At 46.8% G+C, this 70,435-nt stretch overlaps 3 protein-coding genes and 3 non-coding genes across 6 annotated transcripts; 3 read left to right on the top strand and 3 right to left on the bottom strand.

Moving 5' to 3' along the window:
- The first annotated feature begins 11,933 nt into the window (after positions 1-11,933).
- LOC133064099 (U6 spliceosomal RNA) lies at positions 11,934-12,040 on the top strand. The gene has a single exon (XR_009694573.1). It is a non-coding gene; the product is annotated as a U6 spliceosomal RNA (small nuclear RNA).
- A 14,068-nt stretch (positions 12,041-26,108) lies between these two features.
- On the bottom strand, positions 26,109-26,181 carry TRNAR-UCG (transfer RNA arginine (anticodon UCG)). Its single transcript has one exon. It is a non-coding gene; the product is annotated as a tRNA-Arg (tRNA).
- Positions 26,182-30,022: 3,841 nt separating this feature from the next.
- On the bottom strand, positions 30,023-30,095 carry TRNAR-UCG (transfer RNA arginine (anticodon UCG)). The gene has a single exon. It is a non-coding gene; the product is annotated as a tRNA-Arg (tRNA).
- Positions 30,096-32,300: 2,205 nt separating this feature from the next.
- On the top strand, positions 32,301-34,567 carry SEPHS2 (selenophosphate synthetase 2). The gene has a single exon (XM_061153217.1). It carries the CDS (start codon positions 32,497-32,499, stop codon positions 33,850-33,852), a length of 1,356 nt encoding a protein of 451 aa, XP_061009200.1. The 5' UTR covers positions 32,301-32,496; the 3' UTR covers positions 33,853-34,567.
- Positions 34,568-44,734: 10,167 nt separating this feature from the next.
- DCTPP1 (dCTP pyrophosphatase 1) lies at positions 44,735-48,136 on the top strand. Its single transcript, XM_061153216.1, has 3 exons — positions 44,735-44,914; positions 45,596-45,706; positions 47,644-48,136. Exons 1-3 carry the CDS (start codon positions 44,817-44,819, stop codon positions 47,888-47,890), a joined length of 456 nt encoding a protein of 151 aa, XP_061009199.1. The 5' UTR covers positions 44,735-44,816; the 3' UTR covers positions 47,891-48,136.
- Positions 48,137-51,537: 3,401 nt separating this feature from the next.
- Positions 51,538-68,402, bottom strand: ZNF48 (zinc finger protein 48). Its single transcript, XM_061152347.1, has 6 exons — positions 68,271-68,402; positions 67,976-68,102; positions 64,889-66,688; positions 59,599-59,786; positions 59,095-59,244; positions 51,538-52,602 (listed from the first exon to the last, which is right to left on the bottom strand). The coding sequence occupies exons 2-6, from the start codon at positions 68,085-68,087 to the stop codon at positions 51,799-51,801; spliced, it is 3,054 nt and encodes a 1,017-aa protein (XP_061008330.1). The 5' UTR covers positions 68,088-68,102; positions 68,271-68,402; the 3' UTR covers positions 51,538-51,798.
- Between the last annotated feature and the right edge of the window lie 2,033 nt (positions 68,403-70,435).

Genomic DNA, 70,435 nt, shown 5'->3' with positions numbered 1-70,435 from the left:
AGAGAAAAATGGATGAAACTCACATAGTGTTGGTCATTCTTGCACCTCCTTCTAAGGAAGTAGCTTCAGCAGCCGGTTTCCATGTTATGTCATCTTGGCTGCATCACATGAACAGTGTGAAACAGATCCTGTTGGCATGGTGATGGCGGATGGGACCTGAGGTCAAGTCCAGGGCAAAGACGGCCCTGGATAGACTGGACTCAACAGATGCAGCTCTCTCCAGGATGGCATGGTTGTTCCACTTAAGAATTGTCCCATATAGGACCATGGAAATGAGCTCAAACTTATCACCTCACAGAGGAGTGACTAGTGAGATCTCAGATTGGGAAGTTCCGGGTTACACAAAATCCATGAAACTAAGACTGAACCAGTGGCTTGGATGCCTCAAGCCTCTGTGCCCTCTCTAGGGTAAAATGATTTTCATTCTTATTTTTCTGTAGGTTCGTCTGAAAATGATGAGAGAATTTTCTCTTGCTCCACCCAAGAAAGCAAACAGGACTTTGTATCATGTTTTTTTTTTTTTTTTTTGGCCACACCTTGCAGCTTGTGGGATCTTCCCCAACCAGGGATCAAACACATACCCTTGCACTGGAAGTGTGGAGTCTTAACCACTAAACTAGCAGGGAATTCCCTATATTATGTTCTTTTGTACCTTCATCATTGATCATTCCATGGTTCAAGTCATCATTATTTTGTGCATAGAATTTTTTTTTGCATCAGATTATTCTATATTTTTGGGTAAGTGTATCAGTACAAATAATACTGTAATCCCCCCGATGTCCTGTCTTCAAAGCAATAATTATAATTGTTTGAAGGTAATGATGCTTTTATATTTTAGTATGTATAAATATCACAATATATATTTTGTGATATTTATGATTTCTAATTGACATAAAATAATTACCAACTGTATAAAATGTTCTGTATTTTGCTTTGTTAACTCAGTGTCTGTGAGCCCAATCAAAGTAGATATGAATGCATGTATGTGTGCTAAGTCACTTCAGCCGTATCCAACTCTTTGTGACCCTATGGACTGTAGCTTGCCAGACTCATCTATCTATGGGATTCTCGAGGCAAGAATACTGGAGTGGGTTGCTATGGCCCTCCTCCAGGAGATCTTCCCAACCCAGGGATCGAACCCACATCTCATGTCTCCTGCATTAGCAGGCAGGTTCTTTACCACTAGCATCACCTGGAAAGCCCAGATATGTATAGCTCTGGTCTATTCATTTTGACAGCTATATAATATTCCATTATTTGGATATGCTCACATATAGTCTTCCTTTTCTTTCTTTTTTTAAATTCTTTTTCTGATATATATTGAGTTGTAATGCTTCAATAAAAATTCTGGTATATGTCTTTTTGTATATTCTTTATAAATTTCCTTATGATATATCCATAAGAATTAAAGTCACAAGGCATATACATCTTCAAAAACAATACATAATAATACGTAATAATAAATTGTCTTTCAGAGGAGTTACGGCAATTCTACCAATTCTCTTTTTCTTTACTTGTCAATATCTCACCTTTTTTTTTTTCTTGATGTTCCTGTCAACTGAAAAAAAAAAGAAAAGTGAAAATCTCTCAGTCATGTCAGATTCTTTGCAACCCTGTATAGTCCATGGAATTCTCCAGGCCAGAATACTGGAGTAGGTAGCCTTTCCTTTCTCCAGGGGATCTTTCCAACCCAGGGATCGAACCCAGGTCTCCTGCACTGTAGGCAGGTTCTTTACCAGCTGAGCCACAAGGGAAGCCCACCCCTCTACCCTGCAAAAAGAAATGCACACCATAAAAGCATCAAATTTCAGTTTTATCTGAGACCTTATTGAGAATTATACCCAGGAACTGGCCTCTCAGATAGCTCTGAGGAATTGCTCTCAAGTGGGATGTGAGGAGCCAGGATATATATGTCTTTGGGGCTGGGAAGTACATGTCATCAAGCATGCCTCTTGGTATATGTGTGCTCAGTCGCTCAGCTTTGTCCAACTCTTTGCCACCCCATGGACTGTAGCCTACCAGGCTTCTCTGTCCATGGAACCTTCCAGGCAAGAATACTGGAGTGGGTTGCCATTTCCTACTCTAAGGGATCTTCCAGATCCAGGGATTGAACTCCAGTTTCTTAGTCTCCTGCATTGGCAGGTGGATTCTTTACCACTAGCACCACCTGGGAAGCCCATGCATCTTGGTAAAAGGTTACTAATCTAATCACAAAGTCAGAGATCTTAAATTAATGATTTTACTACTTTTCTACGTATGAGAAGATGCAAGCATCTGGGGTCACTGACACTCTTCCTTAGACACGCATCTTAATTATCTACATCCCAAACACAGAAAGCTCCACCTGTTTTTCTTCTGAAATTCCCTGGACTGTCAGTGGGCAACTGCTGTGGTTTGCAACTTAATCCTGTAGAACAGGAATGGTGGACAACATTGTTTCCATTGTAATGTCCAGGTGTTTTTAAAGTATTTATTTATTCAAAAAGAAAGGCAAAATGGTCATCTGAGAAGACCTTTCAAATAGCTGAGAAAAGAAGAGAAGTGAAAGGCAAAGAAGAAAAGGAAAAATATACCCATTTGAATGCAGAGTTCCAAAGAATAGCAAGGAGAGATAAGAAAGCTTTCCTCAGTGATCAATACAAAGAAATAGAGGAAAACAGTACAATGGGAAAAACTAGAGATCTCTTCAAGAAAATTAGAGCTACAAAGGGAACATTTCATGCAAAGATTGGCACATCAAAGGACGGAAATGGTATGGAACTAACAGAAGCAGAAGATATTAAGAAGAGGTGGCAAGAATACACAGAACTATACAAAAAAGATCTTCATGACCCAGATAACCACGGTGGTGTGATCACTCACCTAGAGCCAGACATCCTGAAATGCAAAGTCAAGTGGGCCTTAGGAAGCATCACTACGAACAAACCTAGTGGAGGTGATGAAATTCTAGTTGAGCTATTTCAAATCCTAAAGGATGATGCTGTGAAAGTGCTGCACTCAATATGCCAGCAAATTTGGAAAACTCAGCAGTGGCCACAGGACTGGAAAAGGTCAGTTTTCATTCCAATCCCAAAGAAAGGCAATGCCAAAGAATGCTCAAACTACCGCACAAATGCACTCATCTCACATAAGAGCATGGAGAAGGCAATGGCACCCCACTCCAGTACTCTTGCCTGGAAGATCCCATGGACGGAGGAGCCTGGTGGGCTGCAGTTCATGGGGTCGCTACAAGTCGGACACGACTGAGCGTCTTCACTTTCACTTTTCACTTTCATGCATTGGAGAAGGAAATGGCAACCCACTCCAGAGTTCTTGCCTGGAGACTCCCAGGGACGGGGGAGCCTGATGGGCTTCCGTCTCTGGGGTCGCACAGAGTCGGACACGACTGAAGTGACTTAGCAGCAGCAGCAGCAGCAGCACACGCTAGCAAAGTAACGCTCAAAATTCTCCAAGCCAGCCTTCAACAGTATGTGAACCGTGAACTGCCAGGTGTTCAGGCTGGATTTAGAAAAGGCAGAGGAACCAGAGAGCAAATTGCCAACATCCAATGGATCAAAAAAGCAAGAGAATTCCAGAAAAACATCTACTTCTGCTTTATTGACTATGCCAAAGCCTTTAACCGTGTGAGTCAGAACAAACTGTGGAAAATTCTTAAAGAGATGGGAATAGCAGACCACCTGACCTGCCTCCTGAGAAATCTGTATGCCCGTCAGGAAGCAACAGTTAGAACCAGATATTGGAGCAACAGACTGGTTCCAAATTGGGAAAGGAATACATCAAGGCTGTATATTGTCATCCTGCTTATTTAACTTATATGCAGAGTACATCATGAGAAATGTTGGTCTGAATAAAGCACAAGCTGGAATCAAGATTGCCAGGAGAAATATCAATAACCTCAATAATACGCAGATGACACCACCCTTATGGCAGAAAGCAAAGAACTAAAGAGCCTCTTGATGAAAGTGAAAGAGAGTGAAAAAGCTGGCTTAAAACTCAGCATTCAAAAAATGAAGGTCATGGCATCTGGTCCCATCACTTCATGGCAAATAGATGGGGAAACAATAGAAACAGTGACAGACTTTATTTTCTGGGGCTCCAAAATCACTTGTGGATGGTGACTGCAGCCATGAAATTAAAAGGTGCTTGCTCCTTGGAAGAAAAGCTATGACCAACCTAGACAACATATTAAAAAGCAGAGATATTACTTTGCCAACAAAGGTCCATCTAGTCAAAGCTATGGTTTTTCCAGTAGTCATGTATAGACGTGAGAGTTGGACTGTAAAGAAAGCTGCTCGCCGAAGAATTGATGCTTTTGAACTGTGGTGTGTGGAGAAGACTCTTGAGAATCCCTTGGACTGCAAGGAGATCCAACCAGTCCATCCTAAAGGAAATCAGTCCTGAATGTTCATTGGAAGGACTGAGTTTGAAGCTGGAACTCCAATACTTTGGCCACCTGATGCGAAAAACTGACTCTTTGGAAAAGATCCTGATGCTTGCAAAGATTGAAGGCAGGAGGAAAAGGGGATGACAGAGGATGAGATGGTTGGAAGGCATCACTGATTCAACGGACATGAGTTTGAGCAAGCTCCAGGAGTTGGTGATAGACAGGGAGGCCTGGCATGCTGCAGTCCATGGGGTCACAAAGAGTCGGACACAACTGAGTGACTGACTGAACTGATAATTCAGAAACAGCCAGAAGGAAAAGTTGGACAGGGCAGGGTGTGAGGAAAGAGCTTCCTTGTCCTCTCCAGGCATCACCCTCTCCCAGCACCTCCACTTGTTCACCAACGCAGAAGCTCCTTGTACCTAGATTTTGTGGCAGTCCCCTAACAATTGGTCCTGCTTCCAACCTTGCCTCTGCTATAGCCAGAAGGGTCCTTTGAAAATATGTCGACTTCCCTGGTGGTCCAGTGGTTAAGACTCCAGGCTTCCACTGCAGGGGACACGGGTTTGATCCCTGGTTGAGGAACTGGGTTCCCACGTGGCACATGACTCAGCCAAAAATAAAGAAAGAAAAATAAAAGATCATGTCACTCTCTTGCTCAAAACCCTCCAACATCTTCTCATTTCACTCAAAATACCAGCCAAAGTTCTCACCATTGCCCATGCAGCTTTAATCCATCAGACATCTCATCATCTGTTTGAGCTTACCCTCCTCATGTTCACTCATTTTCAGCCTCTCTGCTCTCCTGGCTCCTTGATCACCCTTCGCCTCCAGACACTTGTTCTCTTGCAGGCTCCTTCCCTCATCTCCTTGAGGTTCTTGTTCCTTAGCACTAACAAACTACTTCTACGACCTAGTTTCCTTAGTCATCCAGTTGATTGTACATCTTCCCTGTGCTGTTCTGTGCTTAGTCGCTCAGTCATGTCCAACTCTTTGCAACCCTATGGGCTGTAGCCTACCAGCCTCCTCTGTCCTTGGGGGATTCTCCAGGCAATAGCGAAGTGCATCGCCATGCCCTCCTCCAAGATATCTTCTAGACCCAGAGATCGAACCCTCATGTCTTCTGCATTGGGAGGCGGGTTTTTTACCACTAGTGCCACCTGGGAACCCCTCACTGCTGTGTGCCCAGTACCTAAAACAGTACTTGGAGCAGAGTGAATAAATATTGAATCAGTAAGTATTTACTGAATGAATGAATGCTTGGGGCTACCCTTTTCTCTAAGGATAGTTAAGAGGCTTTTGCTTTCCAGGATCTAGGCTCTTAAGAAGCAAAAATCTGTATCATCCTAAAGGAAGATGTTGAAGGAGTTTAAAGAAAAAAGGCTGAGTTCCTAGAACCAGGAATTTACTTAATGGCTGTATAATACGAAACAATACACTGGTGGCAGGTAAGCAATCCATTGGCTTCTGCCAGAATGTGAACTGGGGAACAGAGAGAGGATTGGCCAGTTATGAGTGAGGAGAGGGCAGTGCAAACATGCAGAGAAATATGTGTCATGAGAGATAGAAATATGAGCTCCATGAGCCAGGCACAGCAATAATGTGGAAGGTGGCGTCCACTCCTAATGGCCTCTCGTGTCTCAGTCCACTTGGACTCTCACACTGAGCCTTTTCTTTCCTATGACTCATTTTTTTTAAAGCTTATTTATTTATTTGTCTATTCTGAGTCTTAGTTGCAGCATGCAGGATCTAATAATGGTTCCCTGACCAGGGATCGAACCCAGGCCCCTTGCATCGGGAGAACAGACTGTTACCCACTGGACCAGAAGAGAAGTCCCTTTCCTATGACTCTTGAAGGAATAAAATATTGACTAAGCAAGGTTGTGGCAGGAGGGATACTCCAGTGTGCAGGGACCAGTGGGTCTCTGGTTGATGTAGCTGGCAACAGGAAAGGGCTGAGGCCTCCCTGCCACACCCACCATCCACCAGGCCTAACTGCCTCTAAACCCAGGGCAAATCAGGGCAGAGTTCCCTTTTTAGATTCACACAGCAGATCTGCTGGTGTAAATGCCACTGGCTGCCATCAACTGCTATTTCCCAGCCGTGGGCTCCCCACCCACTACTTCCTCCTGGGTGTCTTGACACAAGCTGCTTTGGTCAGAATGGTTCTGACACAAATATCTGGGTCACCACAAGGTTCCTTTCTCTTCTTCCCAGCTGCCAGAAGGTTAGAAGGTGGAACTCCTCAGAGAAGGAGACAGAGCCTCAGGAGAGAGGAGTTTACTAAGTCCATCACCCTCTTCCAAGGCCCTTATGATGTCACGGCTAAATGGACCATGCATTCTAAAGTTCTAGAAACTCAACCTGGGTTTTCTGTCTACCTGGAGGGAGGGGCTGAGTGAAACATACCACAGGTAGGGATCCCCTAAAGATGGCACCCCTTGGGCATTCACCTGCAATCCATGGACCCCCATGGTCCCTGGGTAACCTCACTTCAATGGCTCCATTCCCAATCTCTAGATGTAGTGTTGATTTTTTTGGGGGGGGGATTGATTTTTGTGGCCAAAAACACACATAGTTCAGGGCCTGTGATCTGGGACTCAATTGGGGGCCTTACTGTCTTGCCATGTTGTGCCAATCAATCTCTTTACCTCTCTGGGCCTTGGTTCCTTCTTCTGAATGTAGCTCAGAGGACAGCACTCAACCTCTGTTGTTGGGGTCCAGCCCTAGCAGGATACAGGGGAACCCTCAGGATGAACAGCGTTGGCGAGTGAGAGAGAGAGAGAGAGAGAGAGAGAGAGAGACCAGACCGGGATGTGCAGAAGGGTCTGGCAGTTGCTTTATTTTTCACCATAGTCTTTATACCCTAAGTTGGAACATTTCTAAGGGGCAGATAAGCATACAGACTTAGTTTAACATTATATCAGCTTGTCCTTCATGAAACCAGGTGTTTTCTGTATATTTTTTGTTTATGAGAGTCTTTTCCCATAGATTTTTTGTACATTATCTTCTGGCCTTGAGCTTAGCAGAAAACAGAAAAGTGGCAGTTCTCATGATACAGCAGGTTGCAACATAATAGAAATACAATCCTGTTAACATAAAAGTCAGTCTTTGCAGAAATTCTCAGCTAAATTTATCTAAAAAGTTTAGCACACAAAGACTCTGCAGCTCCGGTGAGGCAGCCCCTGTTTAGCACTCCTGGTTAAAATTATCAATTATCTTATTGTTTTTATACTAGGGCTAAACTCTTATTTTTCTAGATCTCCAACTATATTAACAATAGTTTTCACTGCACAACCTCAGCACATTAACATCAATCAAATGTTGATCCAATAACCACCTATAAAACAACATTTTTTGTGTTCTCTAATAGGGCTTCCTCACCCCCCAAAGGGCTCTGTGCCTATTAGGGCCTTTTTTATGGTTAATCTCTATGTATAATATCTTTTGGCTTTCAGGCCTGTTGACAATTTATGGCTTTCACCTGGTGTAACTTTAAGCAACTTCAGTAGCCGACCCTGTCTTTTTTGTGGTTAACCTATTTTCTTTCTATTAGGTGTCATCTCTGTGGGAACTAGATAGGATTACATTATTATGGAACAGAAATGCAAAGGATTGCAAAAACAGCAGGTATAGGACAAAACAGGCTCTTAGTCTAAAAGTTAACTACCTGTAAGAAGTCACCAGCTAATCTCTTGCAATGGGAGCACACATTTATCAAACAAGCCAGAATGTCAGCAAAACGGTTTGAATTGAAGCATTTTTTTTCATCCCTGGCCCCTTCATTGGGTACCAGCATCTAGGAGATTTATTAATTAGGGTTTTAAGTTGGACTTTATTCAATGAAGGAGGAGCAGGAGAGCTCTGGGCAGGCAACACAAGAATCTGCAGCAGGGCAAACAAGAACAACAGCAGAAAAGGGGGGAGGATACAGGGTGGGGTAGAGGGCGGGGCCAACCTGGAGGGTCCCTTGTATCCTGAACGGCCTTGTGTGTCAGGTATTTTCTTCATGACCTTGTCACGGGTGGGATCTCCCACAACAGCGCCCAGCACTCTGTGAGTTCAAATAGGATCTTATTCCTCTTTATCCTCCCATGCTGTTGCTTTCTGACCCCTACCTGCTAGTACTAGGCCTCCAGCTTCCTGCCAGTCTTCTGTGCTATTTCAGAAGGCCTCACGTACCAGGCCCTGGTGTGTGAGCTGCTCCAGGTTTCCTACCTTGGCTTCTAGAGCCCAGACCTGAGGCAATTAGCCCCAAGTCCTTCAAATGCCAAAGTTGTCTCCAGGGGGGTGATAGAATCGGGAGAAAATCTCTCTCTACTCGGAGTTTACATCATGGTAGAAGTGTCCCCAGGCTCCACTGCTTGGGCTCCAGTGCGTTCAGCTGGTGAAGCAGTTCTTTGAGGTTTTACTTAGTCTCCTTTCTCAACTTCTCTTGTTCTTGGACCCTAAGTTCTGCTCAGGGGGCTGAGCCAGATATATATATATACTTAGATAGTGTATCTATCTGTTTCCCACTGTGTATAGGAAAGATCTCAACTCCCCTCTGGCAACTTCATTCCTGGGTCAAGTTCATGAGTCTCCCTCACCTTCAGGAAACCTCTCTACTCTCTCTTGAAAAGGTTTTCTGTAGGGTTACCTCGAAAGTTCTCTGGGCATTCCCAGTCATTCTTGAACTTCCAAAGTGGCCACAACCCAAGTCTGGCCTGAGTCATGTATACTGAGGATATCAGTAACATCACCCTGTTTGATTTGTTACAGCAAAGAAAGTGACTCCCTACCTCCATGGGAAAAAAGAAAACATTTCCCATCTTCTGATTAGAAGGCTTGAGTCCACCTAGAAAACAGGTCAGGAAAAATTCCCTGGTGGTTCAGTGGTTACGACTCTGTGCTTTCACTGCTGTGGATCAGGGTTCGATCCCTGGTCAGGGAACTACGGTCCCACAAGCCATGCTGTATTGTCAGAAAGAAAGAAAGGAGGGAGGGAGGGAAGAAAGGAAGGAAGAGAAAGCAGGTCAAACAGAAAAACAGAATCTGGAAGACTGGTTATTGTACAAGTGTTTGCACCATATGAAGTGTTTGAGGGGATATCTAAGTGATCAGGGAGGCCTCCTGTCAGGTCTCATCACCTATCCGACTGTCCTCACCCTCTCTGCCACCCCTCCTCCAGATGAATATTCCCGAAACTCCTTCAGGAACTATGGATAACTCCCTTCAAAGCCTTGGTTGACTCCCTACGAAAGAAAGTTTTGACCAAATCGCACATTGTGGCAGGTACTAGGAGCCCATTTGAACCGGCTAAAATTAAAAGAATAAATCTGTTTAAAGGATATCACAGAGCCCTCAGGGGGACCTCAAAACAACTTAGTCTTCCAGGTGGCTAGAGCACGCACCCCATCTCCCCCCATCCTTCGCTTCCTCTCTGCAGACCACCTTTCTCTACCTCTTCAACAAAGCTCAAAAATGGTTGCCCTTTATTATTTTTTAAATATTTATTTATTTGGCTGACCCAGTCCTAGTTGTGGCATGCAGGATCTTTAGTTGTGGCATGCAAAATTTTAGTTGCAGCTTGTGGGATATAGTTACATGACCAGGAATTGAACCCAGGCCCCCTGCCTTGGGAGCGCAGAGTCTTAGCCACTGGACCACCAGGGAAGTCCTAAGTTTGCCCATAATTGACAACCTCATCCCAAATGAAAAAACCATGGGGCCCAAAATCTCTAAATGTCCACACTCTAAAAAGGGAGAAGCTGACTGGGCCAGCTACAGTGCCAACGCCTATTCTACAGTAATCAGCTGAGGCCAAGGGAACAGGGTCACATTCAAAATATAAACCAGCCTATAAACCTGCATCTGGCCATCTCATCCTCAATCCCTGGGAGGGGCAGTGGTAATCAAATAGAAGTTGTGAGGCCAGGGCAAGGCAGAAATGCCAAAAGTTCTTTGTTATTTGGGGTAAATTTCAATCTTATGACATAACTTGGCTGAAACTTCTTTAGCTTCATGTCCTACTCTTTCTTCCTCAGTCCTCATCGGCCCATCCCTTTTGCCTGAAATGTGCATTCCCCATCACCATGTGTCAGAATCTTCCCAAGGTGATTTCGAAGGCTTCATGCCAGCTTCACCATGAGGAAATGGCAACCCACTCCAGTCTCGGGCCTGGAAAATCCCATGGACGGAGGAGCCTGTAAGCTACAGTCCATGGGGTTGCAAAGAGTCAGACACGACTGAATGACTTCACTTTCACTTCTACTAGAAGTGTAATAAGAAAACTGATTTGAAAGAACTCCTGAATTACTTAATCCAAGCTTCCCTCACTTCACATAAATCTGCCATATTTTAATTTCCACCAAATCTTCAGCCAGGGGCCTACTCATATACCTCCAGAGATGGGACACACATGACTTCTCAAGGAGATTCACTGTGTCTCCAGCACTGCTGCCTTTAGGAAAATGCTTTCTTGTATTACATGCCAATGTGCCTTCCTGTGACTTCTATTCTTTAAACTTTTTTTTTTTTTTTTTGCTGCATGGCATGTGGGATCTCCATTTCCCAACCAGGGACTGAACCTGTGCCCCATGCATTGGAATTGCAGTGTCCCAGCCAATGGAATGTCAGGGATGTCTCCCATGCTTTAGACTTGGTTCTGCCCTGGGGAAATGCTTGTGTGTGCATTCCTGTGTGCTAAGTCACTTCAGTCATGTCTGGCTCTCTGCAACCCAATGGACTACAATCTGTCAGGCTTCTCTATCCATGGGATTCTCCAGGCAAGAATACTGGAGTGGGTTGCCGTGCCTTTGAGAGAATCAATTCCTAGGCAGGTTGATAAGAAGCCTGGGGTCCCCAGGGAGCAGAAAGGGGTCTGGGGTTCTCGAAATGGAGATAGGGGTCTGGAATTCTCAAGGAAGAGGAAAGGGCAAACATCTTTTTTTCTCCACATTCCTTAGTCTTAGTCACATAAAACTTAAAGTCACATAAAAGTTTTTTTCTTTAAGCTGGGAATTGATGATTACACAACAAACAGCTCTTGAAACCCTGTACTAAGGATTACATAACAACAGTGTATCCTGCTTGAGGACAGCTTTTCCTTCCTGGAAAACCTTCTGGCTAATCCTGTTATCTTAAAATGTAAATTGTGGGAGTGGGTCTAGTTAAGATCTTTACAACCTTGTGACATTCTTTTGATATATTGTCAGTTCAGTGCAGTTCAGTCGCTCAGTCATGTCTGACTCTTTGCAACCCCATGGACTACAGCACGCCAGGCCTCCCTGTCCATCACCAACTCCCAGAGTTTTCTCAAACTCATGTCGATTGTGTTAGTGATGCCATCCAACCACCTCATCCTCGGTCATCCCCATCTCCTCCCACCTTCAATCTTTCTCAGCATCAGGGTCTTTTCCAATGAGTTAGTTCTTCACATCAGGTGGCCAAAGTATTGGAGCTTCAGCTTCAGCATCAGTCCTTGCAATGAATATTCAGGATTGATTTCCTTTAGGATGGACTGGCTGGATCTCCTTGCAGTCCAGGGGACTCTCAAGAGTCTTCTCCTGTGCTCACTTCGGCAGCACATATACTAAAATTGGAACGATACAGAGAAGATTAGCATGGCCCCTGCGCAAGGATGACACGCAAATTCGTGAAGCGTTCCATATTAAAAAAAAAAAAGACTTCTCCAACCCCACAGTTCAAAACCATTAAGTCTTTGGTGCTCAGCTTTCTTTATAGTCCAACTCTCACATCCATACATGACTACTGGAAAAACCATAGCTTTGACTAGATGGACCTTTGTTGACAAAGTAATGTCTCTGCTTTTCAATATGCTGTCTAAGTTTGTCATAGCTTTTCTTCCAAGGAGCAAGTGTCTTTTCATTTCATGGTTGTAGTCACCATCCACAAGTGATTTTGGAGCCCCAGAAAATAAAGTCTGTCATTGTTTCCATTGTTTCCCCATCTATTTGGCATGAAGTTATGGGACCAGATGCCATGTTCTTCGTTTTTTGAATGTTGAGTTTTAAGCCAGCTTTTTCACTCTCTTTTACTTTCATCACTTTAGTTCTTCTTCACCTTCTGCCATAAGGGTGGTGTCATCTGCATATCTGAGGTTATTGATATTTCTCCTGGCAATCTTGACTCCAGCTTGTGCTTCATCCAGCCCAACATTTCACATGATGTACTCTGCATATAAGTTAAATAAGCAGGGTGACAATATACAGCCTCGATGTTCTCCTTTCCCAATTTGGAACCAGTCTATTGTTCCATGTCTAGTTCTAACTGTTGCTTCCCGACCTACATACAGATTTCTCAGGAGGCAGGTCAGGTGATCTGGTATTCTCTTTCATTTAAGAATTTTCCACAGTTTGTTGTGATTCACACAGTCAAAGGCTTTGGCATAATCCATAAAACAGAATAAGATGTTTTTCTGGAACTCTCTTGCTTTTTCTATGATCCAACAGATGTTGACAACTTGATCTCTGGCTCCTCTACCTTTTCTAAATCCAGCTTGAACATCTGGAAGTTCACGGTTCACATACTGTTGAAGCCTGGCTTGGAGAATTTTGAGCATTGCTTGGCTAGTGTGTGAGATGAGTGCAATTGTGCAGTAGTTTGAACATTCTTTGGCATTGCCTTTCTTTGGGATCAGAATGAAAACTGACCTTTTCCAGTCCTGTGGCCACTGCTGAGTTTTCCAAATTTGCTGGCATATTGAGTGCAGCACTTTCACAGCATCATCTTTTAGGATTTGAAATAGCTCGTCTGGAATTCCATCACCTCCACTAGCTTTGTTCGTAGTGATGCTTCCTAAGGCCCACTTGACTTCCCATTCCAGGATGCCTGGCTCTAGGTGAGTGATCACACCATCATGATTATCTGGGTCGTGAAGATCTTTTCTGCATAGTTCTCTGTGTATTATTGCCACCTCTTAATATCTTCTGCTTCTGTTAGGTCCATACCATTTCTGTCCTTTATTGTGCCCATCTTTGCATGAAATGTTCCCTCTAATTTTCTTGAAGAGATCTCTTGTCTTTCCCATTCTATTGCTTTCTTCTATTTCTTTGCATTGATCACTGAGGAAGGCTTTCTTATCTCTCCTTGTGAAGCCGCTCAGTCATGTCCAACTTTTTGTGACCCCGTGGACTGTAGCCTACCAGGCTCCTCTGTCCATGGGATACTGGAGTGGGTTAACATTTCCTTCTCCAGGAGATCTTCCCGACCCAGGGATCAAGCCCGGGTCTCCTGCATTGGAGGCAGACACTTTAACCTCTGAGCCACATTCTTTAACTCTGCATTCAAATGGGTGTATCTTTCCTTTTCTCCTTTGCCTTTCGCTTCTTTATTTAAAAAGTATATAACTCCCTTGCTAACATTAGCGAGGGGGACACTCTCCGTCCCCCTTCTGATGTCTATGTCAGAAGTTTTTTCTGTCCCTTTTTATACTTTCATAAAACCCTGCTATACAAAAGCTCTTGAGGGATCAGCCCTGGTCCCTGGTCGTGAAATTAAATCTTCTTCTTCGGAGATTACAAATCCAACACCATTCACCGCAAGTTGTCATCTTGGGAGCTCATCTGGTATCTTCAGGACAAGGTAAGAACACTCAGGGCTCTAGCCTCTCTGCTTTCTCAGTATGCACATTTTCTGCTTTACTTTACTAACTCTATGGTGTGCTTGTGTAAATGAATGACATGCCCTGAGCGAAACAAGTGATGAGCCCTGCTCTGTGGTTTCATGGTGCCTTGTAGTGACTGAAGGCAGTCCCAAAAAAGGGAGCCTTGTCGGGGGTTTATACCGACCTGTCAAGGCCAAGAGACACCCAAGTTCCCTGCTAAGGGAGCGGCCAGAGATGGGCAAAAGATGCCCAGAGATGGGCAGAGTGGACTGAACTTTGCTTTCTTGGTCATCTTTTCCTGGTCTCTTTGACCATTTCCTAATTGCGTAGGGAATTATGTGAAGAAAGCTGAGCGCCAAAAAATTGATGCTTTTGAACTGTGGTGTTGGAGAAGACTCTTGAGAGTCCCTTGGACTGCAAGGAGATCCAACCAGTCCATCTAAAGGAGATCAGTCCTGGGTGTTCATTGGAAGGACTGATGCTGAAGCTGAAACTCCAGTACTATGGCCACCTCATGCAAAGAGCTGACTCATTGGAAAAGACCCTGATGCTGGGAGGGATTGGGGGCAGGAGGAGAAGGGGACGACAGAGGATGAGATGGCTGCATGGCATCACCAACTCGATGGGCATGAGTTTGAGTAAACTCCGGAAGTTGGTGATGGACAGGGAGGCCTGGCGTGCTGCAATTCATGGGGTCGTAAAGAGTCGGACACAACTGAGCGACTGAACTGAACTGAACTGAACTGAACCTAATTGTCAGATCATAGACTTTCAAGGGAATTGTGATCCATGCTGTTACTATGTACTTTTACTTAGACCCCATGTATGGAAGCGCTTAGCCTTGCTAGACTAGGCAAGCCTTGTTAGAAAGTTACTAGGAGCACGGAACTCCAGCAGCATGTTCGAGAACTAGGCGGAGCTCGAGCTCCAGGAACGCCTCTAAGGCTAGAGGTTGTTACTCCCTTGGCTACCTGCCTCAGGGGCCAGCAACCTGAAAGTGAGTCTGTCACCAGCTGTGTCTCCTATCTATATGGATAGAAGCATTGCTGGTGACTGTGTGGTTTTTGAGGGCACAGATCAGGAATTACAGGATCTGGTCAGATTGGAAATGCAATGGGCTTCTCCCTTTGGTAGCGCTTGCTCTTAATGGGCCAGAGGAGACTCTCTGATGGCTTTTATCTCAATTCCTTAGATATTTCTTTCTGTGTAATCTGTGGAAATGAACTGGAAGGCTTGGCCCTAGTAGCTTGAGGACAAAAGTCACTTTTCCCTCTCTGGCCAACCCTCCACCACCTCTTCTGCTGTCACATGTACTGGCATGGTGACACACAGAAGGGACATCTTGGTTGTTGTTCGTCCCTTTATAACTCACCATTTCTACTGCGGTCAGGACTGTACTCAGGAATGTACACGGGCACACGTAAGACGGATGATTCCCCCTAGTAGTACTAGCTTGGGAAACAGTCCGGGAAAACTACTCTGTTACATTCTGGGTGGCATCAGAAGAAAAGTGGAAATCGAATAAACGTCTTGGCGGTATGGAACTAAGTCAATCTGGGATGCCATCAGATCTATCCCCAGTGCATCTCCACCCCGCCTCAGTGGTAGAACCAGGAGGGACGAGTAAGATGCCTGTGTCAGCAAGGAACAGACTAAGTCCGACCAGGGAAAGAAAGCTGCGGTGGAAAGTATGTCTACACCTCCATCTAGAGCAGGGAAGGACATTTCCAGTGGAAGAAAGCCACGGCTGTGGATACCGCTTTTTTCTCTCTTACAGATGGGAGCTAGCAGGTCCAGACCACTTCTTTAAAATGTATTTTTAAAAACTGGAAAAATTTGATCCCCAGAGTTTAAAAAAAAACCACTCCTGATCTTCTGTGATACTGAATGACCACAGTATCCTTTAGAAGATGGGGAATGCTGACCTATTGAAGGATCTCAATTATTACTGTTATACAACTAGAGCGGTTGGGTTGAAAACAAGAGAAATGGGTAGAAGTGACGTATGTGTTGCTGTTTATCTCTCTGAGAGACATGTCAGACTTATGTCCTAAGGGTGCAGATTTGGGTGTGAAACCTTCAGTAGCTCCTTCCTGTCCTCTTCCTTTGCCCCTGTATCAGGGGCTCCCAACTGAACAGGCTGAGAATCAGGGCACCCTTCCAGGAGGGGTTGCTTAGTCTCGGTAGAAATTCAAACAGTACCAACTGCGGTCAAGACTATCTAGAGAATCCAGAAAAATACACAGAAGCCTTTATGGGGCTAACTTTACTTTATGACCTTACTTGGAAAGATGTAATGTATGTCTTGGGACAGACGCTGACTCCTGACTCGAGAGCTCTAGTTCTGAGGGAAGCTACTACTTTTGGAGATGAATGGCTTGAACGTGAGACAGGGGCAAAGGAGACCAAGTAGTTCCTGCAACAGAGCCACTTTGTCAGATGTGTTCTTGAAGGACTCAAGTGAGCACGTGCTAAGACTCTAAACTATGCTAAGTTTGCTGACATAGAACAGGGAGAGAAGGAAACTCCTGATAAACCCCTAGTATAGACTACGGGAGGCTCTCCACAAGTTTACTAATGTCGATCTTCAAAGTGCAGAAGGAGGAAAATAGAAGGAGAAAGAGAACCAGGCAAAAGACAGAAGCCCCAACAGTGGCTGTTAGATCTGCTCTGAAACATCCTCAGGAACAACGCCCGGAGGATCCCAGGTGAAAAGGGACAGGCTTGCTATTACTGTGGAAAGGAGGGGCATCTCGAGTGGGATTGCCCTCAGGCATCTAAGCATCCCCGGCTCCATGCCCTGTCTGCAAAGGACCTTACTGAAGAAGAGACTGCCCTCCGAGGTGTAGGCCCCAGGGGTCAGACTCTCAAGACAACAATCAGACCGAAGGTGCCCCGGGGTCCCCACACAAGCTCCCGTCCTAGTAACACCTGAGGAATCCCGGGTATTAATAACTGTGGCGGGCCAATCAGTCTTTTCTTTTGGACACTGGGGCAACATTCTGCTCACTAAAGCCCCTGGTCTGCTTTCTTCACGATCCACTACCGTAATGGGGCTGTCTGGACAAGCCAAATATTTTTCAATCATTGATTTGAAGGATGCTTTCTAGAGTCTACCTCTGACTTTAAGACAATTAAAAGGATTCTTGGGCATTGCCACAGGCTATTGCCACTTTTGGATTCCAGGTTATGGGGAACTTGCCTGGCCTTCATATAAACTTATAACAGACTCAGCAGGCCCAAACCGACATGCTAGTTTGGTCTCTAGTTACTCCAAAGGCTTTTGAGTGAGTGAGTGAGTGAAGTCTCTCAGTCGTGTCCGACTCTTTGCGACCCCATGGACTGTAGTCTACCAGGTTCCTCCGTCCATGGGATAAGGCTCTTCAAATTGCTCTCTTGAAGGCTCCAACTTTGAGCTTGCCCACAGGATCAGAGTTTGTTTGTTACTAAAAATAAAGGCTATGGCCACATTGTTTAAGGGTAATTGTTACTATTGTTTTATTAATGCCTAAAGCTCATAAGTTTACTAATGGGCAAAATCTTACTGTATCATGACTTCTCATGATGTAAGTGGGATCCTAAATTCTAAAACTCAGAGCAAAAATGCTCCACCTTTAAAGCTGCTGTAACTCAAGGGTTGTCAAAAGCTCTAGGAATAGAACATCATTCACACTATTTCTGGAGATCCCAATCTTCAGAAAAAGTTGAAAAGGCTAACGACATTATTAAGACACCCATGTAAGATAACTCAGGAAACACAAGACAGCTGCGTTACCACTTTACAGCTGCTTTACAACTGTTCTAACCATAGCTTTAATGAGGGCTTGAACTGCCCGCCCCCTGCAAAGAAAGGACTGTCTCTATGACAGACTGTTTTTGTGCACAGATATTGTCATAGATCCTGAAGCCTTAAAATTAACTGTGTAACTCAGCTTTTAGCTTTTCAACAGACATTACCAGGAGGTTAACTCCTGACCCAGCCTTTGAGGCAAACAAGACAGTGTTTGAGCCAGAAACCGAGATGGGCCTGAGAATCTACGTGGGCTTGCTTCTGCTGACTCCAAAAGTCCTGAGTCTGCCATTTGACCCTCAAGACAATGCCTTCCTGTCCTGGGCTCATTCCTATGCCACATAATTGCTGGGTCTGTGGAGCACTCCCCTCTTCATCAATTGAAGACTTCCCATGGTGAGTTTCTCCACTTCAAGGAGAGGACTGTCTTCAATTCTGAGAATACTTTCACCAACAACAATCACATATGACTCCTCTTCTTGATCTGATGACATCTAACAATCCTAAGATGGACTGATGTAACTATGGGCATAATGTAACTTTTAATTTTGATTATGTTTTAACTTGGTTTAATGACTATTTTGCTGCACATAAGAAGATAAATGGGTCTAGATCTGGTGGTTTTCTACCTGATGTTTATCAAATATGGGATGAGGTCATATGGCTAACTCCTAAAATGGGACGCCTACTAATTAATGCTCCCATATGCTGGAAACAAATAGAGCCATCCCCAGAAGTTAGCCAACAACTTAATTACAATGATTAGAAACAATTGGGATTTTTGCCTCAAGAAATATGCAATGTAATCATTCCTGTGTTTTCCGATCCAAGTTCAGGTCCTCCTTTTGCCTGGCCAGGCACTGATGGGGACTGGATCCCTCAAGTCATACTGGCTTGCTCCAAACAGGACCTACTGGGTATATGGCTCTTAACTAAGGGCGTGGCCTCCCCCTGGTTGGATAGGGAGATGCACCCTAGGTCTAGCTTTTACTCTTGGCTTCATATTTTCAGAGCTTCTGGAGAAGCCTTACTAATCTGCCACATGTTAAAACTCAGTGGGCAAGGTAAGTATTTCACTGGTGTGATTATCTGGCTGCAATATTCATTCCCTCTCTGGGAACTACAGATAAGATGTTATGCTACAAGTGGATACTCTAAGTTTTAGCCCTTAATGATGAACAAATACAAATTAGAAAGGTGGTTTTACAAAACAGATTGGCCTTAGATATGCCAATGGCTGCACACGGAGGAACTTGTGCCATTATTTATACCCAATATGAGCACTAATGTTACTCACTTTACTAAACACATGAACAAGATGATTCAGGCTATGGATTTTCCTGAAGCCTCAGGCACCTCACTTTGGGAAAGGTTAATTAGCTCCCCATGGTGGAAAACTATCTTAATCGTAATAATCGTAATTGTTCTGTTTTTACTGTTTGCTCCCTGCATCTGTAACTGTATAACTGGATTTGTTTCTAACCATTTGAAAGCTTTTAAGTTACAAATGGTTGTCCAGGCTCCTACGAGTGCCACAACCTCCTCCAACTATTACTTGGGGCCCCTGGATCAGAGACCCTCAGTATGAGGATTAAGGAAATATGTTGCCTCAACAGTTTAGGGACCACGCCCCTCAACAGCAGGAAGTAGTTATGGAATGAAAACGACACCCCTTTCCCTTGGCAACATAATTCTCCTAAAAGAAAAGCAGGGAATGAGGGAGTCAATTCCTAGCAGGTTGATAAGAAGTCCGGGGTCCCCGAGGAGGAGAAAGGGGTCTGGGGCTCTCTTGAAGCAGAGATAGGGGTCTGGAATTCTCAAGGAGGAGGAAAGGACAAACATTATTTTTTTCTCTACATTCCTTAGTCTTAGTTACATAAAACATTTTTTTTCTTTAGGCCCAGAAGTGATGATTACACAACAAACAACTAAGTTTAAACTCTGTACTAAGGATTATATAACAACAATATATTCTACTTGAGGACAGTTTCTCATTTCTGAAAACCTTCTGACTAATCCTGTTACCTTAAAATGTAAATTGTGGGAGTGGGTCTAGTAAGATCTTTATAACCTTGAGCCATTCTTTTGATTTATTTTAATAACCAATTAAAAAAGTATATAACTCCCTTGCTAACACTAGTGAGGGGTGCACTCTCCATCCCCCTTCTGATGTCTGTGTCAGAAGCTTTCTCTGTCCCTTTTTATACTTTAATAAAACTCTGCTATACAAAAGCTCTTGAGTGATCAAGCCTGGTCCCTCGTCCCGAAGTTAAATCTTCTTCTTTGGAGATCACAAATCTGACCTTTCACCATAAGCTATCACCTTCCTCCGGGGGATCTTCCTGACCCAGGGATCGAACCACTTCTGGGGCTCCTAACTTGCAGGTGGATTCTTTACTGCTGATCCACCAGGCAAGCCCGGAGAAATGCTTGGAACTAGTCTATTCATTTTCCCACCTGGAAGCCTTTTGAGAAATGTGAACATGGCTCATATCAGCCCTTAGTCTCTTCCTGGCTGAACATCCTCAGTTATATCTAATAGTCACATAAGACCAAACCCCAAGTCCTAAAACCACCACAGGAGGAACACATATTTCAAATCTGCATCTAAAATCTGGTGTCTCAAAGGGAGACTTCCCTGGTGGTCAATGCAGGGCACTTGGGTTTGCTGCCTGGTGGGGAAAATAAGATTGCCACAGCATGGCATGAGGCGATTAAACCCAAGAGCTGCAAGTAGAGAAATACCCTCATGCCGCTATGAAGATATGGCCCAGCCAAGAAAAATAAAAAGCTGATGTCTCAAAATAAATACAACAAGGATATCCAAAGAAACCTTTACATTAAAAAAAGAGTAGAAAATAAGTTAAATATCCAACATGAATAAGAATTTGCTTATATCGCTTAAACAAATCCATTTTATAGAATATTGTTCAGCCTTTTACCAAAAAATGGTAGATTTTTAGCAAAGAAAGATCGTTATGATAATGGGAGTAGAAAAAAACAAGTCAGAAAACAGTTTGTGTCACATCTATTAGTCTGCTAGGCAGGAAGTCTGTCTTTCTCAGCTTCTCTCTCTCCATTTCTCTCTGCCTCTTAAACATTTTGTTTTTTAGTGTATCTATATACAAATAGGGGGGAGAATGTTTCCTGCTCTGCCTAGTTATTTCTAAGTACTAGAGATGTCTTGTTTCTAGAGTATAGAGGATGAGGTTTGGGGGATCGTACATGATATGATTGATATCTGTAACATTTTTTATAAACAGCACATATTACTTCCATAATCAGAAAACAGCTACAACAATAATAAAGGATTCGCAGTGCTTTGGTGAGCTCCGAATAGCACGGTGTTGATCTGTTTCCTCCTTCACATTCTTTTTGTTTATTCATTCAACAAATGCTCTTTAAGGCCTTCTCTGCACCAGACCTCGTGCTGGGCCTTGGGCTCTTAGAGCTTACTGAGATGTGATCCCCGTTGTGAGAAGCTCTCAGATGTCAGAGAAAACCTAGCATGATAAATGCTAGAACAGAGGAAATCACTGTGGGAGGGACTCCCCGAGTCTTGAAGATAATAGCATTTGTCAACCATAGGCAGTTTTGGGGTGATTGAGAGCAGCCTGTGCAAAGGCCTATAGGCAGGAAGAGCTGTGCTGTTTTGCTTAACCCTCCACCTACTTCCTCCTAATCCAAGCTATCACCATCCCTCACTGCCCTCTGCTGCATTCTTCCCTTCCAGGCTATCTTTGACCTAGCAGCAGAGTGATCTCTCAAAAACACAAAGGCAACCTTGTCAACCCCCTGCTCGAAACCAACTTTGTGGCTTCCTCTTGCTACTAGGAGAAAAAAGCCCAAAGATCCTCCACCCAGCGGATCCCGCACCCAAGGCATCAGCAAATCTGTTGGTTCTACTTTCAAAAAAATGTTCTGACTCCGACCACCTCCCACCATCTTCAGTGTAGCCACGGGTGCAAACCACCATCGTCTCTTCCCTGCGTTTTCGTAGAAGCTTCCTCACTGTCCTTCTGCTTCTACCTCCCAAACCCATCTGCCCCCAGGTCAGCCTGAGTCGTCGTGTCAGGCCTCTAGTCTAAAGTTTCCAACATCTCCTGTTTCACCCAGAGCCAAAACCAAAGGCTTCATGGTGGCCCAGAGTCTCTGCACGTCAGGCTCTTCATTGCCCCTCTGACGTCACCCCTTCCAGCTCTTCTCTTCTCTCACCCGCTTGTCACCTCTCACAAAGGCCTCCTGCTCTTCCGCCCATATCAGGCTTGCTCTGGCTCAGGGCCTTGCTCTAGGGGTTTCTCTGTTTGGAATTCTGTGCCCCTAGATGATCACATGACTTCCTCTCTCACCATCTTCAAAGCCGCTCTCCTGATTTCTATCTTTATCTCAGAACCCTCGCTTCCCTGAGTACCATTATCACGCCCAGCCTCTTTCTCTCCTTGCTTCTCTCTTTTTCTTGCAGCAAGTGTTGACTCACTAGGGCTTCTCACGTTTGCCCCAGATACAGAGATGAAGCTTCCTGCCATTTGGGATGATGGCAGGTGGTTAAGAGTGTGATCGCTGTGTGGCTGTGGGTGTCATTTCTCAAATTTTCTGAGGCAGGGGCTCTTGCTAGATGTCCCACGGTGCAAGTTCAGGTGAGGTGAGAATTGGGAACTAGGGTTGAACACGGCCAGGGTCAGGTCCAAATCAGGGACCAGCAATGAGGACCCTGACCTGGGTGTCAGGCCCGAGCAGGGGGCTCAAGCCAATGGGAAAAGTTTTGAACCTTTCGGATTTGACTGAAGATTAAAAGCTTAAAGGTTAGGCTATATCAACCCTACAAAGACCTGTGAAACCCTATGTCCTGTGCTTGCTACGCTGTGCCCATCTGTCTGACTTCATCTCCTCTAAGTCTCCCCACTCACTCTGGAGCAGGCACTCTGGCCTCCTTGTTGTTCCAACACCCCAGGTGCACTCCTTCCTGCCCCAGGGCCTTTGCAATTGCCATTCTCTCTTCCTGAAACACTCTCCCCTAGGTGTCTGCATTCTTATTCCTTTTTTCATTCAGATCTTCACTTCAAGGTCACCTTCCCTGGCCACGATCACACAATACACACTCACATACCAGACTTCCTACCCACCTCTCTCCAGATTTTACTTTTTCTTCTTAATATCTATCCCTAACTAACAAATTAGAGATAGAACTGGACATGGAACAACAGACTGGTTCCAAATCAGAAAAGGAGTACGTCAAGGCTGTATATTGTCACCCCACTTATTTAAGTTATATGCAGAGCGCATCATGCGAAATGCCAGGTTGGATGAAGCACAAGCCGGAATCAAGATTGCCGGGAGGAATATCAATAACCTCAGATATGCAGATGACACCACCCTTATGACAGAAGGTGAAGAGGAACTAAAGAGCCTCTTGTTGAAACTGAAAAAGGAGAGTGAAAAAGTTGGCTTAAAACTCAACATTCAGAAAACAAAGATCATGGCATCTGGTCCCATCACTTCATGGCAAATAGATGGGGAAACAATGGAAACAGTGACAGACTTTATTTTCTGGGGCTCCAGAATCACTTGTGGATGGTGACTGCAGCCTTGAAATTAAAAGACGCTTGCCCCTTGAAAGAAAAGCTATGAGCAACCTGAAAGAAGATGAAAGCTGCTCAGTTGTGTCTGACTCTTTGTGACCCCATGGACTATACAGTCCATGGAATTCTCCAGGCCAGAATACTAGAGCGGTTAGCCCTTCCCTTCTCTAGGGGATCTTCCTGACCCAGGGATCAAACCCAGGTCTTCATTGCAGGCGGATTCTTTACCAGCTAAGCCACAAGGAGTCGGACATGACTGAGCGACTGAACTGAACTGTGGCATGTGAAATCTTAGTTCCCTGACTGGGGATCAAACCCAAGACCCCTACAACGGGGGCACAGAGTCTTAACCCCTGGACCACCAGGGAAGCCCCAGTTTAAATTAAAAATTAAAAAAATAAAAAGAGGATCATCCTATTTATTTCTAGCAAGAAATAAAAGAGTGGTTGGAAAATATCTGGCATGTAATAGATGCTTGAGACTCCCCCAGGTTCACTCACAAATATTTTTAGAAGACCTCCTTTGTGTACTGGCTCTTAGAGATATAGCAGTGAACAGCAATCCCTGCCATCAGGCTGTTGACATGCTAATGGAGAGAGAGAGAACAATAGATTAGGGCAATCATTTGTTAGTTCAGTTTAGTTCAGTTGTTCAGTCATGTCCAACTCATTGCAACCCCATGGATTGCAGCACACCAGGCTTCCCTGTCCATCACCAACTCCCAGGGCTTACTCAAACTCATGTCCATTGAGTCAGTGATGTCATCCAACCATCTCACCCTCTGTCATCCCCATCTCCTCCTGCCTTCAATCTTTCCCAGCATCAGGGTCTTTTCCAATGAGTCAGTTCTTCGCATCAGATGGCCAAAGTATTGGAGTTCCAGCTTCAGCCTCAGTCCTTCCAATGAATATTCCAGACCAATTTCCTTTAGGATGGACTGGTTGGGTCTCCTTGCAGTCCAAGTGACTCTCAAGAGTTTTCTCCAACATCACAGTTCAAAAGCATCAGTTCTTTGGCGCTCAGCTTTCTGTATAGTCCAACTCTCACATTCATATGTGACTACTAGAAAAACCATAGCTTTGACTAGATGGACCTTTATTGGCAAAGTAATGTATCTGCTTTTTAATATGCTGTCTAGGTTAGTCATAGCTTTCCTTCCAAGGAGTAAGTGTCTTTTAATTTCATGGCTGCAGTCACCATCTGCAGTGATTTTGGAGCTCCCCCAAATAAAGTCTCTCACTGTTTCTATTGTTTTTTTGTTTTTTTTTTTCATTTATTTTTATTAGTTGGAGGCTAATTACTTTACAATATTGTACTGGTTTTTGCCATACAATGACATGAATCAGCTATGGATTTACATGTGTTCCCCATCCTGAACCCCCCTCCCTCACTGTTTCCATTGTTTTCCCATCTATTTGCCATGAAGTGATGGGACCAGATGCCATGATCTTTGTTTTCTGAATGTTGAGTTTTAAGCCAACTTTTTCACTCACCTCTTTCACTTTCAACAAGAGGCTCTTTAGTTCCTCTTCACCTTCTGTCATAAGGGTGGTGTCATCTGCATATCTGAGGTTATTGATATTTCTCCCGGCAATCTTGATTCCACCTTGTGTTTCATCCAGCTCGGCATTTCCCATGATATATTCTGCATATAGGGCTTCCCTCATAGCTCAGTTGGTAAAGAATCTGCCTGTAGTACAGGAGACCCGGGTTCAATTCCTAGGTCGGGAAGATCCCCTGGAGAAGGAAATGGCAACCCACTCCAGTATTCTTGCCTGGAGAATCCCATGGACAGAGGAGCCTGGCAGGCTACAGTCCATGGGGTCACAAGAGTCAGACATGACTTAGCGACTAAACCACCGCCATTCTGCATATAAGTTAAGTAAACAGGGTGACAACATACAGCCTTGATGTACTCCTTTCCCGATTTGGAGTATGGTACAGCCACATGCTGCAAGGTACAGCCAAAAAATAAAAATAAGTAAAATAACAAAATAATAAAACAATTATTAAAAGTTTAAGTTGATATGTTGTATTTTCATTCAGTTCAAGAATTTTTTTTTTTTTGGGGGGGGCCAAGAGGCATACAGGATTTTAGTTCCCCCACCAGGACTCAAACCCGCCCCCCCTGCAGTGGAAGCGCAGAATCTTAACCATTGGACCGCTAGGGTAGTCCTCCATCTTTTTTTTTTTTTTTTTGTAAGGTTATGTAATGCACCAAATACACAGTGTGCTGCTCCACACAGCCTGGAGGGAATGACTGGGCGCCCCCTAGGGCTCGGTGTGAAGTGGTGGCCCTCCCCGTAGCACAGGAAGAAAAACTTAGCGGTGCTCCACCAAGGGGTCGTTAACACTCTCTCTGGGGGAAAGGATTTCAAGTGCTTTTTAAAACTTTTTTCGTCCTTACTAAGTTGCAATTCGTGACTTTCCTACAATGACGTGCATGCCAGGTCGCTTCAGTCGTGTCTGACTCTGCGACCCCGTGGACTGTAGCCCATCAGGCTTCCCTGCCCACGGGATTCTCCAGGCAAGAATACTAGAGTGGGCTGCCATTTCCTCCTCCAGGGGATTTTCCTGACCCAGGGGTCAAACCTGCATTTCCTGTGGCTCCTGCATTGCAAGCGAATTCTTTTTTTTTTCTTTTAGTAGAGTGCAGTTTATTACACTGGCGGGCCCAAGGCAGAGTCTCCTCTTAGCCAAGGGCCGCAAGAGCCACCCGGGAAGCCCTCAAAAAGCAACCCGTTCTTGCGACCGTGACAGGACTCGAACCTGTAATCTTCTGATCCGAAGTCAGACGCCTTATCCATTAGGCCACACGGCCACCTACAGTGATAACAAGACAGTGATCTTGTAACAGGAAAAAAATGTAATGGAAAGAGCCTGCTGAAGTGTTTTAGTGAACTGAAATTGTACAGAATCTCTATCTTCCCACAACAACAAAATTTTCCAAGTGAATGGAGGAAATTCCTTCGTGGTCCAGTGGTTAAGACTCTGTACTTCCAGTGCAAGCGGCATGGGTTCAATCCCTGGTCAAGATACAAAAATCCTGCATGCTGCTCGGCAGGGCCAAAAAATATGTATATATTGAGTTGGCCAAAAATTCATTTGGGCTTTTCCATAAGATGGTACAGAAATATCCAAACAAACTTTTTTGCCAACTCAATAAAATAAATAAAACGAAAAGTGCACTGAACCCTAAAGTGTAGTGTTGTGATTCTGAAAGATTATAAGTGGAAATAACTATAAGTAGCCCCAGTCCTAAGGCTTTTATTGCATATGAAAAACAAATGGGGTGAGTGAGGGGCGACAGACAAGGGTAAGGGATTGAGGTACAAACTACTGATGCCATGTATAAAATAAGTAAGCTACAGGATGTATTGTACAGCTCTGGGGAAATATAGCCAATATTTGATAATAACATTAAGTGGAATAAATCTTTAAGTTTTGAAGCTCTATGCTGTATACCTGAAACCAATATCATATTGTAAATCAACCATATACCTCTATTTTTCTTTAAAATGATGGGCTGGTTCTCAGATTATCTTATTCTTTAAAAGCCCTCTTTCTTCTCTTTTGTCTGCTCTCCCACCTCCACCTCCAGGTTTCTACCTTGCAGTCTTTGACCCGAATGGCAAATGTAGTTTAATGAATCTCTCAGTGAAAAAAACAAGAAAAAGATAAAAAGGATGCTTTCGAAAGTTCATGATGCAACCACAAGGATCCACCCAGGTGGACTGTCTGGACAAAGGCACGTGAACTTGTTCTGGCCCAGGTGGTTGTTCTCTGGCCAAGGAAAACTCATGACTTTCTTTGCACTGGCCCCAGTGAACATTGCTCCCAGATAGAAGTGACAGGAAGTAATATGGATACAAACTTTCCCCCGAAAGAGTCCCTGGGGGTGAGGGAGGAGAGGGTGGGACAAATGGAGAGAGTAACGTTGACATACATACTCTATCATGTTTAAAATCGCTAGCTATGGGAAGTATAACACAGGGAATTCAGCTGAGTGCTCTGTGATGACCTAGACGGGTGGCAATAGCAGAAGGAGTGGGAGGGAGACTCCAGAGGGAGTGGATATATGTATGTGCTGTGCTCAGTCACTCCAGTCGAGTCTTCCTCTTTGTAACCCCGTGGACTGTAGCCCGCCAGGCTCCTCTGTCCATGGGATTCTCCAGGCGAGAATACTGGAGTGGGTTGCCGTGCCCTCCTCCAGGGGATCTTTCGGACCCAAAGGTTGAACTCATGTCTCTTTCGTCCACTGCATTGGCAGGTGTGTTCTTTACCACTAGCGCCACCTGGGAAGCCCAGATATATACATACTTACTGCCGATTCTTGTACAGCAGAAACTAACACAACATTTTAAAGCAATTATACTCCAACTAAAACTAAATTTTAAAAAATTACCTTGGGACGTCCCTGGTGGTCCAGTGGCTGAGACCCCTGTGCTCCCAAGGCAGGGGGCCCAGGTTCAATCCCTGGTTGGGGAACTAAGATCCCACATGCCACAGCTAAGACCCGGCACAGCCAAATAAATAAATATTTTTTTAAAAAAATTACCTTAAGTACCTATAAAAAGAAAGAGTCCTGTTTTCTTGAGGGGTGTGGTGAGGGTTACTAGTATTTTCAAAGGGCCCGCCAAAATGAGGGGTAGGGCACCAGCCTTCAGGCTAGACAGACTTGGATTTGCAATTCTCACCGGGTTGATTCCTAGCTGGTGACCCTGTGCAAGACTCTCCTAACCTATCAGAAACCTCAATTTCTGCATCTGTAAAATGGAGGTAAGAATGCCAATTTCCTGGGGCTGCTCTGAGGATGAAATGAGGAGATAAATAAATGCAAAATGCTCAGCACTATCATATGACTCAGGGGACTCCCTTGGTGACTCAAGCAGTAAAGAATCTGCCTGCAATGCAGGAACTGCAGGTTTGATCCCTGGGTCAGGAAGATCCCCTGGAGGAGGAAACGGTAACCCACTCCAGTATTCTTGCCTGGAGAATCCCATGGACATAGGAGCCTGGTGGGCTACAGTCCATGGGATCACAAAAAATCGGACACGACTGAAGCGACTTAGCACACACACATCATATGACTCATGTGCTCAGCAAACTGTATTGTATAAAATATTCATTCAATGAATGTTTTTGCCATATAAATGCTAGGGTGGATGAAACTGAGCAGCCCCTGCTCTGTGGAGCTTACAGATCAGTGGAACAGATAGTCATGGTATAACTACATGAATAAAGAAGTACAAATTACACCAGATACTGAGAAGGAAAAGTCCAGAGAACTTAGAGAACATATAACCAGGGCCACCTAATCTAGTCAGTTTTTAACCCGGATGAAGTTACTACAGACGTCATAGACTGTTTTTGTTTTTCACTCAATGTTAAGAGTCCTTCACATGAACAATACGCTGAACATTTTGCAAAGAACTTTTCATAGTTGAGATTTTCATGTGGTCTGAAGCAGAGAAGATGATGCTTATTTAACAGAAATTAAAACTAAGGTGTAGAGAGGTTATGTAACTTCCTTAAGGCCAGACAACTCATTGAGGGCAAACCCAGAGATTAGATAAAACCCAGAGGTCCTTTGCTTCCACATCTATTGCTTTTTCAGTATCTCATTTGTTTAAGTTCTGAAATATAGCCTATTTTCTTCTTTTGAAAATGTTGAAATATATAGTTTACTTACAAAAAAGCATGGGAAAATATATGTGCATGATTTAAAGAAAACCTATGTAACTACTACTCAATCCAAGGAACAGAATTTAACATAGCCCAAAAGTTCTTTCATTTATCCTTCCCCAGAAGTAATTCTTATGCTAATCTTTTAATAACTCCTTTGTTAATCATTCATTCTTTTACCTTTTAAGAGTCTTTATCAAGTATGCATCTCAACAATATTATTGCTTGTTATTAATAAAATATTAATATTTATTAATAATAAAATATTATTGCTTGTTTATAAATGGTAGCCTAGTTTATGTTTTCTTCTATAACTTGCTTCTTCTTCTCAATATTCTGTTTTTGAGATTATTCATATTGATGATGCCTATACCTCATTTTTAAAGATAAATAATATTCCATTGTATGGTTACACCACAGCTTATTTGTGCACTCTTAGGTTAATAAGAACTTGGATCATTTCCATGTTTTTCTGTTACAGTTCTTTTTCCTTTGAAAGATGCATGAATTTATTTTTATAAAAAACTCTGGAAGATGTTACAAGATTTGTGAATTTAAATTTCAGTGACTACAACCACAATATCAGTACTATATGATAAAAGTTCTATCATTTATTTTGAGTTTACCATCAGCCAGGAACTTTACACACATTAAAAAATTTTAATTCTCTTAACATTCCTATTTGATATGTATTATTATCTTTTAGGCAGTGAAACTGAGGCTCCTGGAGGTTAGACAATTCGTACTGTGCTAAGTCACTTCATTCATGTATGATTCTTGGTGCTTCCGTGGCCTGTAGGCCACCAGGCTCCTCTGTCCATGGGATTCTCCAGGCAAGAATACTGGAGTGGGTTACCATTTCCTCCTCCAGTGGGTAACCCAGGGATCGAACCCGCCTTTCCTGTGGCTCCTGCATTGCAGGTGGATTCTTTACCGCTTGAGCCACCCAGGAAGCCCTCAAAAAACCCATCCCCTTGCGACTGTGGCAGGACTTGAACCTGCAATCTTCTGATCCGAAGTCAGACGCCTTATCCATTAGGCCACACAGCCACCTACTAGACAACTCAGCTAAGGCTATTAGGAGAGCCAAGATGACAGCTCAGACTAAATCTAACATTCTGGTTCCTTCCAGTTCACTCCAGGACTTCATACTGTACTATGCAGTAGTGAAAACCAAATGTAACAGTGGACTATAAAATCTATAAGTATCTACTATATTTTTTTATATTTGTGACTGTGGTAAAACACACATAACAGGGGATTCCCTGGCGATCCAGTTGTTAGGACACTGTGCTTCCATTGTAGGGGCTTCAGTCCCTGGTCAGGGAACTAAGATCCCACACGCCTCTCAGCTCAGCCAAAAAAACAAACAAACCAAAACACCACACACACGCATAACATAAAATTTATCATCTTAACTACTTTTTTTCATCTGAAGTACTTTTAAGTTCAGTAGTGTTAAGTACATTCACACTGTTGTACAAACCTCTCCAGACCTCTTACAGTCATTCTTGTATATATCGTCTGGGGCACAAGGGCAGCATTTTTCTCTAGGGCATGTCCTTGGGTGGAATCACATGGTTTGCATATGTCTGACTTTATCAGTTAAGGTCAGGCTCTTTTTCAAAATGTTTGCACCAATTTATACTCCCATAGGCATTTACTTTTAAGTATTACATTCAAATGTTAAATTTTATTTTTAAGTTCCAACACAAAAAGATAAAAAAGACAATACAATGAAAAAATCTCTGTCCCCTAATCATCTTATTGTCTCCCCAGAGATAATCAAAATTACCAGTTTCTGGTGATCATCCTTCCAGAAGTATTTTTTTGCATATATTTACTTGTAGCATTCTATACATACTTATCTGAAGTCTGTTTGTTTCTCTTAACAAACGTTATAGGCAATATAATTTGGTGGTCTCTGGAGCAGATTGCCTGGATTCATATCCAGCTTCATGCTAAACTGGTGGTGATTTTGATTAGGTCATTTAATCTCTCTGTGTCTTATATTATTTATCTTTAAAATCTGGAAGGAATCCTAACTTTATGAGAATTAAATTAGTTAATATATGTAGAGCATTTAGAATCCTGCCTATTAGAACTGTAACTATTGTCAGCATAATCATATCAATGCTTTCTCATTCTTTTTTATGGCTGTCTTATAGTCCATCATATAAATGTATCACGATTTATTTTAATCATAATTGATAAACACTTAAGTTGTTCAGGTATGTTTATAGCACAGCAATAAACAACTATCATTTCCCACTCACACAGGTGAGTATATCTAAAAGATAAAGTCCTAGAATGGAAGTGCTGGGTCAAAGGTATTTAGTGCAGCTATCATTTTAACGGATATTGACAAGCTTTCCTTCATGAATACACCACACACTCTCATATATGTTAACTTAAAGGGATATAAAAAATTTAGACTAGAAGAACCCTAGGTAAAGCTACTTTACTGTTCAGATGAATCAGCTGATGCCAAGAGAGAGGAAGTGACTGGCACAGGCTTAGTGGTGGAAATAGCACCAAAACCCTCGCAGGTGTCTGGATTTAAGAGTCCTAAAAAGACTTCCTTGGTGGCTCAGACGGTAAAGCATCTGCCTACAATGCGGGAGACCCGGGTTCAATCCCTGGGGTGGGAAGATCTCCTGGAGAAGGAAATGGCAACCCACTCCAGTATTCTTGCCTGGAAAATCCCATGGACAGAGGAGCCTGGTGGGCTACAGCCCATGGGGTCGCAAAGAGTTGGACGCGACTGAGCGACTTCACCTTCAAAACGCTTTAAAGTCCTTGTTCAGTCGTTGTGCTTAGCCGCTCAGTCGTGTCCGACTAAGTCCTCGTTTAACATTTCATTATGTTGATGCTGCAGTTTGCTTACATAGTGGTAGTAACTTAATATCTAATTTCTTAATATTCTTTCCGATTTTTCCCCTGGGCTATTTTTCTACCCTGGATTGATCATGTGCGCAACCAAGTGACCCTTGGACAAATCTGACCGGCTTGAGGTTGACCAAGTGACCGATCTGCCCTCGTCTTTGAGAATGCTGGACTTGGTAAACTGTCTCTAGGGAATCAGAGCTCCGCCAACCACTCCTAAGAGATCATTTAAATTACATCAAGGGAAGTGAACCAAAGCGTTTGCTCAGTAATCTTGCCGAGACCAATTTCGTAAGCTGGTATTAGACCAAAGGAAGCCCGCCCCTCGGTGGCGAAGCCGTCATTGGCTGGTACGGCTGTCAATCACCAGCGAGGTAAATATGGAGAGGCCGGCGGCTCCTCCCTCAGGACGTCCTGGAGCGCGTGGTGTGGCGGCTGTTGGGCTGCGCGAGTCGTGCCAGAGAGTCTCTGCGGTAACGTCGTTACGCCTTACTAACTGGAGTGGAAAGTAAAAGGGACCTCTCCTCCTCCATCCTCTTTTCCCCCTCCTTGCCGGGCAGGCGTAATGGCGGAAGTCGCGGCGACTGGCGCGGGCGGAGAGGCTATGGCGGCAGTGGCGGCAGGGGAAAGCTCCTCGGGCCCGGTGTGCTTGCCTCTAGGCCGGGGCTTCTCGAACTACCGGCCCTTCGAGCCCCAGGCGTTGGGTCTCAGCCCGAGCTGGCGTCTCACCGGCTTCTCTGGCATGAAGGGCTGAGGCTGCAAGGTCCCCCAGGAGACGCTGCTCAAACTCCTGGCGGGACTGACGCGACCGGAGGTGCTGCCCGCGCCGGGCCGGGGCCTGGTCGGAGGCCCTGAAGAGACGGCCCAGGAAGCCGGTCTGCCGATGAGGTCGGAACCCAGCCCTCCTTTCCCCACCCTGGGCATTGGGATGGACTCCTGCGTCATACCCCTGAGACACGGGGGCCTGTCCCTGGTGCAGACCACCGACTTCTTTTACCCCCTGGTGGAAGATCCCTACATGATGGGGCGCATCGCGTGCGCCAACGTGCTGAGTGACCTCTACGCCATGGGCGTTACTGAGTGTGACAACATGTTGATGCTACTCAGCGTCAGCCAGAGTATGCCTGAGGAGGAGCGAGAAAAGATAACGCCACTCATGATTAAAGGTTTTCGGGATGCTGCCGAGGAAGGAGGGACTGCAGTGACTGGTGGGCAAACAGTGGTAAACCCTTGGATTATCATCGGTGGAGTTGCCACTGTGGTATGTCAACCAAATGAATTCATCCTGCCTGACAGCGCCGTTGTTGGGGATGTGCTCGTGTTAACCAAACCCTTAGGAACCCAGGTTGCCGTCAATGCCCACCAATGGCTGGATAATCCTGAACGATGGAATAAGATAAAGATGGTGGTCTCCAGAGAAGAGGTAGAGCTGGGTTATCAGGAAGCTATGTTCAACATGGCTACACTCAATAGAATTGCTGCCGGACTGATGCACACATTTAATGCCCACGCAGCCACAGATATCACCGGCTTTGGCATTCTGGGTCACTCTCAGAACCTTGCAAAACAACAAAGAAATGAGGTCTCCTTTGTCATTCATAACCTGCCCATCATTGCCAAGATGGCTGCCATCAGCAAGGCCAGTGGGCGCTTCGGTCTCCTGCAAGGAACCTCAGCAGAAACTTCTGGGGGGCTACTGATTTGTCTGCCAAGAGAACAGGCAGCTCGCTTTTGTTCAGAAATCAAATCTTCAAAATATGGAGAGGGCCATCAAGCGTGGATCGTCGGTATTGTGGAAAAGGGAAACCGGACAGCCCGGATCATTGACAAGCCTCGCGTTATTGAGGTCCTGCCTCGTGGGGCCACTGCTGCTACTCTTGCTCCTGAGAACTCCAGTGCCTCCTCTGAGCCTAGCTTGTGAGATGGAACAGCAGAAGTTGTTTGGACTGTACAGCCTTTGTACACAAGCATGGACCATTCGCTAGAGTTAATTTTAGGAAGAAATTTCCAAAGAAGGCTGTCTGCATAGTAGTTCCAGCTGCTCTTCCTAGGTAATTTGAATCAGCCCATCAAAAGCTGCACATTCCAAGGCCAGAAGTAACATTTTGGACTTCGGGGGGTCGGGGGTGTATATTTGGTCATCTCTTGAGTGGAAAAAGCAGAAAACCCCTTGTTTCCTCTTTCCAAGAGCAAGAGGAGATTACTCAGGTTTGAGATATTTTTCTTGGCACGGGGTTAATTGATTTCTGCACAGGGAGTGAGATTATTTATTAAAATTACACCAAAAATGCAAAATGAAAAACGCTTAGATCAGAAATAAGTTTGGACCAATACTGTTGATAAATTGAAATTGTTATGAGAGATTTAAATGCAATGTCAAATTCTTAGATTACTCTGAAACACTGGCTCTTTCCTACTCTGGACAAGAATTGAGCAGCTTGTCCAATGACTGGGAAAGGAGGACCTCCAACCACCTTACTTGGTCTCTGTTAATGACGTCTCTCTCTAAACCCCTTTAAGGACTGGGAGAGGCAGACCAAACCCCAGAGCCCAGGCCTTGGTGGACATTAAGATGTTAAATCTTGTGTTGAAAATTCCTGGTGATTTCATCAATAAAGCGATTTCTAGTGAAATAATTTTGTTGAAAATTCTTCTGGCGAATGTTTGTATCTTTGGAATTATTCACCTTTTACAGTTTTATAAAATGAACCAACTGATAACATTTGGTGTTGAGAGCAAAGGATCGTGAACAGTCATAAATCCCAAGGCCTAGAGGGTGGGAGAGGAAATGGCAAAGGAAAGGTGTCAGCCATTCTTGGAAGATGGAAAGTGGGTGTAAGAGGGGTAATTAACTTAGAACACAGGAGGCCAAAGTATAAATGCTTTCAGAGGGACTTTCCTGGTGGTCCAATGGTTAGACTCCAAACTTCCACTGCAGGGGGCATGGGTTCCATCCCTGCTTGGGGAACTTAGACCCCACATGCCATGAGGTGTTAAGTTCAACTGCTCAGTCATGTCTGACTCTTTGCAACTCCATGGACTGCCGCATGCCAGGCTTCCCTGTCCATCACCAACTCCCAGAGCTTGCTCAAACTCCTGTCCATCGAGTTGGTGATGCCATCCAACCATCTCATCCTCTGTCGTCCCCTTCTCCCGCCGTCAATGTTTCCCAGCATCAGGGTCTTTTCCAATGAGTCTGTTCTTCATATCAGGTCGCCCAAGTATTGGAGCTTCAGTTTCAGCATCAGTCCGTCCACTGAATATTCAGCACTGATTTCCTTTAGGATTGATTGGTTTGATCTCCTTGCAGTTCAAGGGACTCAACAGTCTTCTCCAACACCACAGTTCAAAAGTTGCAAAAAATGCCTTCAGAGTTGGGGAACACAACAAGAAGCAAAGAGATAGGTTCCAAATACACCAAGGAAGATGGGGTCAAAGATACTGGTTAAAACTTTATGCATAGGATAATTATATCTTCACAGTTCTCAAACTTCTCCCCGTACCGTATCATACAGCCACATGACTGCCTCTCATCTCTGTAGGTAAAGGGCAGTTTGGTCTCTGGAAAATGTGAATTTAAAAAATACTATAAAGTCAGGGGCAATTAGCAGAGCAGAGGACAGGGAGCCTCACGAAAAGCAAGAATAAAGAAAAAAATGAGATTGTCTAGCCCACTCTATCAGCTAAGCTATTAGAAACACTGGGAAGCTTATATTGCCCCCGCCTGGCACAGGTGGAAGGTACTTCTCTGGAGAAAATACATCTGCTCAGGGGGAAAAAAACCTATAAATACAAACATTTAGGGAGCCCCCAGTGAAAATCCCTGTACCAGGAAGCTTCCCAGTTGGAAAGCTTCACTTAAAAACATTCTTTTTAATGCCTCATTGTCAAATAGGAGCAGTCAAGTATCACCAGACATTTGAGGCAAGTTCCAACTGGAAAGAAATCAAAGCAAAGAAGCCAAAAAAAAAAAAAAAAAGACTCTTTAAAAAGACTATACAGGGAGCAAAAGAAAAAAAAAGCAGGAATAAAAGAAGAAAAAAGCAGCCATGGAAAGATAATAAGAGAGCAAAGCACTTAGAATATAAAAATACAGCTAAAAATCTTTAAATTCAGAAGTTTTTGTTGTCATTTATTTGACTGCACCATAAGACATAAGGGATCTTAGTTCCCCCATCAGGGATTGGAAGCTTGGAGTCTTAACCACTGGACCACCAGGGAAGTCCTCAGTAGAAGATTTAGAAGGTAAAGCTGACATTTATCAGAAAGGAGAACAAAACAAAAAGATGCACAATGAAGGGGGAAAACAGGAAAATCAGAGATGGGCCAGGAGGTTTAACATATAAGAGTTCCAGAAAGAGGTAATAAAGCATATAAAAGGAAGAAAACAAAGAATTATACAAGAAAGTTTTCTGAAATTTAAAAGTTGTGTCTGTTAACATGCCTTTTGAGTTCCCCCCCAGAGAGTGGAAAAAGGCCTACATTTATTTTATTATTAACTATTGTGAAAATACCATGGATTAAAAGACCATAATAAAAACAATAGCAAATGCTTATATAATACTCTTTGCCAGGCACTGTTTAACTTCTGTAAACTTCCAACAACCCCATTTTGCAAATGAGGAAGCTGAGGTGCAAGGAGATTGAGAAATTTGGTCAAGGTTGCATTGGCAGTCTACTAACTAAACAGCCTGGTTCTAAAGTCCTTGGTTCCAATCATGGTGAGCTCCTAAAGCTTCCGGGAGGAGAGGAGATCACAAAGATCTGGTATCAGACTTCTCAGCAGTGAACTGGAAGCTAAAAGACAATGAGAAAGTGCTTCCAAAATTCTGAGGGTAAGTGATTTTCTCTGTAATTCTATAGGCACGTTTTTTTTTCCAAACAAATAGCCTAAGGATATTTTTAAGACATGCAAGGTATTGAAGTGTTTTCATCATATTCACTCTTTCTCAAGAAACTGCTGGAAGATGTGCTCCAGCAAAACAAAGGAGCAAACGGAGAAAGAGGAAAAACATGGGGTCCAGGAAATACAATCCAGCACAGGTGAAAGGTGAAGGGAGCTCTCCAGGTAAGAGCTGTCCACCAGGCACAGAGAAGAACCAGCTCGGAAGGCTTCTAGGAATAGGAAAATCGAATTGATAGAGTGTTGATATGTTTAATTGTGTGAAAAATTGTATTGGAAGGTAATTGGAAGATGTAAAAAGAATTAGTGATAATAGGAAATTGGGGCTTCTCCAGTGGCTCAGCAGTAAAGAATCCATCTGCAATGCAGGTAACACAGGTCAATCCCTGGCTTGGGAAGATCGCCTGGAGAAGGACATGGCAACTCACTCCAGTACTGTTGCCTGGAGAGTCCCATGGACAGAGGCGCCTGTCAGGCTGCAGTCCATGGGGTTGCAAAACAGTCAGGCTCAACTGAGCAACTAAACGCCAGCAACAACAACATAGAAAATTAGCAAATTAAAAAAAAATGAGGCAGTTATCAAATCTAGCCAAAAATAAAATGTAATCTAACAATAAATAGATAAATTCAATCAGGTTTTCTCAGAGCTCAAAGCTCTCAAATTACTTTCCACAAAACCCCTGCTTCATCTCAAGGCACTTCATCTCACGGCACACTCTGCCTTTCTCACTGAACTCTAGCCCATTAGCCTTTCTGTGGTGCTTCAAACAAATTGAGATCCTTTGTTCTCTATCTCTCTATCCAACTGGCTAACTCTCAGTCCTAGCTCAGCTAGAATAAAACCTCTTCATAAAAGCCCTCTCTGACCTCAGCCAACACCCAGCAACTCTCCAACTCATCATCCTATTTATTAGCTTTCGCGTGTCTGCACGCTCGGTTGCTTCAGTCATGTCCAACTCTTTGTGACCCAATGGATTGTAGCCCACCAGATTTCTCAGTCCATGGGATTCTCCCAGGAAGAATACTAGAGTGGGTTGCCATACCTTCTTTCAAGGGATCTTACTGACCCAGGGATCAAAACCAGGTCTCCTGCATTGCAGGCGGCTTCTTTACTGCTGAGTCACCAGAGAAGCCCTTTCTTGGCTTCTTAGATATTTTGTTTTTTTATTTGGCCATGCCAGGTCTTAGTTTGAGGTATGTGGGATCTAGTTACCCAACCAGGGATCAAACTTAGGGCCCCTGCATTTGGAGTTCGGAGTCTCATCCACTGGATTATCAGGAAAGTTCCTTCTTAGTTTACTTTTTAATTGTCCTTTTCTGCAAGTGTGTAAGCTCCAAGATGGCAGAGGATGTTCTATATCCCCAGGACCTGTAACAGTGTCTGGCCCACAGTAAATGCTCAGGATATACTGAATCAATGAGTGAGCGAGTGAGACACTCCAGGGACTCCTGCACCGTCTGTTTTCACACTTTCCTTGCTCTTAGTGTCTCCTAGTGGTGGAAGTTGGTACCACCAATCTCTCAAGACAAGGCTTTGGATAAGAAATTTGGGCCTTGGTTCTGCTTATCAAATGAACACAACTCTCTAACTGGTTTATTTTCTTGCTTGGGCTGGACAGTAGAAAAGGGCAGGAAAACGATTGGATGCTTCCCTGGCCTTGGTCCTCTTAGTTAACCTAGGAAGGGTTAGGGGGTTGGAAGCGAGGTAGGCATCCAACTATTCCTTGAAGAGGGCGTGGGCAGCAAAGTGGAAGTAGCAGGTAATGGGAGGTGACAGGCCTGGGGTGGAAATCAGAACAGAATCACAGGTATAAATAGAGGTGTAACAAAGGTGAAGGAGATGTCCTTGGTGGTCCAGTGGTTAAGAATCCTCCTGCCAATGCAGGGGACACGGGTTTGATCCCTGATCTGGGAAGATTTCACATGCCACAGGGCAACTAAGCCCATGGGACACAACTACTGAGAATGCATACCCTAGAGCCGATGCTCCACAACTAGAGAAACCACAGCAATGAGAAGCCTGCACGCTGCAACTGGAGAATAGCCCCTGATCACTGCAACTGGAGAAGGCCTGAGGGTAGCAATGAAGACCCAGCACAGCCAAAAATAAATAATAATAAAGAAAAAGAAAAAAAAGTTTTTCTTAAAGGGTGATGGAGAGAAAGAAAGAGGAAGAAAAAGGGAGCCAAAGAAAGAAAAGAAAAAGGAGAGGAAATTGAAAGTAGAGAGAGATGAAGATGAAGAGTGACAGAAAGAAGGACAGAAGGAAAGGAGTGCCAGGTGACCTCAGCAGATACTCAGGCACATGTGAGCTGCCTCCTTTACTCCTTGCTGAAGAGCACTGGGGAATTCTGGGGAGCTTCAGCCTCTGCCCTTCTGGATGATCTCAGATGAGTCTCCAGACCTCTCTGGGTCTCAGTTTCCTCATTTGTAAAATAGACACAGCCATACTCACCTATGGCAGGCAAGTCATGGAGAGGATCCCATGAGATACCCTCCTCTAAATTAGTATGTATAGATCAACTCAAGTACCAGGTCCTGGGAAACAAAAGCCTGACACTGCTTTTGTTCTCCAGGAGACTGGACTGAGGGTGGATCTAGAACAGGGTCACCAATCTCCCCCAAATTAAAGTAAGAAGTGATAAGTGTCATGGCAATAACAGTGAAGGAAGTACTATATAACACCAAATTCAGTCCTTTTGGAGGAAGTTTCAGAAGGCTTCCTAGAGGAGGCTTTGAAGCAGGGCTCTACAGGATGGGTGGAATTTGGATTTGGATATGCAGAGAACAGGGATGGGCATTCCAGAAGAAGGGGAGTGGGTGAGCAAAGCCAGGGAGAGTGGATTTCAGCCTGTGTGTAGGGGGATATGGCCAGATAAATAGGTTGGCGAAGGACTTCTGAGGGTGTTGGGGACTCTCTGGCCTGACGGGGCTAGGCTGGAGTTTCTGAAAAAGGCTCTGTTATGACTGCCCCTGAAAAATTTACATGTGTGCGTGCTCAATCACTCAGTTGTGTCTGACTCTTTGCAACCCCATGGACTATAGCCTGCCAGAATCCTCTCTTCATGAGATTCTCCAGGCAAGAATACTGGAGCAGGTTGCCATTTCCTCCTTCAGGGGATCTTCTTGACCCAGGGATTGAACCCATGTCTCTTGCACTGCAGGCAGATTCTTTACCACTGCACCAACTGGGAAGCCCATTTTAATTATAGCTTCCATCCCCAAGTTCAAAACCAATAAGGCCTACGGATCTACTTCCAATAAGAACAGCCCTGGGAATTCCCTGGCAATCCAGTGGTTAGGACTCTCCGAGTTTTTATTGCCAAGGGCCCAGGTTCCCTGGTCAGCGGACTAAGATACCACAAACTGCTTAGCGAGGCAAAAAAAGAAAAGAAAACAGAACTGAAGTAGATTATTGGGACCCAGCCATGGACAAAATACATATTGTCCTGGTCCTCCTAGCACACATATGAAGTGTCCTTGGAGGCCACCTAGGCCAGATCCCCATTATATAGATAGGGAAATCAAGGCTCAAAGATGAGAAACGGTCTTCTCAAGGCCATTGGCAGATAGGTTCCCAATCAATCACCTGAGTCCTAGTTTCCCATCTCTCTCTGTTGTCTCTGGGAGCTCTGACTGGCCCAGGTTCCCCTACCCTGACACCACCTTCGCAGTTTGCAGCCCTCTGCTGCTTTGTTCTCCAGCTGCTGCAGCCACTTCCACTCCAAGGTTCCCCAAAGAGCCTTACTGAGACCAGTTGCACCTGTTTGGCTCTAGTGGGGAAGGTGGCCAAACTCTTGAGTGGTTCAAGGGTGTATGTGTACATTTACATGTTTGCCTGTTCCAGCAAAAACAAAGTTCTGTCCACTCTGTCATTACACATTTATTAGCTGGCAATGGAGAAACACCTTTGTTTGTTTGTTTTAGCTGCGCTGCCCAGCACACAGTGTCTTAATTTCCTAACCAGGGGTGAACCCAGGCCCCCTGCAGTGGAAGCAGTCTTAACCACTGGACTGCTAGAGAAGTCCCAGTTGGTCTTTAGGGGATGATGTCGTGGGAGCAAAGAACTTGGATGTCCCTGCAGGATGCTTTGGAAGAGCTTTATAGCTCTGCCAGGGAACCTCCTGGCGTGGGGGTGGGTGATGGGCAGAGGCAGTCTCAGGGAGAGTTCCTCCTCCTTCAGATCAGTCTCCAAGGACCATTTGTGAACTCTAGAAGTCCTGAAAACCTGACTCTTAAAAAATCTGTGATGCAGAGGACTCTTGAGAAAGTTGCTCTCCAAGTGGTGTTTTATATTCCAGTAAGAGTTTGTCTTCTGGTCTAGAGAAGCTGGGCTTCCCAGGTGGCACTAGTGATAAAGAATCCACCTGCTAGTGGAGAAGACACAAGAGATGTGGGTTCGACCTTTGGGTCAGGGAAGATCCCCTGAGTAGGAAATGGCAGTCCACTCCAGTATTCTTGCCTGGAGAATTCCATGGGCAGAGGAGCCTGGCAGGCTACAGTCCATGGGGCAGTAAAGTCAGATGCGATTGAACACACGCATAACTGGAGAAGCTTAGTAAACACCAAGGAAGGTGCTAGGGGTGGTACTTGGCTCCTGAAACTTTCAGTACCCAGATCCATAGGGCAGCTCAATGCTTCAAACTTCAGACCTGTATATCCACCTACCTGCTGGACATTGCCTGGATGTTTTGCCTAGATCTCAGACTCAATCTGTCCCAAAGCAAATTCAATATCTTCCCTCCTACCACAACTTCCAGGTCTTCTATGTCCTCATTTCAGCAAATAACAAAACTATTTATCTATTTACTCAAGCCAGAAACCTAGGAGTTACCCAGGACTCCCTCCTATCTCCCACCTCCCATATCTAAATTCCATGTTGCCTAATCCAATAGCAAATTCTGTGCTTTCATTTTACCCAGGTGCTCAGCTGCATCATATGTCCACTCACTCTGGAACACTTTCCTCTCTTAGTGTCCATAACTTCACACTCTGTCAATTTTCCTCCTACCTTACCTTCTCTTCTCTTGTTGTTAAGTCGCTTGGTCATGTCTGACTGTGCAACCCCATGGACTATAGCCCGCCAGGCTCCTCTGTCCATGAGATTTCCCAGGCAAGGATATTGGAGCGGGTTGCTACTTCCTCTTCCAGGAGATCTTCCCTGCCCAGGAATCGATCCTTTGTCTCCCGCATTGGCAAGTGGACTCTTTACCAATGAGTCACCATGGAAGCCCTTTTCTTCTTTTTGGCTCAACTGCTAAACGTCGGAGTACCCCAAATCTTAGACTTACCTACTTAGATTCTTGTACTAGTTATTCTTATTGAATTCCCTAACTTCAAGTAGTGTTTAATGACAGAGACTACCAAATCTGAATCTCTAGCCCTGATCTTGCTTCTAACCCTTAGGCTCATAAATCCACCTGCCAACTTGATATGGGTCTTCACCTTGCTTTGTCTTAAACCACACTTCTGATGCCTCTTGTGTTCAATCTTGCACCTCATCTTCCTCATCCCAGTATTAGTCACCATCCATCCACCAAGCTGCTCAACACTCAAAACGTGCAAGCCATGCTTGATTCTACCCTTTCTCCCATCTCACTAGTTCAAAACCAACAAAGTCTATAGGTCTGTCTCTAGGATATGCATCTACTTCTTTTCATCTTCACCCACCATCAGCCCAGGCCAACTCACCAACATTTCTTGCTGGAAAACTGCAGTACCTCATCTCCCTGCTTCTTACTCTTGCCCTCCTCTGGTTCATTCTTTTTAAAAGTATTTGTTTATTTATTTTTGGCTGCACTGAATCTTTGTGAGGGCTTTCTCTAGTTGTGGCGAGTGGGGGCTACTCCCTAGTTGCCAAATGAGAGCTTCTCACTGCGGTGGCTCCTCTTGTTGTGGGGCGTGGTCTCCAGGGCATGTGGGCTTCAGCAGTTGCAGCACAGACTCAGCAGTCGTGGTGCACTGGCTTAGTTGTTACCCGACATGTGGAATCTTCCTGGACCAGGGATCGACCTCGTGTCTCCTGCATTGACAGATAGACCTTATCTTCTTATCCACAGCACCACCAGGCAAGTCCCTCCTCCAGTTCATTCTTAATACAGCAGTAAGAGGGTTCAGAAATACAAAATATGATCATATGGCTCCCCTACCTAAAATCCTTCAAAAGTTTCCCACATATTTAAAATCTGAAATAAAATAAAACATGAAATAAAATCGATGGTTGATTGATCTGATCTCACCTCTTTTTAGTTCTTCAACACCACATCCCACCATTCTCCCCCTTGTTTGTTCACTGCATTCCTGCCACACTGGAACTCTTTTTGCATTTAGAACATGCCAAGCCTTCCCTGCTTTAAGCACTGGTGTTCTCTCTACCTATTACTCTATTCCCCTTGATTTTTCTTTAACGTTTTTAAAAAAATATTTATTTGGCTGTGCCGGGACTTAGTTGCAACATGCAGGATCTTTGACTGTCATTGCAGCATTTGGGATATTTAATTGAGGCATTTGGGATATTTAATTGCAGCATGTGGGATCTACTTCCCTAACCAGGGATGGAACCTGGGCCCCCTGCATTGGGTGTGCAGAGTCTTAGCCACTGGACCACCAGGGAAGTCCCCTAGTCCCCTTGATTTATTAATAATTACTCAGGTTAAATGTCCAATTTCTCAAAGGCAAGTAACAAAAACAAAACCCTAAAAGTGGTTTGACCAATAAAGGGATTTATTATCTTATACAACCAGAGTTTTAAATCAGGGCATCTCTGTAACCTGTTTAAAAATAAGTGGTTCAGCAGTATTATCAAGGATCCAGGTCCTTTCTATCTTGCTATCTACCATAGTACTTATCACCATTTGAGACAATATAGTGTAGGAGTTAATCCAGATTCAGAAGCCAAACTGCCTAAATTTGTAACCTGGCTACCACTTTACTAACTGTATTGTTAAATTACTCAATCCCTCAGTTTCTGTGTCTGTACAATGGAGATGATGATTATAATATTAACTACCTCAGAGGGCTGATTTGAGGACTGAATGAATAGCTGTGAGGATTAAATATGTAAAATTGAAACAGCTTCCCTAGTTCCCCTAGAGGATGATATGGTTGCATGGCATCATCGACTCAATGGACGTGTGTGTGTGTGTGTGTGTGTGTGTGTGTGTGTGTGTGTGTGTGTGTTTTAGTGGCTCAGCCGTGTCCAACTCTTTGTGACCCCACAGGCTGCAGCCCACTAGGCTTCTGTCCATGGGATTCTCCAGACAAGAATACTGGAGTGGATTGCCATTCCCTTCTCCAAAGGATCTTCCCGACCCAAGGATCGAACCCTCGTCTCCGGCATTGCAGGCAGATTCTTTACCTTTTAGGTTATAGAGAAGTCCTCAATGGACACGAGTTTTAGCAAACTCCGAGAGATAGTGAAGGACAGGGAAGCCTGGCATGGGGAAGTCTAGGGGGTCGCAGAGTCGGTCACGACTGACGGACTGAACAACAACCCTAGTTCTAGTTCATTCCTCAGGCTCAGTTTTACCCTGGAGACATTCTTGTATCGTTTTAACAAACTCCCCTCTCTATTTTAAACCACTCATTTCTGGGGTTCGCCACGAGGCTCCCCGCTCTGTCATTTCGCTTTGGCGCCATCTGGCGTCCCAAAGGGAAAGTGACGCGCCTGCGCTCTCCACCCTCTGCCCTTTGTCTCTTCCCCTGGTCCAAACTGGTACCTATATCTTTAAGGTTCTCGGTCAAGACTCAAGAATTCAGGGGCGGAAGCCAAGGAACGCCCGCTTGAAGTCCTCTCAGGTTGGTCCAGTCCGGGTAAGGGGAGGGATTTAGCGAACTCCACATAAATAATTGGTCTTTCCTTTGGCTCCGCCTCTGTGAAGCAATCACAAACGCCTGTGATTGGTCAGGGGCTGTGGAGGCGGGGGCTCCGAGCTGGACTCCTGGTTCTCCCGGACCATCCCGGCTGCAGCTCGGTGGGCGGCATGTCCGCGAGTGAAGAGACGCGTGGAGGTGCCAGAGGAGAGAGCACTGCTGCTCCCGGCTCCTTCAGCTTCAGCTCGGAACCAACGCTCGAGGACATGTAAGCCGTCCTTGCCCAGCCTGAGCTGGGGAGATCGCCCTTACTGCCTCCTTTCGGGGAGGGTCCCTCCACGTGTTCGGAAAAAAAGGCTAGTAGCTGTGCTCAGGTTCTAGTTCGGGGGGTTGACCCCAGGCGAAACTTCTAACCTCCTCCTCTGCAAAATGGGCTTAACTATACACATCTGAGGCAGGGACATACCGGAGTACGGTGATGCTTCTGCCCTGCCTCAGTCCTCCAGGAGCGGGAGGTAGGATGGGAGCAAATGTAGTGTTGAGACGTCGAAGACATTTCTTTATGTAGGAAATTCAGGAGCGCTTCTTGGGGGAAGTGTCCTGGGGCTGCATTCTGTAAAATCAATAGGATTTAGATATGCAGAGACAGGATTATTCCGGGTGGAGGAAAACTGCAGAAGCAGCAACAGGAAGTGGAATAATGAAAATGGGGGTATTATTAGATTTCGATAGTTTAGGGTCTGTAAGGATGCACCCATTTTACAGATGAGAAAACCAAATCCTCTAAAAAAGAGATGACTTGTTTAGGCCATCCAAAGAATTAGTTGCAGAATCCTCTCTGACTTGCATGCTCCCATTGCATCTCACTGAGTACCTGCCAGGGCCCTGCATCTCCTCCCCCATCCCCTAACCTTGGGACCTGGGCTTCTACCCCTTTCTCCCATTCCAGCCGCCGTCTCCATGCTGAGTTCGCTGCTGAACGAGACTGGGAGCAGTTCCATCAGCCTCGGAACCTCCTCCTGGCCTTGGTGGGGGAAGTGGGGGAGCTGGCAGAGCTCTTGTGAGTAGATGACAGGCTTTCTGGAAGAGTCTGTGTTGAGGAGGGGAGGGGAGGGGAGGATTCATTTGACCATCAAATATCCATGGATCCAGTTTCTGCTCCTCACTACCAGGCTCTTCTGTACCTGGTTGCTGGGCATTCAGAGAGATGACTTATGGGTCTGCTGCCCTCTAGGGGCTCCCAGTCTCCTGGGGGAGAAAGGTGTAAAAACAGCAAGGCAGACCTAGGTCTGAGAAGGGGTGGTGGGAACCTTCCTTTACCTCTGCCTCTGGGGTAGAAAGGCTGGTCTTCTATAGAAGGCATTCCAGAGAGGGGGAACCACATTTGCACAGGTAGTGAGATGGAAAAGGGCAAGTTAAATTCAGTGAGAATGTAGGATTTCAGCAATTATGTAAGATTCCTTTAGTGTAAGTTTCTTGACAAAGGGCAAGGATTTTGTATCTGTCTTGTTCTCTGGTGTGTCCCAAGTACCTGACACATTAAGTACTCAATACATATATCTCTTGTGGCTGTGGAGGAGATGGGTAGGATAGGAACACAGAATGGTAGGATTTGGCTGGGAAGTAATGGAGTTCTGGACAGAACACCTGACCTGATTTGAGTTGTAGAAAGATCACTGTACCTGCCGAGTGGATTTGACCCCCTAGGAGAATTGTGTCAGGGGAGATCAGTGAGGAGACTGGTGTAGATGAGGCAAAAGGTGGTAAGGATCAAACCAGGGTAGTCTCAGGGGCATGGAGAAATGAGGGCACAGATGTGTGGGAGGGCAATCCATTCATTCATTACAAGTCCATGAGCACCTTCTGGGTGCTAGGTCATCTAGAATCAAGATATGGCCTTGAACAAGATGGATACCCTCACAGTGCAAAGAGACTGACAATAAATAAGTGAACTAACTTTAAAAGATATGGAACTGTGACAAGTTCTAGGAGGCAAATAACACGAGGTGTTGAGAAAGAAGGAGAGAGAAGAAAAAGAGGGAGAAGGCTGTTCTGAGGAGGTAACATTTGAGCTGAGACCTGATGGGAAGCATGGATGGAGGAAGAGCATTCAAGGTTGAGGGAGCAGTAAGTGCAAAGGCCCTGTGACAATTTGGCCTGTTTGCAAGACAGAAGAGACTAGAATTAGTGGCTTTAAGTGGGGGTGAGAGGGAGCATGGTGGATAATGACATTGGCAGAGACAGGAGTCATTTCATGCAGAACCTGGAGGGCGTGGTAGGAGTTTGGATTTTATTCCAAGCACAGTTGGAGGAGTGTCGTTTTTATTTTTGATTGTGCTGGGTGTTTGTTGCTGCATGTGAGCTTCTCTAGTTGCAGTGTCTACTCTCTAGGTGTAGTGGCTTCTCTTGTTGCAGAGCAGGGACTCTAGGGCACTCGAGCTTCACTAGTTGCAGTGCATGGGCTCAGTAGTTGTGGCACACGGGCTTAGCTGCCCCTATGGCATGTGGAATCTTCCCGGACCAGGGATCGAACCCGTGTCCCCTGCACTGGCAGGCGGATTCTTAACCACTGGACCACCAGAGAAGTCCAGTTGGGGGAGTTTTAAGTAGGGGAGGGATGAAATGTAATTTGTTCTTTTAAAAGATGGTAGGGTAAGAAGAGAAGATGAATTAGCAGACTTTTGCAGTGGTCCAGGTCTAAGGTTTAGTCTGGGGTAGAAGTGGCTGGGGATTGGCAGGTAGGACTGGGTCCCAAAAAGTGAAATGTCCTCTCCTTGGCTTAGGTAGGGACACAGAGGTCTGGATGAATCATCTGATGAGGTCTCTTCCCCACCATAAGGAGTCCAGGGCCCAGATGAGTTGACTTGTCCTGGAAGAAACTTCCTAGGAGGTGGGAGTTCACTGCTTCAAGGTGTGGGCTGCTCCTAAGAGAGGTGGAACCCACTGTCCTAGCTAGCATCTATGTGTGTGTGCCTGTCTTATGTGTTCTGTCCCCAGTCAGTGGAAGCCCGATGAGGAGCCTGGGCCCCAAGCCTGGTCCCCCAGGGAACGAGCAGCCCTTCAAGAGGAGCTCAGTGATGTCCTCATCTACCTGGTAGCATTGGCAGCCCGCTGCCGTGTAGACCTGCCCCAAGCAGTGCTCTCCAAGATGGATATCAACCGGCGACGCTACCCAGCGCATCTATCCCGTGGCTCTGCCTGCAAGTATACAGACTTGCCCCACGGGGCCACCTCTGAAAACTAGGCCATGGGGCCTACAGACCCTGCCTCTGAGTCCACAGGTCAGGTCTCAACCTAGAAACATGGGCACAGAACCTGCAGCTCAGCATGGCCTCTGAGGAGCAGAGGGTGCCTGGCCAAGGTACCTCATTCTAGTTCTTTCCTAAGAGATCACGGACCTGGGGGCTACACTTCTTGAGGTCCAAGGGCCCAGAACCTCCAGAAGATAGCCTCCTGTTTTTTTCTCCCTCAATAAAACTTTCGGTTTCCAGCTTCTAGACTCTTCCTGGGGCAGCCAGGGAGGCTCTGTCTCAGTCCATGCTGGAGAGGGGCACCCAGAATGCCTGTGAGCCCAACTCCCATGTTTTTCTATTGTACCTCCCACCTACAGAGCAGAGAGATCTGATTTCTAGAAAGTTCCCTGTCTGATCTCATGTAAGTCCCTTCCCCTTCTCTAAATAAGATCAGAGGCTTTATGTAGTGTTGGATAGGAGCCCAGATTCTGGGGCCAGGCTATCTGGGCTCAGATGCCATCTTTGGTACTAGATGATGTTCATTATGGGGCTTCTCAGGTAGTGTTAGTGGTAAAGAACCCGCCTCCCGATGCAGGAGACATAAGACACACAGCTTTGATCCCTGGGTGGGGAAGATCCCCTGGAGGAGGGCATGGCAACCCACTCCAATATTCTTATCTGGAGAATCCCATGGACACAGGAGCCTGATGGGCTACAGTCCATAGGGTTGCAAAGAGTTGGACACAACTGAAGCAACTTAGCATGCAACACGATGTGCATTATATTTTTATCTCTCTGTACCTCCATTTCCTCATCTAAAATGAAAATAATGGTATCTACTTAGTAGGGTTGTAAGGTTTAAGTAAGCTATTATATTATAGAGTGCTGGACTTCCCGGGTGGTCCAATGGTTAAGACCCCACACTTCCAATGCAAGGGACCTGGGTTTGATCCCTGGTCGCGGAACTAAGATCCCACATGCCACGCAGTCAAAAAAAAAAAAAAAAAAATGTAGAGTGTTTAGGACAGTGTCTGGTGCATAGTAGGTAGTTGTTAAGTTTGCAGTTGTTGTTATCAGTTTGCTTTTCAACTCAAAACTTTCAGGGGCCCAGGGCAGGAAATATGTTAAGGCCGGCCTGGGCCTGAGTCCCAGGCCCCAGTCTTATCCATCAGACCCCAGAGTTGTGAGAGCCCTCTGCCCTTCTCCCTTGGCCCCCAACACAGATCAGGGTCAGGTCTGTCTGGTGTGGAGCACAACAAAGCTTATTTTCTTTTGGACCTTGGAATACCTAACACTTCCCATCCCACCCCCCCACCCCCACCCCGTCACAGCCTTCCTTCCCAAGACAAATTTGTTTGTTCCACTTCTATCTAAAGATATTGTTGGGAATGTATGATTCACATGTTGTGTGACCTCAGGCACATCACTTCCTTTTCAGAGATAACCTGTGGCCTGCCTCCTTCACCCTGTTTCCACATCAGTGAAATGAAGCTTTCCACTTGACTGGCCTCAGTCCTCTTATTAAGGGCCTCACGCCCTCTTAACCAGTGACCTCTCTTACTTCCCTGGTGAGAGAATCCATCAGGCTGGAATTGCTTTAAGTTCCAAACCTTCCCGTCAGTGATAGCAAGAGCTTTATCTTATTGATCTCTTATTTCATCCTGTCTCCTTGATCAATTATCTCCTCTCTCCTCTATATAATTAAGGTCTCTTCCTTTCCATTAGCCCTTCCCACCAGCCCATAAAGCATAATCAAGCCTCTTCCCTATTGATAAGGCAAAATCAACAAAACTCCAGCTACTTCCATCATGATTTTTCACAGCCAAGCCACCCACTCTGCTTCCTTATTCTCTCATTTCTGCCCTAACCCACTCAAGGTTGGCTTTCACCCCCACCCCTTCCTTGGAGGGGTTTCCCTGTTGGCTCAGGGGTAAAGAATCCACCTGTGATACAGGAGGCGCGGGTTCAATCCCTGGGTCAGGAAGATCCTGTGGAGGAGGAAATGGCAATCCACTCCAGTACTCTTGCCTGGAGAATTCCACAAAGAGAGGAGCCTGGCGGGCTACAGTCCATGGGGTCGCAAAGAGTCAGACACAACACGACTGAGCATGCACACACCTCAACTGAAACTGTTCTCTTTGCTTTCCCTGAATTCATACACACACAGTGGTCACCAGAGCAGCATCTGACAGCTAAATTTCCTCTGTGAAACACTTTCCTCTAGATTTCCCAGACACTTTCGGTTTTCTTTCTACCTCTGGCTGTTCATTCACAGATTCAAGTTCTTGAGTACCCTCTCTGGATGTGGTGCCATAGCTTCCAGACCTGACACCCCTGAGCTGTTACTTCTATCACCTCCCTGATGCCTCCACATCTTTGTGTCCAGACTGGGCTGCAACAATGGCTGCCATTTAACTCCCCTCCTGCTCCTCATCCTGTGTCCCCATCTCAGTGACACTGCCTGCAATCCCCCAAGCTAAGAAGTGAAATCAGCCCAACTCTCCTGTGTCCCAGGTCCACTTTAACGCCTATGAATTCTAGTTCTATAATATGTCAGATCCCTCCCTCCCCTCTAATCCCTCAAGGCTTCTGTGTGGCCTCTGAACCGTTCACTTGGCTTTCAATGTCCTTAGTGGTTTGTCTCCTGCCAACCTCCTTGCTTCTTGTCTCTACATTCCACCCCCGGGGATGTCTGCAAGCTCTAACAAGTCTGCCATGCAGGTTCTGGGGCTCTCTTCATACCTCCCCAACCGCAACTCTCTTGACCTTAAGACTAGCTCAAATGTCACCTCTGAGGGAATTTCCCTGGCAGTCCAGTGGTTAAGACTCCACGCTTCTTCCAATGGAGGAGGGTGCAGGTTCGATCCCTGGTCAGGGAACTAAGATCCTTGCAGGGCACAGCTAAAAAAAATGTCACCTCTGAGAAGAGCTTCTCTAAACTCCAAGATTGCACTGAGGATCTCTCCTATCCAATAGCTCCACCATCATTGTCCCAGTGACAAGGGACTGCTGTCAGTCCCCCAAGGGACTACTGACTGGCTGTCAGTACCTATCTGCTTATCTGCAGAAATAGAGGTAAAGTGAGTTACCTAACTTTGGAATGCTTTGAGGATGAAAATGAGCTAGTAATAATGTAGCGCTGAAGGCCTTTAAACTCAGGTGGTGCAGCGGTAAAGAATCCGCCTACCAATGCAGGCAAGTCAAGAGACATGAGTTCAATTACTGGGTTGGGAAGATTCCGAAGGAAATAGCAACCTGCTCCAGTACTCTTCCTGGGAAATTACATAGCCAGAGGGGCCTGGTGGGCTACCATTGAGAGAGAGACATGACTGAGCATACACCTGCACACAAAGTTGCCACTATCGCTTCTCTGCTAGACTGAGTTGCATGATGTTCATGCCCACTCACCAAAGTTCTGCAAAATGCATTACCCGTTGATCACGAATGTCACAAATTTATGAACCTTTCTAGATCTGAGTTCATGAAGACATAACCAAGGAGCAAGTGTAGAATGACTCCACACCCACAAACCCAGTTCCTGGAACCCTTTTGGGCTTATAGCCCCACTTGAATCCATGCCGATTCACTTAATTCACCTAAGCCTAGGGAGACCCCCAACTCCCCGCCTCTCCCCGCCCACCTCATTCACAGGCACGGATGGGGTGAGGATATAATACTTTATTCACTCTAACATGGGCCGAGGGGATGTAATGAGGGGGAAGTGGGCACGTTTCCAGGGATCCCGGTAGGGGAATCCTGTCTCCCAGTTCCAGGGCAGCCAGACCTGCCAGTCCCATCCTATTCAAGACGCTGGTGGTGGGGCGGGGAGTTGTCCAGGTTAACGCAGCCCCAGGTTGGAATCCCAGAGTGCCCCTCCCCAGCTGGAGGCTCGCACCCCGCGGAGAAAAGAAACGGCGGCTCAGCTGCCCTCACAATCTGGGCAGCGCTCGGTGGCAGTGGCTCCAGCTGGCAGCTTGAAGTCCCGGCCGCAGCCGGCGCAGATATAGAGACGGCGCCGCATATGCGCGCGACGGTGGCGGATGAAGTGCGAGCTGAGGCGGAAGCGCCGGCCGCACTCGGAGCAGGGATAGGGCCGCTCGCCGGTGTGCGTGCGCGCATGCTCCGCCAGGTTGGAGCGGTGGCCGAAGCCGCGGCCGCACACGGGGCAGCGGTGCGGCTTCTCGCCCGTGTGCACGCGCCGGTGCTTGGCCAGCGCCGAGCTCTGGGCGAAGCGCGTGCCGCAGTCGGCGCAGGCGTACGGCCGCTCGCCCGTGTGCGTGCGTCGGTGGCGCGCCAGGCATGAACTGCCGCCGAAGGCGCGTCCGCAGTCCGGGCACGCGTACGGCTTCTCGCCCGTGTGCACGCGCAGATGCTGTGCGTAGTTGGAGCTCTGCGCGAAGCGGCGGCCGCATTGTGCGCATGCGTACGGCTTCTCGCCCGTGTGGCGCCGCCGGTGCTGCCGCAGATTCGAGGCGGCGGAGAAGCGCTTGTCGCACTCCGGGCACTCGTAAGGCCGTTCGCCCGTGTGGGTGCGGCTGTGTTTGGTCAGCGCCGACTTCTGCGAGAAGCGCCGGCCACATTCGGTGCACGCAAAGGGCCGCTCGCCCGTGTGTATGCGGACGTGCTTGGCCAGTGTGGAGCGGCGTGCAAAGGCGCGGCCGCAGTCCCGGCACGCGTGTGGGCGCGCCGGGTCTGCCGACGGCGCTGGCGCCTCGCTCGGGACCTGCGGGGAGAGGGGGGACAGATCAGCCCTGACGGAGAGACCCGGGAGCCGGAGACCTGGGGCTCCGCCAGCTGCAGCCTCCCCGTCCCCGGTTTGTACAGTAGTTAAAGCCAAGGGGTGCACCTCTCAGTACTGTTGTGTGCGTCTAATGAGAGAATTAACGCACATATCACAATGCCTGGTGTCGTTCCAGCTATTCTTTATTAATTCAACCAAAATTTATTGAGCGCGTAATGTGCCAGACTCTGTTCTAGGAACTGGGGATTCAGCATTAAATTTTTTTTTAACTCATAATTTCAGGAAGAATGGATAAAAGGGGTGCTGGTACTGGGGGGATGGTGTAAATTTAAATAGGGTTAAGAAACCTCACTGATGTCATCTGAGCCTTTACCTAAAGGAGGTGAAAGAGCAGCTTCCAGAAGGGAAAAGGGGAAAACAAGGCCCTGAGGCAGGAGTTTTTCTGTTCCAGGAATGGCAAGAAAAAGTGCCTAGGGCAGAACACAGTAGGGGAGGAGTAATCCATGGAGTGGTCCTTAATGCGCGTTATCTTAGCATAGATCCTTGAATGAGAATCTGATGAGGAACCAGTAGAGGAGATGTCGGAAGGTTCTGAGCAATGAGGGACAGATAAGACTCATATTTTAAAAGGTTCCACAGAATGAAGGAGGGGAAGGGGCAGAAACCCACCGAGGAGGCCCCTGTACTGCAGGCCAGGGAAGACAATGGCTTGGACCCAGGTGACAGAGGTGGAAAGTGAAAGTGGTGAGAAGTGGTCTGCTTCTGGATATATTCTGCAATTGGAGACAGCCAACCTGATGATAGATTAGACATGAGATACAAAGAAAGAGAGGCGTCAAGATGACTCCAAGGATTTTGAGCTTAGCAACTGCAAAGGCAGAGTTGTCATCTACAGAATGGTGGGGGGAGGGGGGGGAGTGTTGCGGGGGGGAACAACGAGTTGGTACCTGTGGTCTGTTTCTGATCCTACCCACAGTTGTCCTGGACACATCTGGAGCTCAGGAGAGAGGCCCAGGCTGGAGATGTAAATTGGGAAGACATCAGCCTGCAGGGGATTTTTAAAGCCTTGAGACTGGATGAGTTCAGGGACTAGAGAGAACTGGGAAGCAAGATGTGAAGCAGCCAGCAAAGGAGATTGAGCAGCCAGTGAGGTCAGAGACCCAGGAGAGCATGATGTCTTAGAGCCAGGCTACAATCAAGTTTAGACTCTTTAATAAACTTTTAAGAGCAAGCACCTATCATTGTTTAAAGCTGCACAAAAGGCAGCAAGCATGAAACCCAAATACTCTGAGGCCTGAAATGAAAAAAATTGGAGAATATGTCAGTTTCATGAGGTCTGGGTCTCTAGAGATAAAATCAGAAAAAGAAATGCTTTATAAGAGGCAGATGAAGGAAAAACAGTTTGCACTAACAGTAAAGAGGAGTACTGAGGACACACTGCTTCCTTCATAGAAAAGAGAAGGCTCATCCTAGCAAAAGTGATGTTGAATCTCTACTATGGACTAAGCAGGGCTTCCCTGGTGGCTCAGATGGTAAAGTGCCTGTCTGCAATGCAGGAACATGGGTTCGATCCCTGGGTTGGGAAGATACCCTGGAGAAGAAAATGGCAGCCCACTCCAGTACTCTTGCCTGGAAAATCCCATGGACAGAGGAGCCTGGTATGCTACAGTCCATGGGGTACTTCACTTTCACTTTCATGGACTAAGCAAATAGAATATTAATTCATGACCAAGTGAAAAACCAGGCATGTATTAAGGATAAGACAGCATTAGCTTCTGTCTCCCCATATTCCTTCTCTACCAAGTAATTATCATTATTCTTTTATAGATAAAGAAACAGTTTAAGAGAGGTGACAACTAGGGAGTAGTAAGGCCTTTTTCTGAAGTTGTAAGGAGAGCAGCTTCAGGGCCTTCAAGATCCTTTGTTAAAGACAGTAGCTTAAAAAAAAAAAAAAAAAAGACAGTAGCTTTTTGGGACTCCCCTGGTGGTTCAGTGGCTAAGCCTCCATGCTCCCAATGCAGGGGGCCCAGGTTCAATCCCTAGTCAGGGAACTAGATCCTACATCCCACAACTAAGACCTGGCACAGCCAAAATAATTAATTAATTTTTAAAAGACAGCAGCTTTTTGTTAACCACCTCAGAAATGTGGGGCTTCCCTTGTGGCTCAGCTGGTCAAGAAACTGCCTGCCATGTGGGAGACCTGGGTTCGATTCCTGAGTTGGGAAGATCCCCTGTAGAAGGGAAAGGCTACCCACTCCAGTATTCTGGCCTGGAGAATTCCATGGACTGTATATAGTCCAAGGGGTCGCAAAGAGTCGGACATGACTGAGTGACTTTCACTTTCACTTTTTCAGAAATGCGGAAACAAAGCAGTTTGAAAAATTAGTCACCAAGCAAGGCAACCCTGGCTACAACAGTTTATACAATGATATTAGTGATAACAACATTAGAGTGTAAGATTTGACAGTGTTGTTATGTACAATACATTATTGTATTAAATCTTCCTGTCACCCCTCTTCCCCCACCCCTACCCCCAGGATCAGGCATTATCTTTTGGAAACTGAGAAAACTGAACTGAGAGAGATTAAATTGATATAGCCCATGGGAGTCAGGACTGACTTTATAGAGTTCTCATCCTTCAGCAGTAGGCTACACTGCTTCCCTGCACTCAGAGTGCCAAGATGTGCCAGCGGCTGGATTCCAAGTGCCTGGAACTCTCCAAGAGGGATTCAAGGTTAAAATACAACTTGATACTTTAAATTGAGAAACTCCCCACAGCAATTTGGCACAGTCTGAATTCAAGGTCACACTTTCCAGTCTTGCCCTGGTTTTAACAACTATGGGGTTTATATCGTGGAAAGAATTTTTCTCATTATATCTATATTTTTCTGGCCCCTTTTTTTTCTTTGGCACCCTTCTTTTAGGTGACCGACCAGCCTGAGGACTTTCTTAACCCTGGATTCACTAATTTGGGAAAAAGAAATTCTTCACACAAGTACCCTTGGAATCTCCAACTCCAGGAGGAGAGGCCTTGGGTGCCCCAGGAAGAATCTTGGTGAGGGGTTGAGTCTAGCTCATTAAGACCCCAGGAAAGTCCCTCCCCCCCCCCCCCCCCACCCCAACGCCTCACTGAACCAAGGAGGGCAAGGTAGGCTAGGTAACATTAAGTATTTGCCGACTTGAAGTATGCACATCACAGAATGCAAAAGGCTTCTAAGTATTATGTAGGCTTACTTTTATCATCATGATCATCATGTATTTATCTTCATGGTTATTAGAAAAACAACAGATCACATGAAACCCACAGTTTTATCGGCATTATTGTTCAGATGAAGGTAAATTTATTTATCAAAACAATGTGAATCTATTTAAAGGCAACTAAATAAATGAGCACAACAGGTGAGCAATAGACACGTGAATGAAGTTTGGCAAATACCAGACTTACATGTCTTTTCAATTCTATGACTGTCAGATTTTAAAATTAGAATAATGGGTATCTGCACTCTTAACATGAGAGCACTAGGGGGATATGATGTAGTTTAATAATGTGATAATCCAAGTATTTAAAGTTAGTGATTTTTGCCTTTCTGCTTAAGTTTAAAAAAAGAGCAAACGTTCCAGTTTCTTCTTCAACCATTACTTTTCTAATTAATAAATAACTACCATTTACTAAGCACTCACTATGTGCCAGGAACTGCAATAAATACTTTTCACCCATGTTCTTGTTTTAAATTCTCACAACCCTTTGGGTTAGGTTGTATTAGCTCTATTTTAAAATAAGGATAGAAGACTCAGAAGTAAGTGACCATCAAGGCCCTACAGCTGATCCATCAGCAGGGCCAGGGTTTACACTGGAAGGCTGTCATTGTCCAAAATGCCTTTTCTCTCAGCCATGATGCAATCCTATCTCACTGACAAGTTTGAGGTCACCTCCACAGCTTGTCTCCCTCCCCTGGATTCTTTTAGCTGTCCAAATCTCCCTTCTTTGGAGTACAGAGTATATAATACAATCCTGACCTCCCTCACTCATTGCGACAAGAAGGGTGGTCCATAGACCAGCAGCGTCACTGGCAACTTGTTAGAAATGCAGAATCTCAAATCCCACTCCAAACCTACTGAATCAGAATCTTCACTTTAGCAAGACCCGCAAGTGGAATGTATGCATGTTAAAAATGAAAACTGATCTAGAAGAGAGGCGCACTACTCCCAGAGAAAGCAGATGGGAAAAGTAAAGAGCATTTTACAGGCTAAAAGACCACACGGGCAAAGTCTTCGAGGTCAGATGTACTTGAAACTGGGGCATGGGAAGGATGCTGACTGACTAGAGATGAAGCCATGAGGTTGAAGGATGAAGAGCTTGGAATGCCAGGCGTGGGAGCTTAGGGAAACAAAACCACTCAAGGTTCGATTTTAAGGAGGAAAAGACAGAATTGGATGCACATAGAGCCCTCTGGGAAAATCTTTCTATTCATTAAAGATAGTTTGGATTTTGATAGGAGGTGAGAGACTACTCTAATCCCTGTGTGCACCATAATTAGGGCCTGTCCTGGACAATGACTGGCCATGTGAGAGCTGAGACTTACAGAATGTGGACACTGAGCTTTGGAGACCACTATTTCATAAGAACCCAGACTCAAGGAGACCACACAGCAAGTTGATGAGCTATTTTGTGGGCACAGTGCTAAATCTTTGTGGGATGTGTGTGTGTAACTCATATTTCTACTCTCCTCCAAATCCAGTCACCCACGTGATATTTACTCTGGATTTCAAGGATCTTACTTTCATTATCTCATTTTATAGTTGAGAAAGCTGTTGAGGCAAAGCTGGTAAATGTGGTCGTCAGGATTTGAGCCGATGCTTTTAACCACTAAGTGACACCACTCAGAGTGTAGCCCTACCGCCCTTTCATGACTAGCCATGCCGACCCCCACCCTTCCCATCCTTAGCTCCAGTCACTCCAAACAGTGTTCCCAAATATCTCCTTCTTTCCACCTTCCCTCCACTGCTGCCAGTACCTTAGAGCAGGCCATCAGCCTTACCTGACCTGGTCTCCCCATAACAGCCAACGATTCTTCTAAAAAGGAAATGTGATCATGCCTCTTCTCTGATTTGAAGCTTCTCATGGCACTGCATAACCTAACACAGTAGGTACAAATCTATAGGCTGACTATACGTAAACACCTTTTACTCTCTGGTCCATCTGTTTCTCTGGCCTTATCTTTTCTGAGCACTTGCTGTGTCCTCATCCTGGAATGCCCTTCCTCCTCCTCTATTTGCCATATTCCCACTAAGTTTACAAGGCCCATGTCAAAGTTATTTCCCTGAAACGTTTCCTACTGCCTTGAGTTATTTGCCTTCACTCCTCTGTCTAGGCCTCTATGTTGGTTTCCCTGTTGACATCCAGCCCCAGGATTCAGCCTTATTGAGGCCTTGATAAAAATGAGTTGAAACATCTCCAGAAGGATGACCTAGCCCAAAGTCCTGAACTTTAGGAGGAAGAATGAATAATAATAGCAAAAAATATGTACAGAGTGTTTATTGTGTGCCAGACACAGTTCTAACTCTTGACAAGTATTAACTCATTTAATCCTTCCAATCCCAAGAAGTAGGTGCTATTATGATTTCACTTTTACCAATGAGGAAACTGAGGCACAAAGAGGTTAAACTTGCCAAAGGTCACACAGCTGGTAAGTAACTGATGGAGTTGGAAGTCCACCCTAACTCGGGAGTCTTTTTCTTAACTTACAGGCCAAAGGAGACCAGGGGATTCACAGGGCCGGAAGAGGCAGGCTGAGCTAGGAGGATGGGCCAAGGAGGCCTGAGAAAAACAGAACTAAACGGGCCAAGGCAGTGAAAGCATGGAGTCCTAACCACTGAACCGCCAGGGAATTCCCTAAATAGTTATTTTGACTGGAAGAGGAGGCCACAGAAGCCAGCCCCCTCCCCCTAGGCCCCACCACACCCACTAGGGGGCAGCAGAACTTTCTTTTCCTGGGAACTGGCCACTGTGCAGGAAGAAATCAGGGAACCCGGGCCCAGAAACCCTGCATATGGACACAAGGGCTGCTGTGGCTTGGGGTGGGAGTCTTGTAGAGTTCTGGGAAATAGAAATATACCTAGTGGCAGCTAGGGTCCCGAAAGGGGAAATCTAACTCATATTTTGATCTGCTTAAAACTCCCCTCTTTAAACCTTCCACGCCCTTGTCAGTCTAACCCTGCTATACATCAAGCTCCACGAGAAACCGAGGAGGGCATTTACTCTCCAGCACCCAGCACAGAGCCTGGCACAGTAGGCGTGACATCTGTATTGTGGCAGCATGGACAATGGGACAGAAGGATGGGTGGCCAACTCTTGAGATTCTAAGCCTGAGAGTCCAGGGAAAGTAGGGGGAGGATCCCTGGCTTCTGACTGAGGGAGGTTGGACCTGCACCAGATTTAGGGCCGATGGGACCCCCGTGGTGTGGGACACGTACCTCCTTGTTGTCCATAGGGATCTTGAGTTTCACCACTTCATACTTCTCTTCACCCTCTTCCTCCTCACCCTTCACCAGCAGCACCATCTCCTCTTGCATCTCTTCCTCCTCCTCCTCCTCCGTCTGCTGTTCACCGGGCATCTTGGTGTCCTGGGGCAGGGAGCTGAGTCAGCTCAGGACCCGCCCCCCCCGACCATGGCTCTGGCCCACACAAGGCGATGCAGCCGTGGCTTCTCCTCCCGTGCCCAGATCTGTGTCTGACCCTCTTCCCTGTATCCCAACCCGGCCCTAGGCCCCAGCCTTGTCCCGGGACCAGCTCGAAAGACTCGTTCACGCTACTCATCCTGGCATTCAAGGCCCTGAACACTTCGAATCTCCAGCCCCGGTGAGACGCCACCCTCCCCGCGCTGAGTCACTCCCAGGAGCCTGGGTCAGCGGCCCGGAGCTCTAGGGCACGGGCTGGAGGCGGGATCGGGGCGGAGACCCTGGGGGGTGCGCACTCACCAGCCGCAGGTTCGGGCGCTCGCGCTGCCCCAGGCCAGGGCGCCGGGCGGTTGGGCACTCTGCGACGCCGCGACTCCGGGGGCGGGGCGTGGGCGTGGCCTCAGAGGCAACCGGCCATTGGTTCAGAACACAAACTCCGCCCCCGAGGGGGAGGGGCCAGAGGACCCAGGCGTCCGGCCCAAACTGCCCTGGGAGGGTGGCAAGCCCACACCCAGCGCCTTCAGCTATCCCCTAACTCCCAAAGACCCCAGGCCGGCCTACTCGGTGTTCAACGTCCTCGCAGTCTAGTTGTGACCTACCTTCAAAGCTCGTTTCCTTTGGCCGGCTCGGAGGTCTCCGTGGCGGCCAAGCGCGTCTGCTCCGCCCGAAATAGGCCACGTGCGCTCCCGCCCCTGCCTGGGCCTCTCGCTGGCGCCCCGCCTGGAGGGCGGACCCTGTTGCCTCCTTACCTCTCTCCTTCCCTCTTTTTGCCTCTTCTTCCATCTTTTCTGCTTTCCCGGCATTGCCTTCAGGTTTCCTGGTCTCTGGGATACCTTGCCCCTTTAGTACATACTTACCAACAGGCACCCCAGTTATCGCTGCCATTTATTGTGTGGTGCGCCTCTTGGGCGCCATCGTTAGGCTAAGCCTTTTACACCCCTGATCTCCTCACAAAGGTGGGTCCATTTCACAGATGAGCTAACTGAAGTTCAAGGAGGTAAACTGATTTACCTAAGTTCCACAGTAAGTGTTGTCATAGCATCTCTGACAGCCCAGTAGCCTAGGTGGAAATTTATACCACACAGACCAGATCCAGTCCACAGAAGTATTTTGGCCCTCAGGTTTAAAAGTAAACTTCAAAAAAAGCCTGAGAGGTTTTACAAATTTTAATTCCCAACATTTAAAAATTAAGATAGTTCATATATAAAGATCTGTATTTTCCCACTTCTTGTATTTCCCACTTGAAAAAGATAACCTAATTCTCGCATTTTATGAATGGGGCAATGTGGATTCAGAAATGATGAAAGAAAAGAGAAATAACATTCAGTAAGTGCTTACAATCCCTAGTGTCCTTACAACAACCCTGTGGGGATCAATAATATTATCTTCCTTTGACAAATGAGGGAACTAAAAGCTTAGAGAGCTTAAGTAATATGCTCAAAGTCACATAGCTGGTAAGTAACAAATTCCAAAGCTCATATTGTTTCTGTTGCACCAAATTATCTCTCAGAACTGAGGTTACATGAGGAAAATGGTAGCAGAGCCAGGAGTGAAGCCTGATTCTCAGTCTGCAGAACCCAGAGCATAATTTGGATGTTGGGATTACATCTGGTCAAAGTTTTGCTCTTCCTCAGAGCTGTGAAAAGAAGGTAAATGAGTATGATACAATCAAGATCCCCCAAACCACTTGTGTTCATTCTCTCATCAAATATTTATTGAGCCCTACTGTGTGCCTGACACCATTTTAGACACTGGAGATGCAGTCATGAACAAAAGAGCCGAAAACCTTGACTACTGTGGCACTTCTCAGGGTGTACAAAATGTCACCAAGTAAATAAGGTACTTTCAGCTAAGGATAAGTATCAGAAGGAAATAGGACCAGATGGTGCAACAGAGGGTGGCTATGGTTGGGGGCTTCTTTAATGTGAGCAGGGAAGGCATCTCTTAGGAAATAATACATGAAATGAAACTTGAATGGTGAGAAAGGGTTAATCATTTGACAATCTAGAGGAAGAATGTTCTAGAGAGAACTAGAGAAACTTTATAGTGAGATTAAAGTTGGCATGTCTGAGGGAAAGAGAGAAGACTTGTGTGGCTGGAGCCAAATGAAGAGGAATATCATGTGGGAGTTGGAAAAGAGGCAGGCAGGGGTCAGATTATGGCTGGAAATCTAGCAAAAGGCCAGACGTGCTTCCCCCTGATTCAGAGAATCAGTGAGGAGACTCAGCGGGGAGCAGTGAAAGTCCCCACTGGAAGGTCCTCCTACTGTGGGAGGATTTGGGAACAGACACTTGCAGAAGGAGGATTATGAACAAGTATCTATCTGGAATCCCAGCTAGTTCCTGAGAATCTCTTAGTCTAGTAAAGAAGATAATGATTAAAAAAAAAAAAGAAGAAGAAGAAGATAATGATTTAAAAATACACATGTAGGGCTTAAGTGATAAAGAATTCCCCTGCCAATGCAGGAGACATGGGTTCGATCCCTAATCGGAGAAGATCCCACATGCCATGGAGCAACTAAGCCGGAGTGCCACAACCACTGAGCCTGTGCTCTAGAGCCTGGGAGCCGCAACTACTGGAGCCTGTGTGACTACAGCCTGTGCTCCACAACAAGAGAAGCCACTGAAATGAGAAACCTGCGCACCACAACTAGAGAGTGGCCTGCGCAGCAACAAAGACCCAGCACACCCAAAAACAAATAAAAAGTTTTAAAACCCAATAATATATTCTCCAGGGGGATCTTCCCAACCCAGGGATCGAACCTGGGTCTCCTGCATTGTAGGCAGATTCTTTACTGTCTGAGCCACCAGGGAAGCCTAGATAATATTTTATATATAATATACATATGAAAAGGAAATAATAGGTGTTCTGGCAGGAAAACAGTGGGGTGAGTGAATAACTCCCTGGAAGGGAGTGGATATTGGGTGCAGGCCTCACTGAAGAGATAAAGGACCTTCAAAGATGAGTGGGGGTTTGCCAGATGGACAAACAGGTAGCAGTTCGTGAGATTGTGAACTCTTGTGAAGGGCACATCATGTTCAAGGACATCATTCACCAAAGTATTGAGGGAGGGCTATTGTGTGCCAGGCCCCTTTTAGAATTAGGCAGTAGAAAGTTGAATTTGGAAAAGTCTTTATCTTTCTTTTCACTATTCTGCATTTCACTATTTGCCTTCAGCCTCAGTAGAAGTTTACTTGAGCTTCTGAATCCCCAAGGACTTGGTACAGAGAACATACCATCCGCTATCCCATCTCCCACCTCCTCCTTTCTTAGCATATTCCACATCATTGTTTACGTCTTAACATAATTGCCACTTCTTTGAAGAGGCATTGGATCATATAGGATTCTCTCCTACCTGCAAGCTTCCTACCACACTTGAAAATATTTGTTCAATGTCTATCTTCTGCATAGAAACTGAGGGCAGAAATTTTAACTTGTTCATCTTTCTATGTCCAATACCCAGCACGCAGTAGGTAGTGCTGTTGTTGAATGTCTCTTTATTCTAAAGAAGCTCTTGATGTGTTAAGGGCTCAGAGGAAGAGGGTACTAACCCAGGCTGGAAGTTTAGGGAAGGCTTCTGGGAGGAAGTAACGCTTAAGGTATTTGGATAGGGGGTGGGGAGCATTCCAAGTTACCAAAACAAAACATTTAAGAGGCACAGAGCTGAAACCACACACGTGGAAGGTCTTGAATGCCAACTAAGGAGTTAAGTTTTACAGACAGGACATGCTGCTATACGGCAGGGTTTTTAATAGGGGAGTGATGTGGTCAGATTTTTACAAAGTTCACTGCAGAGTAGCTTGGAAGCCATCCTGGTAGGGTGGGGAGACACGGAAACCAGCAGAAACGATCTTCCCAAAGGCCTCCATTAAGGTCTTTGAGGGGTGTGTGCATCTAAGGACAGAAGCCGCAAAGAATCCCGCGGCTGAAGTCAAAACACTGGGATTTCGAGTCTGTATAACAACTTGGTAGGGGTGGGAAGGCTGGGAGGAACCGCGCTGCAGCAAGCTTTCATTGGTTTCTAGGGAAGCCCGGCCAGTGGTTAATGTCGCGAGAGCTTCTACCCAGGGACCGTTCCCGCACGCAGATTAACTGAAATGCCAAGCCAGCGAAGTTGCAGAGCAGTCTTGTACTTCGTTTCTTAGATCGGTGAACCGCCCTAGCCTTTTTGGTCCCTGGCCAATCAGGTCAGTTCCTCTTCCCCCCTTCCTCCCTACTGGCGCCCTCCTTGGAAAAAGCTGGGAATTAGAGTCCAGCATCTAACGACGCACGGATGGCTGGGAAATATGGTTGCCTTTTCCAGGGGATAGAGACATCGCCTTTGGGCTATGCAGCCTAATGACCCGTTTCTCGACAAATAAAAAGGGGTCGTAGGGAGGCGGGGTTTCCCTGAAGGCAGAGAATCAGCGTCTCGGTCTTCTGCGCCGCTACCAGACCGGTTGGCCACTTTTCTCCCGGGTACTTGTCGCCATAGCAACAGAGCTTGCCTAACACCAACCCCTCTCGCTCCCACCCGTGGCGTCGCGTTTTACTTTTTAAGGGTCGCGCTAGATCCTGTGGCGTAGGTGGCGCCTGTGGGCAGCCAGCACTCAGGTCTAGGGCATCAGCTGACAGACCTGGTGGCCGTTTTTTAACCCGTTGCCAGAGCTAAAAAGCAGCTTTGACGACCCAACTTCTTTGACGGGCTCAAAGAGGGCAGGTTTACACATGGCTTGTGGGTTTTGTCTGTGGTGACCCTTCAGCACCTTTCTCACCCCTCACGATGCACACACACGCACACACCAGTCCAAGCCTCAGATAAGAAGCAGTTTATTGGCGAGAAGACATATGGAGATGTGGCTGTCAGGCCTTGGTGCTTCCCTGGCCTTTCCTCACTCCTATACTGCCCTTCTCCCAGCCAATGTGTCTCTGCTGCCGTCCACCAGGACCTGGGCTTGGCGTCCAGAGCAAATGAGTGCTCATTGCGCTGTCTCTCACCTATTCTGTTGTGTCCAGGTGGTCGGGCAGTTGGGTCTGGACTCACTCCAAGTGTCCTCTTCCTGGCTCCGACCATGTCCAGTGACCCGAGGCTGGGTACTGCCTGCCTACCAACAGTACTCTCCCCATCAGGAGGATGGTCAAGATGGCCCTGTCTCACACTCTAACCCTTAACCTCAGAAGTCTCATTGCTCCTAGGTCTAACAAACCAGGTTCAGGATGCCGGTCTGGGTGGGGGTGGGGGGGAGGCAAGGTTGGGAGGGGTCAATTTACAGGTTAAGAGGCAGTAGGAATTTAGAATTCTTTAAGGGCCCTCAGGCTAAGGCTAGTTTATCAACAAGTATTTATTGCCTATTGTAGTCTAGGCAGTGTTCTAGAAGCTAGGGGTATAAACCACATTGGCAAGGTCCTGACCCAGCCCAGCCAGGACAGTTTCCTGAGCTTCAAGATCATTTGTCTCCAAATCTCTATTTCTATCTATTCACTCCTTTCTCCCCTTGGTTTCTTCCCTTCCTTCTCCCTCCCACCACCTCCCAGGGCCCTTTCTTCTCTGCTTAAGCAGCAGATACCCTCCCTTTGGTCTCTTGGGCCTCCACCCTCCCTGGACCCCATCATTCCAGTCCCGTTGATGGCTCCTCTTTGAGGGGCTTTGCCCGACCATCTCCTGTCCCAAAGGGCCTCAGGATCAGGTGCCCACGCTGGTGCTTGATACGGGCAGAACTGTCACCAAAGCCCTTGCCACACTCCGCACACTTGTATGGCTTCTCCCCAGTGTGTGTGCGCCTGTGTTTGACCAGGTCTGAGCTCCGGGGAAACTCCTTCCCGCAGAAGCCGCACACGTGGGGCTGGCTGGGTCCAGACGGCTGAGCCCGGACTCGTGATCGAGAGGCAGTGGGTGCTGGGCCGGGGGGGTTATGTGGCCTCAGGAGAGTGGATGGTGGTGGCGGCCTAGCCCGTTCCCCACGATGGGTGCGGAGGTGCTTGACGCGGGCTGAGCTGTCGGCAAAACCTTTGCCGCATTCTGGGCAGAGGTAGGGTTTCTCCCCAGTGTGTACGCGATGGTGTTTCACCAGGTCCGAGCTCCGGCGGAAGCCCTTGCCACACTCAGGGCACTTGTGGGGCTTGTCACCCGCCAGTGGTGGTGGCGGCTCTCCAGCCTGTGGGCCCCCAGGCTCCGGCTCCAAGCCAGGCAGGCCAAAAGGGCCATCCCCTGAGTGTGAAGGGCTTCGAGGCGTCAGCGGGGGGCTGGTGCCTAGAGGAGGTGGGGGTGGGCTGGAGCTGGGGGGTGGGCTGGGGATCAGGGGGGCCAGCGGGTAGCCTGGGAAGCTGAAGTCCTGGGGCTCCATGTGAGTGAGGCGGTGGCGGAGGAGGGTGGAGCTGAGGCTGAAGGTACGGTCACACTCGGGACAGGCGTGAGGCCTTTCGCCACTGTGGGTGCGGAGGTGCTTGACCCGCGCGGAGCTGTCAGCGAAGCCCTTGCCACACTCGGGGCAGAGGTAGGGCTTCTCTCCCGTGTGCACTCGCAGGTGCTTCACCAGATCTGAGCCCCGGGCAAACTCCTTTCCACACACATCGCAGCCAAAGGGCTTGGGCCCCAGGTGACTGCGCTGGTGGCTCAGGAGGCTGCAGCTGAGCACAAACCTTTTGCCACAATCGGTGCAGATGTATGGCTTCTCCTGGGCCTTAGGTCCCTGTGCAGCCGCCGTGGCCGCTCGAGATGGCTGCCGCCGGGGCACCACGGGCCGGGGGGGCTGCTCCCCTCGGTGCGTCCGCTGGTGCTTTATGCGGGCAGAACTGTCGCCAAAGCCCTTGCCACAGATGCCACACTTGTATGGCTTCTCGCCCGTGTGTGTCCGCTGGTGTTTCACCAGGTCCGAACTCTGCCGGAAGCTCTTGCCACATTCACCGCAGATAGTGGGGCGCTCACCAGCCGGGATCCTGGACCGAGGAATCTTTGGGGGCCCCTGGGCTGGTGCCCGGGCCCTGTAGGGCTTTTCGCCACTATGAGTTCGCTGGTGCTTGATCCGGGCAGAGCTGTCCCCAAAGCCCTTGCCACAGACCCCGCACTTGTAGGGCTTCTCCCCGGTGTGGGTTCGCTGGTGTTTCACCAGATCTGACATCTGCCGAAAGCTCTTGCCACACTCGCCACATACAGCAGCCCGATCACTAGCCTGGCCCCAGCGTGGTTCTCCTAGGAGTCGAGGGCCTCTGTCCCGAGCCTGAGGTTTTCCAGGTCCCTCCCTCTGGACCCACAGGTCATCCCAGGTCTGAATGCCTTCAGGTTTGAGAGAGGCATTTCCTACTTCATGACCTGGGGCCAAATCTTCCTCTTCCTTGAACTCCAAGTCATCCTCCTGTGGGGCATGTTCAAACTCATCTGGCTGAGAAATCTCCGCATGCTCATTCCCTAGACCTGGGGAAAGAAAAAGGAGCGGTAGACCCTGCCTTTTGGCTCAGCCTTCCCTCCGAGGCTCAGACGGTAAAGAATCAGCCTGCAATGTGGGAGAAACAGGTTCGATCCCTGGGTCAGGAAGACCCCCTGGAAAAGGGAATGACCACCCACTCCAGTATTCTGGCCTGGAGAATTCCAGACAGAGGAGCCTGGTGGGTCCATGGGATTGCAGAGTCGGACATGACGGAGCGATTAACACACTATCTTTAATAGCAACCTCCCCAGAAAGGCATCCTTGATGATGTGTGGTTGCAAAGATCTCTCTCCTCTGAATTTCCGAAACCCTTATATTGTTTGTGCCTCTCAGTAACAGTAACCTCCTTTTACCATTCCTTTCATATGTGCATATCACTTAAGTAAGCATTACTGAATCCTTGCAAACAATCCTATGAGGTAATACTATTAACTGTCCCCATTTTACAGACATGGAGTCTCTGAGAATTTTAAGTCACTCGCTCAAGGTTATAAAGTAACAAAGCCAGGTTTCTAACTGGGGTCTGATTCCCAAGCCTGCTGTTAAGCCCTACCTTATGTTCTATTTGGAAAGCCTAGTATTTACTAATTAGATTTTTTTTTTATTAGCCCAATCTGTAGTTTATTTCTTCAATCATCTTGTATGTACCTGAGAGGAGCCAGACACACAGCTGTCCCTCAGGATACTTAGCGTTGGTAGGAGAGATAAGATAAAACACAAATAATTATAATTGCAGGCTCAGAATGAACTGTGCTGTCGCAAGAGAGAGAGGACATTAGAGAGAGGGCTAGGCTTTCACAGCGGAGAAAAAAAGTAAACCATGGAAAGGAATGTGTGATAAAGCTGGAAAAGGGCTGTTGCAACTAGATGAAGCATGGAAGATGTGAATTGAACGCTAGACTAACACTTTTAATTAGTAGTGGAAGGGAACTAGGGAAGATTTTTGTGGAGGGAGACAAGATTAGACCAGGACTCAGATCAATGTGGCTTGTTGCACAGTGAGTGCCACAAGGGAGAGAAAAGGGCTTGAGGGGAGGCCGCTGCATTTGCCAGGATGAGATTGAACGAGGCCTGAAGTAGGACTCAAGCAGCGAGAATGATGACTGCAGAGGACGGGGAAAGAGTCCTTGAAATGATGCCCCTCAAGGCGTGTCGCCTAGTAGGTGCTCAGAAACACTGGTTCCCTCCCCCTCCCTGGAAGCACAGTTCACGTCCTATTTTTCTGGGTCTGGGCTAGGCAAAGCCCAGAACCGGGGGCCCCACCCGGTCATTACCTGCCCATGGAGGTGCACCGCTTCGGCCCTCACCTGTGCGGGCGCCTCTCAGCTGCTCTCTCTCCTCTGAGCCACGGAGATCCGGACCCCAGGGCCCCACCGCGCGCTCCATCGCCGGCACGCCGCCCTGAGCAAGGAGACAGACACAATTTCACGGTCACACAGCCATGTGCAGACGGCGGCGCCCTGCCGCTGCCCTCTGCCGGCCGGCACGGGCACCGGACAGCATTCCGGTGTCCGAGGTACGGGGCGCGGCTCCGGTGACCCCCACCCGCGCCGCCGGCCGCCCCTGCACCTGCTGCTCCTTCCGGCGCGCAGACGCCCCCTTCCCCTCCCGCCGCTGCCGCCGCCGCTTCAGCCGCCGCTTCCGCCAGTCCGGGGCCCTCCGGAGCTCCTCCGCGGGGCTCCGGTGCCCGTGCCACCAGTGGCTCGGGGATCGGGCTCGGCGCCAAACCGGGAGGGGGCTCGGACCCGGGCGTCCCGGGGGCGGCCGCTGGGGGCGGGGACGGGAAGCGGAAGCGCCGGGCGGCACCGGGCCGCTCTAGGACCCTGGAGGAGCTGCACGCCTGTGGGGGCCGCCCGTGTCCTCTGGAGCTCGGTGGCCGGCGGGCAGCCGCGTGCCGCGGAGAGGGCTACTCTGAGCCGAGTCCAATTGCCCGAACTCGGTGGTATTAACCGTGTGCTTCCTGGGCTGGAGCTGGATGCGGAGGGCCGAAGACTCTTCCTAATGGTCGCTGTGTCCGGCCACCCGCGCCGACCTCCGGAGGTGGCAGACAGCTCCAGCCACCCCAGCCTGGAGAAACAAAGAGACAGCCAAAGACAGACCCAGGGAAAGGGGTGGGGGAGAGACCAAGGCAGACAAAGGGCGGCCGAGGGCGGCGGAGACCCCAGACGGGGCGGGGGCGGGGCGCCGAGACGCAGGAAACAAAGCCGGGCTGGTCGGCGAGGCCGAGGGCCGGGGGTGGGGGCTGGGCTGGGCTGGGCTGGGGGAGACCGAGGCAGGATCGGGAGCTAGTGGCAGACGCCAGATAAATGCTGGGTAGAGGCAGGCCGATGGACTTAGACTTGGATTCGGAGACGGATTCGGAGACTCACAGAGTCGTAACCCTAAGAGCCCCCAGTCAGAGAGGATGCAAAGGCAGAGAGACCGAGAGACTGCAGCGGACCAAACACACAGGAGCAAAAGATTGGCCTCTTGAAACAAAGACATGTAGAAACAGATAAGAGAGATATCAAGTCGCTGAAGCAGAGTCGGAGGAACTGGGCAGGGCACCTGGCGAGAAACGAGCCCGGAGGCAGAGGAACAAAGAGTGAAACTGACAGAGACAAAGACAGACGCAAAGAAAAGAGGCCACGGGAAGACTAGGGACAGATCTACGCCGCTACAAAAGGAGCCGAGGGAGAAGCTAAAACATTAAACCTTGTTTCTCAGCTTCGTGCGGCCCTGGTTGGGGCTGTTTCAGTGGTCCCAGGGGTGTGATCCCCAGTATCTCCTCTGGGCATGTTTGCCTTTGGGGAGCAGGTGGGTTGCCTCTGCCGCTCATCTGATGATGGAGAGGGTTAATTAAGATTTGTATATTAATCAACACTTATTAGTGCCTCAGTACTATGCCAACAGTTTGATAAAGAGATAAAACACATGTAAGAGTTGTCTTTGGGGTGCTACCATTTTAAAGGGGCAAGCACACAATTCATGATAAATAAGAACTGTAAGGGCATGAGAGTTATGTGGACTAATCCAAGATATTATAGTATGGGAAACCAGGAAGAGGTCTTATTTGTGGGAATGAGCACGAATGTTTGTTGTTGTTTAGTTGCTAAGTCATGTCCAACTCTGTGACCCCATGACAAGCTTCCCTGTCCTTCACTGTCTCCCAGAGTTTGCTCAAAGTCATGTTCATTGAGTTGGTGATACTATCTGACCGTCTTATGCTCTGTTACCCGCTTCTCCTCCTGCCCTCAATCTTTCCCAGCATCAGGGTCTTTTCCCATGAGTCAGCTCTTTGCATCAGGGGCCAAAGTATTGGAGCTTAAACTTCAGCATCAATCCTTCCAGTGAATATTCAGGGTTGATTTCCTTTAGGATTGACTAGTTTGATCTCCTTGCTGTCCAAGAAACTCTCAAAAGTCTTCTCCAGTACTGCAGTTTGAACACATTAATTCTTTGGTGCTCAGCCTTCTTTATGGCCCAATTTCTCACATCTAGAACATGGAGACATACAGATGTTGTGGACAGAGTCTACACTGACCTAATGGACAAAGATATGATAGGAATGTAGTACAGAGAGAAACCTGTAGAGTTTAGTGGCTGCGGACATTATCTTTAAGGTCATTCATGCAGAGTTTTATTCCTGATCTTGTCATTTACTCCCTTTAACCTTGGGAAGTTACTTCTGTTTTTTGAACTGTAAAATGGAGATACTACCTAACTTGAATGGTTGAGAATAATATGTGTAAAGT

Source organism: Dama dama, chromosome 10, assembly GCF_033118175.1.
Source record: "Dama dama isolate Ldn47 chromosome 10, ASM3311817v1, whole genome shotgun sequence".
In the NCBI taxonomy this organism is placed as follows: Eukaryota; Metazoa; Chordata; class Mammalia; order Artiodactyla; family Cervidae; genus Dama; species Dama dama.
This window is presented reverse-complemented; position numbering and strand designations above follow the sequence as displayed.

Excerpts from the sequence above, each read along its gene's own strand:
- DCTPP1 (XM_061153216.1), top strand. The coding sequence starts at position 44,817 with ATGTCCGCGAGTGAAGAGACGCGTGGAGGTGCCAGAGGAGAGAGCACT. Across the intron at positions 44,915-45,595 it reads GAACCAACGCTCGAGGACAT|CCGCCGTCTCCATGCTGAGT; the intron begins GTAAGCCGTCCT and ends CTCCCATTCCAG. Across the intron at positions 45,707-47,643 it reads GGGGAGCTGGCAGAGCTCTT|TCAGTGGAAGCCCGATGAGG; the intron begins GTGAGTAGATGA and ends TTCTGTCCCCAG.
- ZNF48 (XM_061152347.1), bottom strand. The coding sequence starts at position 68,087 with ATGGAGCGCGCGGTGGGGCCCTGGGGTCCGGATCTCCGTGGCTCAGAG. Across the intron at positions 59,787-64,888 it reads GCCATCAACGGGACTGGAAT|GGCAGTTTGGGCCGGACGCC; the intron begins GATGGGGTCCAG and ends CCACCCTCCCAG. Across the intron at positions 52,603-59,094 it reads TCCCTATGGACAACAAGGAG|GTCCCGAGCGAGGCGCCAGC; the intron begins GTACGTGTCCCA and ends CTCTCCCCGCAG.